The sequence below is a fragment of the Bufo gargarizans genome, chromosome 7 (assembly GCF_014858855.1).
Source record: "Bufo gargarizans isolate SCDJY-AF-19 chromosome 7, ASM1485885v1, whole genome shotgun sequence".
Classification (NCBI taxonomy): Eukaryota; Metazoa; Chordata; class Amphibia; order Anura; family Bufonidae; genus Bufo; species Bufo gargarizans.
Genome location: NC_058086.1, coordinates 67,041,538 through 67,113,626, shown reverse-complemented (window position 1 = coordinate 67,113,626; position 72,089 = coordinate 67,041,538). Strand labels below are relative to the sequence as shown.

General features: G+C 43.4%; 1 protein-coding gene across 4 annotated transcripts; it reads left to right on the top strand.

The window, feature by feature from the left end:
• The first annotated feature begins 31,576 nt into the window (after positions 1-31,576).
• On the top strand, positions 31,577-69,194 carry LOC122944084. 4 transcript variants are annotated; one of them, XM_044302306.1, is made up of 12 exons: positions 31,577-31,915; positions 42,235-42,291; positions 50,107-50,118; positions 53,311-53,461; positions 54,783-54,867; positions 57,757-57,843; positions 59,264-59,320; positions 61,158-61,220; positions 63,278-63,349; positions 64,980-65,054; positions 66,457-66,516; positions 67,758-69,194. In XM_044302306.1, the coding sequence occupies exons 4-12, from the start codon at positions 53,417-53,419 to the stop codon at positions 67,775-67,777; spliced, it is 564 nt and encodes a 187-aa protein (XP_044158241.1). In that variant the 5' UTR covers positions 31,577-31,915; positions 42,235-42,291; positions 50,107-50,118; positions 53,311-53,416; the 3' UTR covers positions 67,778-69,194. The 4 variants fall into 4 exon arrangements, with proteins under 4 accessions (XP_044158241.1, XP_044158239.1, XP_044158238.1 ...); XM_044302304.1 differs by lacking the exon at positions 54,783-54,867 and adding an exon at positions 32,207-32,326 and having other exon boundaries at positions 49,979-50,118; XM_044302303.1 differs by lacking the exon at positions 54,783-54,867 and having other exon boundaries at positions 49,979-50,118.
• The last annotated feature ends 2,895 nt before the right edge of the window (positions 69,195-72,089 follow it).

Below are 72,089 nucleotides of genomic sequence, written 5' to 3'. Positions count from 1 at the left end.
CAAATATCAAATCCATCGGCAGATGGGACTTCCTTAATAGGAACATATTTCACACTCCCTGTTTAACTCCTACTGACCAGGAAATATTTAAGAACTTGCCAAAAGCTCCAGAATCTCCTGGTAGGATTTCGTGGCCAGGCTTTGTGAGGAAGGGAGAAAGACTAAAGCATGGGCAGCTTTTACTGTCTTTTTTACCCCCCGGATTTTCATTATCTGCTGATGGAGACTTCTGCGTTAAAAACAATGCAAAGCTAAAGGATGTCCCGTCGCTGACACCACCGCGATCTTCTGTGATCTGGTGAAACGGGCTTAAAGGGAACCTGTCACTGGGATTTTGTGCATAGAGCTGAGGACATGGGTTGCTAGATGGCCGCTAGCACATCCGCAATACCCAGTCCCCATAGCTCTGTGTGCTTTCATTGTGTAAAAAAAAAACGATTTGATCCATATGCAAATTACCCTGAGATGAGTCCTGTCCCTGACTCATCTCACATACAGGACTCATCTCAGGTTAATTTGCATATGTATCACATAGTTTTTTTTTACACAATAAAAGCACACAGAGCTATGGGGACTGGGTATTGCGGATGTGCTAGCGGCCATCTAGCAACCCATGTCCTCAGCTCTATACCCCAAATCCCGGTGACAGGTTCCCTTTAAAGGGTCACTGAAATTTCACAGAGACATATCAAAAGTTTTCATCGGTGCGGGTCTGAGTGCTGAGACCCCCCACTGATCAGTATTAGGGCTCGTGCACACGACCGTATGCGGTCCACAAAATGTAGATCCGCAAAAAAAAAACGGATTACGTTCCGTATGGCATTCGTTATTTTTGCGGATCCATTGTAATAATGCCTATCCTTGTCTGCAAAGTAGAAAAAAATAGGACATGCACTATATTTTTTTTTATTATTTTTTTTGGCGGGGCTACGGAACGGACATACTGATGCGGACAGCACATGGTGTGCTGTCCGCATTTTTGGCTGACCCATTGAAATGAAGGGGTCCACATCCTATCCGCAAAAAAAACAAAACGGAATGGACACTGAAACAAACAACGTTCATGTGCATGAGGCCTTACGAGGAGAGGGAAGCGCTCACATAGCGGGCTCTCTCTTCTTACTGCAGGGGGCGGCATTGAGACAGATCCAGAGACTTTCCATGGAGCCCGTTCCCTGCAGAAAAGAGAGAACGCGATGTGTGAGAGCTTCTCTCTCCTCAATCTAGAGATCTGTGGGGGTCTCAACAGTCAGGCCCCCACTGATTAAAACCTGTGATATGTTGCTATGACATATAAAGTTTTCTGAAAACTCAGTGATCCTTTAGGGTAAATGCACACGATCAGGTTTTCCGCATGGATTTGCGTGTGGAAAATCCGCACCATAGGTCATGTACATTGTATTCTATGAGAATTTGACATTTTTAAATCCGCAGCATGTCAATGTATTTTATTTTTCCTGTCCGGATTTTCTCCTCTCACTTCAATGGGGAGAGGAAAATCCACAGGCAAATCTGCACCAATTGCGAACACCTGCGGGTTTCGGTGTGGATTGTCCGCGCATAAATCCTGACCGTGTGCATTTACCCCATTGGTGTGGATTGGCATGCAGGTTTGATGCGGATTTTCCTGTCACCATTGAAGTGAATGGAGAAAATCCGGACAGGAAAAATAAAAAATAAATTGACATGCTGCGGATTTTAAAATCCACACTGTAGGTCAAAATCAGTGCATGAGAATTTCTAATTCTCATAGGATACAATGGACATGATCTACGGTAAGGATTTTCCGCACGCAAATCTGCGCAGAAAATCCGCACACAATGCTGATCGTGTGCATTTTAGCCTTAATTTCCCTGCAGTGCCAAATTAAGACGCCCTTTGTATCCACTCTGCCCTGTGACCAAGAGATAGGGATCAAGTCACCCCCCTCTGGCTATAGGCTATGTGAAAACAAGGGGGGGGGGTCATTATAGCGGATAAGGCAACTTATCCGTCAATAAGATGACTAAACGGAGACGAACGGAAGCCATTCAGATGGATCCGTACAAACTGATCCATCTGTATTGCGGATCCGTTTGTCACGTTCGTTTCCGTTTTTGCATCCGTTTTGTATTGAGTAGCATCTCAAAGTGTCCCCCCACTTCATGTATTCAGATCCCCAGGGTTGTCATTCGCTTTGAAGCATTTAAATGCTCCGTTGCTAATCTCTTGGGGGCCATCTTGTTGATATTCCAAGTCGGTCCGGTTTCAGCTCTGATCACAGACCACACCTTTCGGACTCTTGTACACGGGGGCGGTGCATGATTTCCCATGACCTGTTCTCTAGCATGATCTTAAACTCATGCAACTGCTCGGGCGTCATTGAGTCCATCAAACTGATTATGCTTGGCCCATAATGGTAGTTTGGGCTGCGTTGAATCAAGTCAGCACTAAACTCCTTCTGATGTTCGGCAAAACCTTCCAGAGCGTCAGAAATTACCTCCTACAAGGTCCACATAATCATTTCGATTTGGCCTACCGGATCTCTGCCCGCTCACCAGGGCTCTCAAATTTGGCCGAAAACCTAAGAGCTTCTGTTGAGCGGAGGGATCTGGATTGTCCTGAACAGATGCATGAGGGACAGGAGGGCTGGCGCTGGCGATCCGTTCCGGTTCCACCTCAGAAGGTTGTTCAGGCTCCTGAGTGCTGCTGGTGGTTCTGTAGGAAAAAAAAAAGGAAAGTAAAGAATTGTCCTTTAAATACAACATCCATGTTCTATGCTATGTCTACCGTATACCATAGGGGGCTGGCCAAAACAGGGGAGCCAAACGCTCCGCTGTCTCAGACAGCCCCTTAAAATAACAGCTTTTTACAGTCCTGATGAAGAAGCCTATAATAAGAGCACATACTGATTAATGCAACGAATCAAACGGCACAAACTCCAAGCCTTGATTTTATACTTACCGGCCACTGAATACAACGGCGTCTTCTGGGTGGGGGTCTCCAATCAATGGGTTGTGGTGAAGACATCTGTACGCAACATAATACCAGACAAAATGCAGATAACGTTAAAAGATAATGTTTAGAGCACGGTTTACAGAGATATCACCCGAGAAAGACTTACTTTATAGAAGATAAATAGTTTTTTTGACAAAGCTAATAATAAAAAAATAATAATAATAGGAATCCCACAAGTGCCATAATCTTCCCCCCCCCTAGAGACGGCAGTGCCCCCCCCCCCTAGAGATGGCAGTGCCCCCCCCCTAGAGACGGCAGTGCCCCCCTCCCCCCCCCCCAGAGACGGCAGCCCCCCCCCCCCCAGTGATAGATGGATAGATAGAACAGATAGATAGAAAAAAATAAAGACAGACAAACTTCCAATACTTACCAGTGTTCAGCAAGTCGCTCCCCCAACATGGCCGACGATGCTGGGAGGGAAAAAATATTACTGGGCATGCACAGAGACCTGAACGTTTTGAAACGGATCGGTCCCCATTGACTTCCATAGTGATTCCGGACGGATCCGTTTGGCTCCGCAAGCAGCATTTTAGTGTCCGCATCCAAAGCAGAACGGTGACCGAACGCAGCCCCACTGATGCATTCTGAGCGGATCTCACAAGCGGACCCAGAAACGGCAGTGTGAAAGTAGCCTTAGACCTTTAAGAAAATAGCCTTACGGCCATAGACACAGTGGTCAGGAGGGGACCCTATTGACTTGTTGGGAGAGTTTACTAGGCATGATGCTCTGTGACCTGTGCAGAGTTCAGGAGGGAGCAGATAGGCTGTGATCCCGTCTTATGTGTACACAGAGGTGATATCATTACAGGCAGGATTAGAATGACAGATAAGCAGATAACTGCAGTAAAGTGATCTGTACAGCCCAAGAAGTGGCACCAATTATTAGACTTGTGTCCAGTGCAAAAACTGCAGGATTTTATGGTTTTTATTTAAGTATAGATATTGACATGGGAAGTTAAAAATATCATCTAAAATGCTATAAAAATATGTTAAATATTAAAGCATGATTTAAACAATAGCTCATTGTCTGATGACGCATTCCCTTCAAACGCCATCCTAAGCTGTGTGTTAAATGTTAATATTCAGCATTTCAGGTTGGATCCCTTTATCACAATCCTTAGAATATAGTTGTAGTAACACGTTGCAGTGATTTATGTTTTCTTGCAGCCTTACAACATGCGGCAGTACACATGTGTCAGGAAGGAATGAGACTCGGATCACAGGCTGCGATTTCTCTCTTGATTCTTTGGTTGTGTAAGAGGTATAGATTACTTTGCAGAATGTGGCAGTCGCACGTGGCTTCCCGTACACGAGTTCTCACATCATGTGGATAGCCAGGAGCAAGGAGTATAATTATTGGGAATACCATGGGATACAAACATGACTAAACATGGCCGCCGTACAGATCCATACAATGCAGCAGCCGCCCCAGGTACCGACGCCATTGGCATTTCTTACTTTATGCTGAGATGTATATTTCGGTGTATGATGTAGACAGGGCAGAATCCGGCCCTGCGGAGACACGCGGGCAGACCATTGTGTGGGGGCCACCTCAATCTTTTTGAAAGGGCAAGAAATTAAAGAAAATCAGACTGGAAATGACAGTATATTAATAGATTACATACAGTCTCACAGACGGCATAATCTGCATAAATGCAATGCAGTATAAATAATGCCGCCATATGGTGCCCACATAATGTGACCCCCAATGTCGAAAAAGTTATAAAACTTTCTAATATACTTTGAGTCAAATGTATTAAAGGGGTTATCCAAGACCTATAATGCCACCCCAAGTGCCCGGGCCCCTCACACAGATTGTACTTGCCTCGCTCCCCGACACCTGTATCATCGCTTCCGATGAGGGCATGTCCGCACGGATGAAAACATCCGGCAAAGGGGAGGTATGGAGCAGCCAATAGCAGGCTGCCATGGGGACGAGCCTCCCTATCATCACGGGTGACGCTAGGGAGGCTCGTCCCCGTCATGGCCTGCTATTAGCTGCTCCCAGACCCCGGATGTTTTCATCTTCGTGACTGGGAGATGAAGCGGCGGCCGTACGGGGATCAGGAGCGACACGGGTGCCGGGGACCAAGGTAAATACAATCTGTGTGAGGGGCCCGAGCACTTGGGGGGGCATTATAGGTCTTGGATAACCCCTTTAAGGTGGCCATACACATTCATTAGCTGCCTGTCTCCCCCATATACGTACACGTCTGGTTCAGCTGAATGAGAAGAGGGGAGAAAGCCGCTGCCCGACACTCCTGGCATCGAAAACCTGAACAAAATCTGCATGTGAGAATGTACCCGTATTGGGTATGGCTGCTTTCACACAGTCAGAGTTTGGTCAGTGTTTGATCAGTGATTGTGAGACAAAACCAGGAGTGGAGGCTACACAGACATTAAATATAATGGAAAGATTTCCTCCTGTTCTGTGCTTTTGGCCCCGACCTGGTTTTGGCTCACAATCACTGATCAAACACTGAACAAACACTGACTGTGTGAATGAGGCCCACAAGACTGGATACTCCCTGTAACCAATAGCTGCCCTTTAAAGGGGTTGTCCAGTTTCAGAGCTGAACCTAAACATATACCTTTCTTCACCCAGGCAGCCTCCGATGCCCTCCATTGCCCTGTACAGGACAAGGGCTGTTTTGTTTATATTTTTACACTGCTAGGCAGAGACTTCCCCCTAGCAGTGTTCCTGGTGACATCACCGGCATTAATGGGCGGGCTTTAGTGCTTGCCCTAGCCTCCGCCTAGCATACCCATGGTGAGACCTGGTACGTCACCGGATCTGCTGAAAAAGCCCTTTACCTGCGCGATTCCGAGGGGCTGCCTGGGTGAAGAAGGGGTTATGTCCGGGTTCAGCTTGGAACCCGTACAACCCCTTTAACATATAATCTACTCAGAGATATTTACAAAAGTTTTCCATCTGCAAAAATACTTCAAAATTTACCAGACTTTAGAAAAATGTACATTTCATGAAAAAAGAGAAAATTCATAAAATGAGGAAGCTTCTTGACAGACAAACCCCTTCTATGAGGTGCCCCTTGGTTGACTGGCTGCCTGAGGCGCACCTTGTAGGACATGTCACACAAGCTTTATAAATTTGACACCTGCTTCTGACATCTACTACCCCTCCAAAGCTAAAAAAAACTATCAACTACATGGAAAACATACAAAAAATGCTTTCCAGGTGGTGAGCAGGTTCATGCCTACTGCCTGCAGTATGTAAGTGGATGGTGTTAGGGCAGCAGGTCCATCTTGGCCTGGCCGGCTCTTCTGAATGAGCCCCAGGACCTCTTCTATGAACCCGTTATTTTTTATTTTTTATGCAAGTGCTCCCCCTAGTGGATGATCCTGTAGCAGCGCAAATAAGTAATCCCTAAGAGCAATCACCTTCCATAGGTTTTATATGGTGTGTGTTTTTTGTTATAATTTAGGTATTTGAGCCAGCTATAAGGGAAAATAGTAATGATCGGGTCTCCATCCCGATCGTCTCCTAGCAACCGTGCGTGAAAATCGCACCGCATCCGCACTTGCTTGCGGGTGCTATGCGATTTTCACGCTTCCCATTCACTTCTATGGGGCCTGCGTCGCGTGAAAATCGGACAATATAGAGCATGCTGCGATTTTCACTCAACGCACAAGTGATGCGTGAAAATCACCGCTCATGTGCACAGCCCCATAGAAATGAATGGGTCAGGATTCTGTGCGGGTGCAATGCGTTCACCGCACGCATCGCACCCGCACGGAAAACTCGCCCGTGTGAAAGGGGCCTTACAGTATTGCTGGGTCTGGCCAGATCTAGCACAGCCCTGAGTGCGACCATGTATGTATGGGCTATTTCTCCTAAAGAATCAGAAATTTATAGTGTACACAAAAAGTGTTTTTTACCTATAAGAAGCTGTAATAAAGAAAATGAACAATAATAGATTATTAGTATGAATTATAATAAAATGCAACATTAATAAATTAGGAGATAAATACCTAATCGATTTTTAGCAGTTTTTTTCACACAGTAAGGCCTCATGCACACGGCCGTTGTTTTGGTCCGCATCCGAGCCGCAGTTTTAGCGGCTCGGATACGGACCTGGTCACTTCAATGGGGCCGCAAAAGATGCGGACAGCACACGTTTCTCAGTTTCTTGGCTCCGCAAAAAAAAAACAAAAAAAAACATGTCCTATTCTTGTCCGCGCTTTGCGGACAAGAATAGACAGTTATAGTAAAGGATTTCCGTGCCCTTCCGCAAATTGCAGAACGCGCACGGGCGCCATCTGTGTTTTGCGGACCGCAAAACACACCACAGTCGTGTGCATGTAGCCTAATCCTAAAAATCCTAGACTAGACCAATACAATTTTGGAATCTATTTAATGTTTCGGGTTGTTTGTATAAAAGTCCTATATTGCGTCACAGGTGACATCTTGTGGTTCTCTAGGGTCATTACACTGTACAGTAATTACTGCCTTTGGCATTTCTGTTGGCAATTTACATAGAGAGTTGTATAGTTTAAAGGGGTAGTCCAGTGTAAAATAATGACTAGATTTAGGGACAGCAACCTCTCTTACAGCATAAGGTTTTCAGCCTCTTGTTGTAAATTATAAATATTTCATATGCCGAAGTCAGAAGTTTCTGATTCCTTGAAAAATTTAAAAAAGCGCCTCCCTTCCGTTGTCTCGGGCAGATGAGGCATGGCTAATAAGACATCCGACTCAGATTCTTCAGAAGAAAGTGAACCAGGGGAGATCCTAGATAGCTCAGACTCACCCCAGTACGAAGAATGCACTGGCAGACCACATTTTTTCCCCGGATGATACGGAAGCTTTATTAAAAGCAATCTGTGCTACCATGAAGGTAGACGAATTCAGAGACCCGAAATCCGTTCAGGATATCATGTTTGGCGACCTAGGGCAGAAAAAAAATCCAGAGTTTTTCCCGTGAATGAGAATATAAAATTTTTGATACAAAAGGAATGGAAAAAAACAGATAAAAAAAATTTTGGGCCCTAAAAATGTGAAAAGGAAGTATCCTTTTGATGAGGCGGACTTAGTTAATTAGGACAGGCCTCCTAAGTTGGATGCGCCTGTTGCGAAGATTTAAAAAAAATCGGCCCTACCGTTTGAGGACTTGGGTACTCTTAAAGACCCTATGGATAGGCGAGCGGAAGTTTCCCTTTAAAAAGATCTGGGAGACCTCAGCTCAAGCCTTTAAGCCAAATATTGCCGCCACATCCACTGCTAGGTCTTTAAAGTTATGGCTACAGGAATTAGAATCTCACATTCAGAATAAAATCCTGAGAGATCAATTAGCCATTTTTCCCACTATACTTAAAGCGGTAGATTTTATTTCTGATGCCTCAGCGGATACATTGAAATTGAACGGTAGGTCAGCTGCACTCTCTAATTCAGCCAGGCGAGCTATTTGGCTCAAAGGTTGGTCGGGAGACACTGGATCAAAAAATAAGCTTTGCGCAATTCCTTGTCAGGGCGATTATCTTTTTGGGTCCGTCTTAGACGACCTTTTGGATAAGGCTTCAGACAATAAAAAAGGATTCCCTGTCTCCAGACCCCCCAAGAAACAGCGTTTTTTTTCGCAAAAACAAGAAGGATTTTTATAAAAGACAGAGAAAAGACTTCAGAGCAGACAATAAGAATAGGAAAGGCAAGGGCTTCCTGTTCGGTTCCCAATCTTCCTCAGCCTCAACCCTCTCAACAATGACGATTTCTCTCCCGTGGGGGGCAGACTTACTCACTTCCTTCACTCTTGGGAGAAAATCTCCTCAAGCCGCTGGATTTTAAACGTCATAAGGGAAGGGTTTTGCCTAGAGTTTGTCTCTCACCCACCGGACAGATTCAAAATCACAAATTTCCTAGGAAATTCGGAAAAAAATCTAGCTTTACAACAGGTGATTGCATCTTTACTTCGAAAAAATGTTCTAATTTCAGTGCCAGAGTCAGAGGTAGGCAGGGGCTTCTACTCTTCCCTTTTTCTGGTTCCCAAACCGGATGGAACATTCAGAACCATCATAAACTTAAAAGATCTAAATCAGTCTCTCTCTTACAAAAAATTCAGAATGGAGTCGATCCAGTCAGTTTTAAAATATCTTTTTGGAGGCTGTTTCATGGTTACAATGGACATAAGAGATGCATACTATCACATCCCTATTCATGTAGACTGTCAAAAATTTCTCAGAGTCGCAGTTTCAATAGGGGGTCACATTCATCACCTGCAATATACGGCCCTTCCTTTCGGGATTTCTCAGGCTCCCAGACTATTCACGAAAGTCATGGCAGAGATCATGGCTCATATAAGAGAAAGACATTCTAGCTATTCCTTATCTAGACTATCTCTTTGTGGTGGCGGAGTCAGAAATCCTCCTCGAGTTACATCTCAAAGAAGTAGTACAGATCCTAGAAGATCTCGGCTGGCAAATAAATTGGGAAAACTCACATATAATGCCTTCTCAAGTACGTGTCTTTCTTGGAATGATTCAGGACTCTGTATCCTCCCCCAAGACAAGATTCAGAGATTAATACAGGGAGTTCAGTCTCTGATGTCAACAAAAAACCCTACTATCAGGCAAGCAATGGCGGTCCTGGGCAGAATGACTTCCACTATACCAGCGGTCAGTTGGAGCCAACTTCACTCCAGATCCCTTCAGTGGCAAATCCTGAAGGAATGGCAGGGTACCCTCCGCCCACTAGATACACCCCTCACACTCACCCCCCAGGTGATTCAGACTTTTCGCTGGTGGCTGAATCCTGTAAACGTGTCCCAGGGGCTCCCTTGGAACCAACAGAATTTTGTTACCCTTACCACCGACGTAAGTCCCTTCGGCTGGGGGGCCTGTTGCCAAGGGTACCTACGGCAAGGCGTTTGGAAGGAAGAGGAGAGTCTAGACTCTCAAAACATGAGGGAGCTGAGAGCGGTTCTTCTCGCCTTTAAAATAATTTCTTCCTCTACTTCCGGAAAAGGCTATAAAAGTTTTTTCAGACAACGCCACAGTTGTCTCCTATCTGAACAGACAAGGAGGAACCAAATCAGAAAATCTTATGCAGTTGGCAGCAGACATTTTTTCCCTTATAATCCCTTGGGTTCCGTCCCTTATTGCACTACATCTAAGGGGTACTGAAAACAAGGTGGCAGATTTCTTAAGTAGAAACACACTAGACACCAGGGGGGAATGGTGTCTAAATCAAATGGTCTTCAATCAAATAATTCAGCTTTGGGGTCGTCCACATCTGGACTTATTTGCTACCAGGGAAAACAGAAAATGTTGTCTTTTCTTTTCCCTCAGCGCGAGAGATTCACCAACGGTGATAGATGCCTTCTCCCTCCATTGGACGAACCAGCTCCTCTATGCCTTTCCTCCGCTGAGACTTCTTCCAAGATTCCTCCAAAAGTTAAGACAAGAACGAACGAGGGTGATCCTAATTGCTTCATTCGTCCCCGAAGAACCTGGTTCACCTGGTTGAGGAAACTATCCCTGACAGACCCTTGGATTCTCCCGGAGAGGCAAGATCTTCTGTCTCAAGGACCTGTCATCAGTCCGAGCGAGAGGCAGTTACACTTAACAGCATAGGCTCTTGAGGGTGAAATCCTAGAAAGTAGAGGCCTCTCCAAGAAAGTAGTTTCTACCTTGCTGTCCTGCAGAAAGGCGATCACCTCTTCCATTTATCTCAGAATTTGGAACACCTTTCAGAAGTTTGCCAGGGATCCGGTAAATCCTTTTAAATCCCTGCCTATGTGCAAGATCTTAGATTTTCTGCAAGCCGGTCATGAAAAGAATCTGAGGCCGAGTACTCTCAAGGTACAGGTATCCGCTCTAAGTGCCTTTTTTGATTCCCCCATCGCTAACCACCCCTGGGTTAGAAGATTTTTTTAAAGCCATCAGCAGACTCAGACCTATACCTGGTCCTTCAGTCCCCCGCTGGGACCTCAACTTAGTCCTCACTAGTCTCACAGAGCCTCCTTTTGAACCGTTACAAGAATTTCCCATAAAACTCTTGTCCTTTAAAACTGCTTTCCTTGTGGCAATCGCCTCAGCCAGGAGGGTCGGTGAAATTTCAGCTTTTTCTGTTTTGCCACCTTATACTAACATCCTAGATGACAGGGTGCTCATTAAGCCAGACCCTTTCTTCTTACCGAAAGTGGTTTCTATGTTCCATAGAACACAGGACATTATCCTTCCGTCCCTGTGTCAAAACCGAACAATGAAAAGGAGAAGAAGCTCCATTGCTTGGATGTAAAAAGATGCCTATCTCATTACCTGGAGGTTACTAGTCAGTGGAGGAAAACCTCAAAGCTGTTCATTCAATTTAGTGGGAAGAATAAGTGTCTCGCAGTCTCTACTAAATCCCTTTCCAGATGGATTGTGAGCGCCATTACTTTGGCCTATTCTTTAGCTGGAAAGACTCCCCCCAAAGGGTTTTGGTGCTCATTCCACTAGATCAGTTTCCACCTCTTGGGCAGAAAGGGCTGACGCTACCCTAGAACAGATTTGTAGAGCAGCCACATGGCAGTCACCCTGTACCTTCTTTCGTCACTACAGACTAGACCTAGGCTCCAGAGAACAACTAGCTTTCGGTAGGAAAGTCCTCCAGGCAGTAGTCCCCCGCCCCCCCCCCCCCTAAAAAAGGGATTTCTATTTTAGTCGTCTCTCAAGGGTGCTGTCATGGGCGTAAGGGAAATTTAGGATTACACTCACCGGTAATCACTTTTCCATAAGCCCATGACAGCAGCCGGGATTTATTCCCACCCTATATGGAGATAATATTAATTTATTTAAAAAAAATCTGTATTTTCTGTAAGAGTGTGTTCCAGGACAAGTTCTTGCGGTTAACTGGTGGTCTTGGGGCCGTGCTCCTCCTTAAGAGCTCTCCACGAAAGTTCCAGTTTCCTGTCCTGGATGGAGGCTGTCTCTCAAGGGTGCTGGCATGGGCTTATGGAAAAGTGATTACCGGTGAGTGTAATCTTAAATTTCTTCCACCTTTTTGAATGTCCCATATTTGGTGCTCTCTTGCAAAGTCCAAACGAGCAGTTCTGTGGCGTTCAAGGAGACAAGGTCTTTGAAGAAGTTTTTTGTTTTTGAAGCCCTTCAGTCTCAGATGCCGTCTGATGGTTATGGGGCTGCAGTCAGCACCAGTAAGGGCCTTAATTTGGGTCGAGGATCGTCCAGTGTCTTGACGGACAGCCAATTGGATCCTCCGTCTCAGTGCTGATGACATTTTTTTGGGTCTTCCACTTGACTTTTTTGTTCCATAACCCTCAGGATCATTTAAGAAATTCCAAATGACTGTCTTACTGCGTCCCACCTCAGCAGCGATGGCGCGCTGTGAGAGACCCTGCTTATGCAGTTCAACAACCCGACCACGTTCAAAAAGGGAGTTTTTTTTGCCTTTGCCATCACAACTTGTGACTACCTGACAGAAAATGACAATGAATCTACATCTTTGCACAGATTTGGCCTTTTAAAGGCATGTGGTCCGAAAATTTTGATCAGCTGAAAAACAGCCTGTTTCAGTTTAATCGTTATTTTCAATTAATTGAATGCTCCAAAAAATGTTTTGTCTCACTCTCATTTCTTCTTGTTGCATGTTGAAGCTCTACTTGGAACCTTGTTAAGATCCAACAATGTAAAATATGATTTTTTTGCCATTTTTCAAGTGGTCTTAAACTCTTGATCAGGATTGTATTAGAGGTGGGCGATATGGACGATATGAATCTGTGCAACGATACAGATTTTGTCCTTATTGCAGGACCGCAATATGACCACGGAGCGGTAGTGAATAGAATAACCTTCTCTGACTCCGCACCATGCTGTACTGTAGTTGCCAGGGCCTGGCGTGCACACATCGTCAGCCCGCTGGCTGACGCTGTGTGTGACGTGAGGTCCTGCAATGCATTCTGGGAAGAAGACGCGACAACACCTGCGGACTGCCGACTCGCCAAGCACCCTGCAGGAAAGGTAAGTATAGCGATTCTTCTGGAAAGGGGGGCTGGAGGATCGGGGGGGGGGGGGGGGATCTATTTGCGAAGGATGGCCATGGAGCTGATGGCACTGGCCCTGGGGGACATATGGCGGCTGATGGCACTGGCTCTTCTGGGGGACATATGGCAAGCAGATGATGGCAAATGCCACATGGGGCTGATGGCACTGGCTCTTCTGGGGGACATATGGCAAGCAGATGATGGCAAATGCCACATGGGGCTGATGACACTGGCTCTTCTGTGGGACATATGGCAAGCAGATGATGGCAAATGCCACATGGGGCTGATGGCACTGGCTCTTCTGGGGGACATATGGCAAGCAGATGATGGCAAATGCCACATGGGGCTGATGGCACTGGCTCTTCTGGGGGACATATGGCAAGCAGATGATGGCAAATGCCACATGGGGCTGATGACACTGGCTTTTCTGTGGGACATATGGCAAGCAGATGATGGCAAATGCCACATGGGGCTGATGGCACTGGCTCTTCTGGGGGACATATGGCAAGCAGATGATGGCAAATGCCACATGGGGCTGATGGCACTGGCTCTTCTGGGGGACATATGGCAGATGATGGCAAATGCCGAGGGGCTTGGGGCTGATGGCACTGGCTCTGGGGGACATGTCTTATGGCAGTTTTTGTAATTTGTATTTTTTGTATACATACAGAAGAAAATTATATATCGCGATATATATCACATATCGCACATTCTTCAAATTATATTGCAATATAGATTTTGGGCAATATCGCCCACCCCTATGTGTGTATGTGTATATGTATGTATGTGTGTATGTGTATGTGTGTATATATATATATATATAATTTTTTTTTTTTTTTCAAATCACATTTAGGGTTGACAAAACCCAAACTGTAAACTTTAGGATTTTTGGACCCGAACATTTCTGTAAAAGTTTGGGTTCAGTGTTCGGCGACTTCGTGGCGCTTTTTGAAAGGCTGCATAGCAGCCAATCAACAAGCGTTTAACTGTGTGCCCTTAGAAGCCATGCCTACTAATGGCTTGGCTGTGATTGGCCAGTGCAGCATGTGACCCAGCCTCTAGATAAGCTGGAGTCACGTAGTGCTGCACGTCACTCTGCTGTGCTTGGTGTAGGGAGAGGATGCTGCTGCTGTGAGGTAGAGAATAGGACAGAATCTTTAATCCGAACTCCAATTGAACTCGGCAATCTAGATACATTTAGCTGTGTGTGTGCTGTGCACAATCTTTTTACCATGCCCTGAGCCCAGTGACAGAGAAAAATAACTTTTATCCGTCTGTTAGTTAGGTGGGCGGCGGCCTTTTCATGCAAGCTCAGTGCACCAGCACAGCATATGTGCATTTGTGACCTTTAAATCCAAGCTTGAAATACTGCAATAATAATCTGGCTTTCAAAAAACACCAGTTTTTGGCAATATCCTACATCTGGTGCCTTTGGAGCATTAGTCAGCGTGCAATTTAAACTATAAATACAGCTATAATTTTCTGGGTTTTAAAAATACGCAATATGTCATTGTGAGATACACCCTTTAGATACTGTGGTTCTATTCTGCTTTTAAAAAAACACCCATTTTGGGCAAGATCCTAAATTTGAGAAATATGAAGAGAGCATCAAGAAAGGGACATGGCCCCAGCCGTGGTGCTGCTGGTGAAGCTCCTGTTGCAGGGAGAGGACGTGGTCGATCTGTGCCAGCTACACGCACAAGTGTAGCCCCTTCCTCAGGTGCGAGTAGGCGACAGAACCTGCAGCGGTATTTGGTCGGGCCTAATGCAGCTCTACGAATGGTGAGGCCAGAACAAGTACAGCCAATAGTAGATTGAGTTGCTGACAGTGCCTCTAGTTCCTTCACATTGTCCCCACTCAGTCTCCTGCTGGAAGATCAGAGTTAGCAGCTGATGTCCATCACTTTCACCTCACCCACTTGCAAATCAGCCAAGTAGTATGAGCCCCAAGTCATGCAGCAGACTCTTCTACTTTTTGATGACTGTTAGCAGGGTTTCCCAGGGCCATCCACCTAGCCCTGCCCCAGAAGTGGAAGAGATTGAGTGCACCGATGCCCAACCACTTATCTTTCAGGATGAGTACATGGGAGGACCATCGCAGCACGTCTCGGATGATGAAGAAACACAGGTGCCAACTGCTGTGGATTTCTGCAGTGTGCAAACCGACAAGGAAGGCAGGGGTGAAGACTGGTGGAAGATGATGTGGAGGACGATGAGGTCCTCAACCCCACATGGAATCAAGGTCATGCGAGTGACCTGTCTAGTTCGGAGGAAGAGGTGGTGGTTGCACAGAGCCACCAGCACAGCAGAAGAGGGAGCAGGGTGCAAAAGTGGAGTGGCCGTCCTCTAGACAGTACGCCTGCTACTGCCCACTGCAGCAAGGAACAGAGCACACCAAAGCCAGCTCCTGGCATGGCAGTTCTTCAGACAATGTGCTGACGACAAGACACGAGTGGTTTGCACGCTGTGCAATCAGAGCCTGAAGCGAGGCATAAAGGTTCTCAACATGAGCACAACCTGCATGACCAGGCATTTAAGTGCAAAGCACGAGCTGCAATGGAGTAAACGCCTCAAAAACCAAGAAAGGTCTCTGGCTCCTCCTGCTTCCTCTTCTGCTGCAGTCTCGGCCTCTTCATCCACCTCTGGAGTGACAGTGCCACCTGCCACCCCGCAAACAGAGGATCTTCCAGCAACACCACCATGTAGGTCACCAAGCATCTCCACAATGTCTCAAGGAAGCGTTCAGCTCTCCATCTCCCAAATGCTGGAGAAGAAGAGGAAGTACCTCCTACCCACCCGCGATCCCTAGTCCTGAATGCCAGCATTTCTAAATTACTGGCCTTTGAAATGCTGTCATTCTGTCTGGAGACGGAGAGTTTTAAAAGCTTTATGGTGGTTGCTGTCCCACAGTACGTCATGCCCAGCAGCCACTACCTTTCTAGGCGAGCCATCCCTTCACTGCACAACCAAGTGGGGGACGAAATCAGGTGTGCACTGCTCAACGCCATCTGTGGTGCACCTAACTACGGAAACGTGGACCAGTAAGCACGGTCAGTGACATTATATCTCCATAACAGCACACTGGGTAAATGCAGTGGCAGCTGGGCCTGAGGCGGATAGCAGTTTGCCGCATGTCCTTCCACCACCGAGGATTGCAGGGCACTTCAGTTTGCCTCCTGTTGCTTCCTCCTCCTATTCCGCTTCCTCATCCTCTACCGACTCCTCATCCGGTCAGCGTAACATCACACCACCAACTTCAGCACAGCCAGGGGTAAACGACAGCAGGCAGTTTTAAAAATTATCTGTTTGGGGGACAAACCCCACACCGTGCAGGAGCTGTAGACGGCCCTTGAACAACAGACCGATGAGTGGTTGGTGCCAGTCAGCCTCAAGCCCGGCCCGGTAGTGTGCGATAATGGGCAAAATCTCCTAGCAGCTCTGGGACTAGCTGGTTCGATGCACATCTCTTGCCTGGCGCATGTGCTGAATTTGGTGGTGCAGAGGTTCCTTAAAAATTACCCTGATATGTCAGAGCTGCTGCATAAAGTGTGGTCCGTCTGTGTGCACTTTCGGCGTTCTCACCCTGCTGCTGCTCGTCTGTCAGCGCTGCAGCGTAACTTCGGCCTTCCCGCTCACCGCCTCATATACGACGTACCCACAAGGTGGAACTCCACCTTGCACATGCTGGCCAGAATGTGCGAACAGCTAATTTGTCTGTTACATTTTCGGGTGAAATTCACCAATTTTTGGCTGTGATAGAACCCTGCTCTACCTAGTAGACAGGTTAATAAATTTCACAGATTTTTCTGTTACATTCTTGGGTTGAAATTTTACAATTTTTGCTGTGAATAAACCCCTGCTCTGCATAGGTGACAGGGACTTAAATTTCTAAAATTCGTCTTTAATTGGCCCTTTCATTCGATCCTTCTGTTTTTAATAACTGTCCCACATTTCCGCTTCATCCCATTGCAGCTATTGACCTCCCTTGGATGAGGTCTCCCTTTCTCACGCTCCCTCTCCGGCGTGGAACCCTGATTCGCTGCTAACCGTGATCAACATGGTAGGCGCATAAAAGAACATCGAAACTTGATAGAGCAGATATCCAGATATCTGACAGACGTCCTTCTCTACCTATTGCATGATGTTCTTTCTTTTGGTTTCACTTTCTCATCTCATTTCCTTCTCCCAGGTGTCACCTATTTAGACTAATCCTCTTTTTATATTCCCTCCCATACTGCCTCACTTTGCGGTTTATACTACTTCCTGGATTGAAGTGTTCACTGCTGGAGACTTCTGCTGCTGCTTGTTAAGATAAGTCCTTTCATGTATTGTGTTTCCTTGCTGGCTTGATTCTAGATGACCCTGACTCCCTCCGTATGAAGTGCAGGGAGCCGGTGGTCGTGTCCCCTCACTATTATAAGGTTTTCAGGTGTCAAACAGTCTTGGGTATGGGGGCATACAATCGTCTACCTTTTGAGACCCTTGTATGTGCTTAGCAGTCAGGGTGAGCTCTTAGGGTTTTATAGGGGTCACCTATATGCTCCTTAGTTTGGGATCAAGCCAGTGGGACGTTTATTCATAACTTCCAGCTATCTGCAACATCATCCGTGACACGTGAACATCACAGGGACGTGCGACATGGAGGGGCACTAAGTGTGCACACGCCTACGGAACTGACCGACAGGGGTTAGCCCCTGCAACTTCTGGGTCTCCCAATTGGGCACATGGCCTGAGCTTACCCTTAACGCCTTGGAGGTGCTGACCTTCCCTGCAGCCAGTGTATTGTATGAATGTGTGTTTAGCACGACTGGAGGGGGTTATCACAGGTTATATTTCCCAATGTTTTGGGGTGTACCCTAATTTAAACAAATAAATTTAAAACAAAAAAGCAGGGTAGGCTACCTCCTCCTCCACCGTCGCTTCAACCTACACCTCCTACTCCATATGGACCTCGTCTTCCTAGATCAAGATTTATATTTTTTTTAACGTATTTTGTTATTTAAAGTCATTTCCCTATCAACATTTGTTTGCAGATAACTTGCCATGCTCTTAACCACATTTTGATGCCATTTGCAGGCCTCTAGCACTTTCCATGACATTTTTACAGCCATTTTAGTTCTCAAAAGTTCGGGTCCCCATTGACTTCAATGGGGTTCAGGGTCAAGTTCGGGTCCTGAACTCTAACTTTTTTTGTGAAGTTCGGCCGAACCCGTCGAACCCGAACATCCAGGTGTCAGCTCAACTCTACTGCCATTCTGTTAGTCATAACATTTTTTAAAGATTTTCTTAGCTGTACCAGTAACTACAGTAATCTGCCACTTGACATCCTTGCAGTATATGATTTTATAGGCAGATGTAACGCCACAACTATGACACTGCATAATAGGTGTGCACACTAGAATATCTTACATAAGTTTATATGAATAATTACTTCCTGTTGTTTATGGCATTTTTATCCAGTTCTCGAGTGAAGATATTTCCGGTATTTCCTGCTTGTAATATGTCATGTGTTAAGCACTTCATTGTATAACCGTAATAAATGAAATCCATTGCACAGGTATACATAGAGGAGAGGGGCAGCATAGTGAATACTAACCCCATAAGGCCAAGCCAATTTCGGCCTTCGGGACCACATTTTAATTTTTAAATATATATATTTTTTTATGCAAAACACCTATTTGAGGGATCATTTTAGAGTTCATACAATCCTATACAAACTGATACAATCATAGTAACATAGTACATAAGGCCGAAAAAAGACATTTGTCCATCCAGTTCGGCCTGTTACCCTGCAAGTTGATCCAGAGGAAGGCAAAAAAAACCTGTGAGGTAGAAGCCAATTTTCCCCACTTAAGAGGAGAAAAACCTCCCTCCCGACTCCAATCAGATAACTCCCTGGATCAGCGACCCCTCTCTAGTAGCTATAGCCTGTAATATTATTAAGCTCCAGAAATACATCCAGGCCCCTCTTGAATTCCTTTATTGTACTCACCATCACCACCTCCTCAGGCAGAGAGCTCCATAGTCTCACTGCTCTTACCGTAAAGAATCCTCTTCTATGTTTGTGTACAAACCTTCTTTCCTCCAGACGCAGAGGATGTCCCCTCGTCACAGTCACAGTCCTGGGAATGAATAGATGATGGGAGAGATCTCTGTACTGACCCCTGATATATTTATACATAGTAATTAGATCTCCCCTCAGTCGTCTTTTTCCTAAAGTGAATAACCCTAATTTTGATAATCTTTCAGGGTACTGTAGTTGCCCCATTCTAGTTATTACTTTAGTTGCCCTCCTCTGGACCTTTTCCAGCTCTGCTATGTCTGCCTTGTTCACAGGAGCCCAGAACTGTACACAGTACTCCATGTGTGGTCTGACTAATGATTTGTAAAGTGGTAGGACTATGTTCTCATCACTGGCATCTATACCCCTTCTGATGCAACCCATTATCTTATTGGCCTTCGCAGCAGCTGCCTGACACTGGTTTTTACAGCTTAGTTTGCTGTTCACTAAAATTCCTAGATCCTTTTCCATGTCAGTGTTACCGAGTGTTTTACCATTTAGTATGTACGGGTGACTTGCATTATTCCTTCTCATGTGCATAACTTTACATTTGTCAGTGTTTAAACCTCATCTGCCACTGATCTGCTCAAGCCTCCAATCTATCCATATCCCTCTGTAGCAGTATACTGTCCTCTTCAGTGTTAATTACTTTACAGTTTAGTATCATCTGCAAAAATGTATGTTTTACTGTGCAAGCCTTCTACAAGATCATTAATAAATATATTGAAGTGGATAGGGCCCAATACTGACCACTGAGGTACCCCACTAGTGACAGTGACCCAATCTGAGTGTGTACCGTTAATAACCACCCTCGGTTTTCTATTACTGAGCCAGTTACTTACCCACATACAGACATTTTTCTCCCAGTCTGAGCATTCTCATTTTATATACTAACCTTTTATGTGGTACAGTGTCAAATGCTTTGGAGAAGTCCAGATTAGTAATGGTTTTTGCATTGCGCCGAACTTTGACCCATGACACATCAATCAGGTGGGACAGGACAGCCAATTGAGACGTTTCAGCACATGGACACTAGGGATCGACCGATATTCTATATATTATTATTATTATTTTTTTTTTTTTTTTTTTTTTTTAGAGCCGATACTGATATTCTGTGAATGTTCATTTTTGAAAAAAAAATATAAATTCTTACACAAATCTGCTGAAAATGAATGTTTATTGTTAACGTGTATTTTTTTTAATATTTTTTTTTTGTAAATCTTTTTCATTTATAATTAATATTTTGTTGTTTCTTGTAACTTTTTTTTTTTAACTAACTTTTAGCCCCCTTAGGGACTAGAACCCTTGTCCTATTCACACTGATAGAGCTCTATCTGGGTGAATAGGACCTCACACTGTCCCTGCTGCTTTGTGCTTTGTGTACACAGCAGCAGGGAGCTGACTATGGCAGTCAGGGCTTCAGTAGCGTCCTGGCTGCCATGGTAACCGATCGGAGCCCCAGGATTACACTGCTGGGGCTCCGATGGGAACTGCCACTGAGGAGGAGGGGAGAGGGGACCCTGTGGCCACTGCCACCAATGATTAAAACTGGGGGGCTTGGGTGGGGGGTACACTGTGGCACCAATATTTTTAATACTGGTGTGGGGTGGGGGGGCGCACAGTTTTCGGCAGTTTAAACTCTTGTTGTAGCTGAGCTTATTCCTTAACCTCTTCAGGACATGGGGCGTACCGGTATGCCCTGATGTCCTGGTACTCAAGGACACAGGGCGTACGGGTACGTCCTGTGTATTTCCGATCACTGCCACCCGGCGGGCGGTGATCGGAACCCGGTGCCTGCTCAAATCATTGAGCAGGCACCTTGGCTAAACTTGCGGCGGCGATCGGCGGTGCCATCGGGTCCCCATGCGGCTGTAGGGGGGACCCGATGGCATGGAAGGCAGCGCGATGCCTAAGGTGACGAGCCTGTGAGATCCAGCCCCCTGGATCTCACAGGCCGGAAGCTGTATGAGTAATACACACAGTATTACTCATACAGCCAATGCATTCCAATACAGAAGTATTGGAATGCATTGTAAAGGATTAGACCCCCAAAAGTTGGTCTCAAAGTGGGACAAAAAATAAAGTGAAAAAAAAAGTTTAAAAAATTAAGTTTTCCCCCCCAAAAATTAAGTTTCAAGTAAAAATAAACAAAAACATAATTTTCCCCAAATAAAGTAAAAAAAAATTGGTAAAAAAATAGGGGGAAAAAAAGTATACATATTAGGTATCGCCGCGTCCGTATCGACTGGCTCTATAAACATATCACATGACCTAACCCCTCAGATGAACACCATAAAAAATAAAAACTGTGCTAAATAAACCTTACATCACAAAGTGTAATAGCAAGCGATCAAAAAGTCATATGCACCCCAAAATAGTGCCAATCAAACCGTCATCTCATCCCGCAAAAATCATACCCTACCCAAGGTAATCACCCAAAAACTGAAAAAATTATGGCTCTCGGACTTTGGAAACACTAAAACATGATTTATTTATTTTATGTTTCAAAAAAGAAATCATTGTGTAAAACTTACATAAATATCTAAATTTGTCCCCTTTTTTTTATGAAATGTGCCATCCTCTATAGCTAGGCTTTTACAAGTAATCATTTGTCTCACAATCCGCCCAGTTGTATTGAGGCTACCATCATCTCCCCAGCCCCTAATATATGCTGCAGTTGAGCTGCTAAATAGTATATACATGGGTCTGGGACATTTAATCCTCCTTGAGTTTTGGGTCTGCATAAAGTAGTAAGCTTTATTCCCCTCTTCCAGATAAGATCCCTAAAAATCGCATGGACAGTATAAAAAACAGAGAGGTATCCAAATTGGAGCATTATGTAACATGTATAAGAGTTGAGGCATCAGAACAATTTGAAGTAAATTTGCACGGCCAATTATAGTAAGGGGTAGACGAGTCCAAGTCTGGACTTTCTGTCTAAATTTGTGTAACAGGAAAAAATTCAGCTCTTTATAATCCTGGTCATTAGTCGATATCTGAATTCCCAAATATTTAAAGGAAGTAACAATCTGTAAACCGGCCGCATGTGCAGAAACATCCCTTTTACTTTTAAACATTAGCATCAGCACTGACTTCGACCAATTAATGATTAAGCCAGATAGCCTGCCAAAGCCATTTATAATGGCCATGGCTTCTGGAAGAGAGGAATCCCATTAATCTAAAAACAACAATAAATCATCAGCATATAATGCTACTTTTTCCAATAAGGGGCCAAACCCTTTCACTATATCTGCTTTCCTAAGTGCCTCTGCCAGGGTCTCTATTGCCGTTCTGAACAATTGAGGAGATAAGGGGCAACCTTGCCCAGTCCCTCTGTGTAGCTTAAAGGAATTTGAGTCTCTCATTTACTCTTAGTCTAGCCGTGGGGCAATTATATAGTAATTGTATCCACTCAATGAATTCTGGTCCAAACCCCATTTTCTTGAGCACCATCCATTTAACATCTGACTTGCACAAGCAGGAAAAACAAAGTTTAATTCATATGCAAATGAGCACTCGCAAATGCCCAGGGGCGGCGTTCAGTGTGTAGGTGCCTAGACTGCTCTGCCTTCTTTTCACTTTACTCCTCCCCAGTCTCTGTCTTTTGCCCACCCTCCAAGTCTTTTGCCTTATCGATAGGTCCGGACTTGAGGGCGGGCAAAGGAAGAGGCTGGGGAGGAGTAAAGTGAAAAGAAGGCAGAACAGCCTGGGCTCCTACACACTGAACGCCGCCCATGGGCACTTGCGAGTGCTCATTTGCATATGAATTAAACTTTGTTTTTCCGGCTTGTGCAAGTCTAAAGAAAGAACAAAGGTACCGTTACAATCCTGTATAGGTGTGCTACAGAGCCATGTAAGCACTGTATATGGCCATATGGAGGTGACACACTCCCTTTAAATATCAGAAATAAGGGTCTGGCTATGACATTACTTAATTCTCTTAGGATACGGGGGTGTATGCCATCTGGTCCTGGCGATTTGTCTATTTTAATCTTTTTAAGACGCTGCTGTACTTCTTCCTGGGTCAGACAGGGCACTTTTAATGGGGAATTTAATTTTACATTCTGCATTTCATTTTTTGTCATTTATTGCTTTCCTTGCAGTTCTATTTATCCACATAAGGTATGTACCTCTCACAATTCGATTTTAGGATGCTTTTAAAAATATCCCATTTTGTGACTGTATTTTTAATTTTGAGGACTTTGTCCTAGTTACGCCTATGGCCTCTCTTAGTTGGTTAAATTTAGCTTTTTTGAAGTTTGGTGTTTTTGTTCGTCCCTTAAGAAACTTTTTTTGGAATGATAATTGGAAGGTTATTACTTTATGGTCACTATTTCCCAGGTGTCCCCCAACCTGCACGTCTGTTGTTCTGTCAGGCCTATTGGTTAATACTAAGTCTAGTATGGCCGTCCCTTTAGTCGGGTCCTGAACCAGTTGGGAAAGTTAACGGTCTTTGGTTATTGCCAAGATCTTTTGAGATGTACAGCTTTCAGTTTCCCAGTCTATATCTGGGTAGTTGAAGTCCCCCATAATAACCACTTCATTATGATTTGCCGCCTTGTCTATCTCGTTTAGTAGTAGTTTTTCTGTGGACTCTGGCATATTAGGTGGTTTATAGTAAACTCCTATTAGTAATTTATTATTATTTTCGCCTCCATGTATTTCTACCCACAGTGACTCCACATGTTCATATCCATCACTTATATCTTTTCGGACTGCGGGCTTTAGACAGAACTTTACATAAAGGCAGACCCCTCCCCCTCTCCAGTTTTAGCCATCCTTTCAAAACAGACTGTAACCCTGTACATTAACTGACCAGTCAAAGCTATCATCCTGCCATGTCTCAGTTATTCCCACTATGTCATAGCGATCATCCAGCCATGTCTGTTATTCCCACTGTCAGTCTTCCTCACACATCACTAATTCCAGTTCCCCAGTTTTATTAGTTTACATACATTTAAGAGGTTTATGTATATTTTTTACCCTATACCTTTCCTTCTGAACTGTTGTCCCTCCTTCCATTCCTCCCCCAGTTCCACTACCTTGCCCCCGGTCTCTATCTGCACTATCTTCCCCTCCTATAACACAATTACCCTCCCCCCCCCAGTCCCTAGTTTAAACACTCCTCCAATCTTCTAGCCATCTTCTTCCCCAACACAGCTGCCCCTTCCCCATTGAGGTGCAGCCCATCCCTATGATAGATCCTGTAGCTGAGAGAGAAGTTGGCCCAGTTCTCCAGGAACCCAAACCCCTCCTTTTGTACACCAGTTATTGAGCCATTTGTTAACCTCCCTAATCTCCCGCTGCCTTTTTTGTGTGGCTCGTGGTACAGGCAGTATTTCGGAAAACCTACCTTTTGAGGTCCTTACCCTAAGCTTTTCACCCTAATCACTAAAATCATTTTTAAGGACTCTCCACCTACCTCTAACTTTGTCAGTGGTTTCGATATGGGCCATGACCGCTGGATCTTCTCCAGCCCCTCCCAGTAATCTGTCAACCTAATCAGCGATGTGTCGAACTCGAGCGCCAGGAAGACAACACACCGTTCGAAGACCCCGGTCTTTGTGACAGATCGACCTATCTGTACCCCTAATAAATGAGTCTCCCACTACCAGCACCTGTCTGCTCTGCCCTGCTCTCCTGGTTCCCTGCTTACTGGAGCTGCCATTTCCCTGACTGGCAGAGGAAGTGTCCGGCTGCAGCAGTGCCGTCCCTGGACTGACATTCCCCTTATCTGCCAAACGTGCAAACTTGCTGGGGTGTGTCAGATCAGGGCTAGCCTCCCTGGCACTCTTCCTCTACCCCGCTCTCTAACTGTTACCCAGCTAGCCACCTCACTTTCCTGAGCCTCCTTGCTACCACCCTCCCCCACATCTACCCCATAGAGTGCTTGCTTAGTGAGCAGCAAACTCTTTTCCAAATGGTCAACGCCTCTCAGTGTTGAAACTCGCCTGTTTGGAATCACACATTGAGTATCTATTCTAAACAGGCAATTTGCTCACATTTTGAACAAAGATATGCACCCTCAAACGGCTGTTCCAGGACTGCATACATCAGACAAGATGTCCACTGAGATTACGCAAGAAAAGAGAAAAATACAGTGCAGTGATAAGAAACTGATTTACTGCAGTCCCCCACTAAAGTCCCTGAATCTGAAGTCACGTAATCTAAAGTCACACACTTAATACACACACTCAAACTTAAAAACACGTGAACGCTCACAAACTCGCGTTATTTGCCTGCGTGTATAAATGGAGCTCTCAAAACAGCCTGCTGTTTTTCCTCTGAATTCGAAGGGAATACATACACTAAAAATCCTCTAATGAAAAATACTATTTAGGAATCTGTGTTGAGTTTTGTTGGTTTATGCAAAATAAAAAAATAAAGAAATTACCAAAGAAAAGGCAAGTATTCATTCTGTAATTAAAATATACATATTGTACTTCTATGTAAAATTCCTCACAGTTGACACCCAGTGGTTCTCTAGTATCATTACATTGTTAAGGTAATGTATTGTTAAGTTGGCAGTTTTATAGAATTTAGGCTACTTTCACACTAGCGTTAAAGTTTTTTCCAGTATTGAGTTCCGTCATAGGGGCTCAACACCGGAAAAAGATGCTTCAGTTTTGTCCCTATTCTTTGTCAATGGGGACAAAACTGAACAGAACGGAATGCTTCAAAATGCATTCCATTCCGTTTAGTTGCGTTCCCAAACCGGAGAGCAAACCTGCAACATGTTGTAGTTTGCTTTCCGTCCTAGGATGCGGAGCAAGACTGATCCGGCATGACCTCCAATGCAAGTCAATGGGGACGGATCAGTTTTCTCTGCCACAATCTGCCAAAATAGAAAACGGATCCCTCCCCCATTGACTGTCAATGGAGTTCATGATGGATCCGTCTTGGCTATGTTAAAGATAATACAACCGGATCCGTTCATAACGGATGCAGATGGTTGTATTATCAGTAACGGAAGCGGTTTATCTAAACCCTGCCGGATCCAGCAAAAACGCTAGTGTGAAAGTAGGCTGTGGTAAATTTTGGATCTGGGAGGCACTCAAAATATCTAGGGTCGTGTGTATTACCCACAATGTACGTGATACTGTTAATAATTTATTATATTTCCAATTCAGACAACACGGTGAGAAAGGGATAAAAATTTAAAGATAATGTTATAGTTGATCAACTAAAATGAATGGAAATTCAATTAAGAAAAATGTAAAACTAATATATATATATATTTAAAGAAATTAAAAAAATTATAATTTAAAATTGAAGTCACAGTACTGTATATGGGAATATAAAATATTTACGGTTAGTCGTTCAATGTAAATTCTATTAGTGTCCAGTAGGGGCCTAGATATTTTGAGTGACTCCCAGATCTAAAATTTATCCCAACCTACTTTCTGTTGCGACACTAGGGCGAGTCGCTGGGTAGAGCACCCAGCCATAGGTTTCTCAGTTTGTTTTAGCCACTGACCCAGTTTTAGCTAGTAGGAAAGTAGCCTTACGGTATAAAACTGAAAGAGTTCTATACATTAAAGGGATGGTCAAGTTTAAAATAAATAATTAGGAAACTTAGAGCTGTCTGAGGGACAGCAATCCCCCTTACATCATAAGATTTTCATACTCGGAATTTTGAATATCTCAGCCAAAACAAAAGTGGAGAAGTTGCACATATCAGCCAAAAGTTGGCCTTGAGGGCCAGAATAGTTCTTCTTTTTTTTTTTTTTTTTACTCTTTTCATTCTGGTGGTCATAACTTTTTTTTTTTTTTTACTTTTCTTAGCTGTTTGAGACTGTACAAGTTGATACATACTAATAAAAATTAACAGCAGCCTTAGGTATCGATGCTTAGGTACATTTATTGATGTTAGTTTCACATGCGACAATATGTATAACGTTTCGGCATACCAATGCCTTCGTCAGATACTACAGAAGGAGAATTGAAAGTCATATTAAACAAAAAGAAAAAGAAAACATAAAAGACATAATACATGACCAGTGATCATACAAAATTGTACAAAGTCAAGTTCATTATGGCAAATACATCAGACGTTGCAGGAACATCAGTAGACAATAAAGGTTTAAGTAATTTGTATATCCGGTGCTGTAAGCCGTATACAACCAAGCAAGGGATCCAGACAGGCAAGGAGGTCTCTCATTTTAAAGCTAAACGGATAAAGCCTGTTGAAACTCATTCTGTCACTTTTATGTTAAGGAAAATTGTCACAAAATCAGGGCAAATACACATATGTAATAAAGGCTATATTGCCACTTACCTATGCCGCAAGGTGAGGGAGAAGACAGATAGATGGACGCAATGGAAAATAGCATGTATATAACATGCTTAGACTTGGGATGGCGTCTGAGGAGGTGAATGGTGGCCTGACATTTAAGAGAGGCGCCTGTCATCACGTGAGGCCGGCGCGATCCAAAACGCGCCGTAGCGGCGGAAGTGCGTCACAGGAAGTGACGTGCCGAGGCCTGGGCAAATGGCTGTTGACCAGGAAGACGGTGCGTTCCAGAAAATATAGCCTTTATTACATATGTGTATTTGCCCCGATTTTGTGCTGATTTTGACAATTTTCCTTAACATAAAAGTGACAGAATGAGTTTCAACAGGCTTTATCCGTTTAGCTTTAAAATGAGAGACCTCCTTGCCTGTCTGGATCCCTTGCTTGGTTTTATACGGCTTACAGCACCGGATATACGAATTACTTAAACCTTTATTGTCTACTGATGTTCCTGCAACGTCTGATGTATTTGCCATAATGAACTTGACTTTGTACAATTTTGAATTTTGCATGATCACTGGTCATGTATTATGTCTTTTTATGTTTTCTTTTTCTTTTTGTTTAATATGACTTTCAATTCTCCTTCTGTAGTATCTGACGAAGGCATTGGTATGCCGAAACGTTATACATATTGTCGCATGTGAAACTAACATCAATAAATGTACCTAAGCATCGATACCTAAGGCTGCTGTTAATTTATTGGATCTATTGGGGTGGAACCCTACAGTCAGTCTCCATACAGAGTGCGCTGAATACAGATTTAAGTTGATACATATACATTTTTTGTTGACATATATGATAAAATGTAGAAATGCTCATTCTTTTCCATTTTTCCCATGACATGTCCATTTATGTGTTTGCCTTTTGAAGGTCGTGTATTTTGCTATAGTACTTTTTTATGGTACAGGTGAAACTCTGAACTATTTATGGAAGGAAATCAAATAAAAACAATTCTGCATTTTTTCCCCCGCACATGCGGTATGAATGAAATGTCAGCTTGGTTCTGTAGATCAGTACAATTACAGCGATAACAAATTTCCATACTTTTATGTGTGTTGTTGCATTCAGAGGCGTAGCTATAGGGGGTGCCGAGGTAAGAGTCGCTACCGGGCCCAGGAGCCTGAGGGGCCCAAAGACCCTCGTGCTACATAAGAAGACACTGGTATTATAGAAGGTGCATGCTGGTCAAGTTACTCCTCTGGCTGGAGGGAGCTGGTTAGGTCAAGAATTTGGCATGGGGGAGGGGGGTTCCGTTTAAATTTTTGCCTCAGGCAGCACGAAGCCTATGTGCTTCCCTGCCCCGCACCACAAGGGGCCCAAGCTGAACTCTTGCACCAGGGCCCATGAGGCTTTAACTACACTCCTGATTGCATTAGTTTTGCGCAATAAACAGTTTATAAAAAATCTGTATCTCCACAAGGACCCATAACATTTCAATTTTTTTTTTACGGAAGAAGTGAGCAAAAAAAACTAAACAAAAATAAAACGAACCCAGCAATTTTGGCATTTTATTTTATTACTTTTTATTCTGGGGTCACTGTTCAGGTAACTAACAGCTTTTTTTGTTTTTGGTATTTTTCAGTATTTTAATGTATTTTTATTTATTTATTTTTGCATAATGATGGCGGACCTGGTACTCATTCTTAGCCCCCTGGCTGCCATAGCAACCGCCAGCACCCTACTATCACATCACAGACAAGTTGATGGAAAGACGAAGGACCTCAGCATCTAATGGTTTTAAATAGCTGGGATTGGATTTTTCTTCAGTCCCGGCAAATACAGGGGACTCACGGGTGTTAGTCATGGCCACGAGGATAAATTTAATTACATTTATTTACTAATGGTATAATTTACACATTTTTTAAGATTATTTTGTAACATTACCTCCCAGGAACTGTACCCTCCCTGGAAAGGAACTGCAACCTTGTCCATGTAACGTTCTGGCTTTCAGGTACACCAAGATGCAAAATAATTAAAGATATAGAGGCAGGAGGTTTAACTCATCCCCCCCCCCCCCCACTTTTTTTTGTTTGGGGCACAGGCATCCACTGTAATGTCTATATTACAATAATCTTTGCAGTAAATGATTTTATAGGCAGATGTAACACCACAGCTATGACTACACAGCATAATAGGCGTACACACTGGAATACGTTACATAAGTGAATATCATTATGAATTATTACTTCCTCATTGTTTGTTTGTGCCATTTTTATCCAGTTCCCGAGTGAAGAATTTTTTTGCATTTCCTGCTGGTAATATTTTATGTCTGGAGCACTTAATTTATAGCAGTAATAAAATACATCCAATGCACAGGTGTATATAAAGCAGAGGGGCCCCAGGGTGAGGACATGTCCTATATTTTGCGGTGTGGAGGTACGGACCCAAAAATCCACGGAAGCGCTTCTGATCCGTGCCTCAGCTCCACAAAAGATAGGACATGTACCATCTTTTGCCGTATTTTGTGGATTGCAGACCCATTCAAATCAATGAGTCTTCACTGCAAAATGGGATTCACACAGCTGGTGCCCGTATATTGAGGACCGCTATTTGCGCTCTGCAATAGGTGCACCATGGCCATCGTCATGTGAATGGGCCCAAAATGGATGATTACAACTAAAAGGAACATTCGTCTGTTCGGAACGTTTATTTTAGCTGGCAGATGATAGACCATTATTGTTTGAAAAGAAGTCAGCCACTACAGATGAAGGAAGTTTTGGAAAATTTGATTCAGCTGCTTTGCCGAATTTTACCCCAAAATTTGTGACTAATTACTTTGTACCGAAGCGCATTTGTTTTGTAAGTAGCAGGTGCCACAGGGAGCTGCAATAGCGCAGCTCCCCATCATTGTACACCTCGGATGCCGTGTTCACACATGATCACGGCATCTGAGAGTAATAATACAGTGTAAAATTAACATTAATCAAATTTAATCATACATACCTCCTCCATTTGCTCGCAACGGGCCAGCCGCCGCCATCTTGCTTGAAGATCTTGCACAGCCCGAGATGACGCCATCACATGGAGCCAGCAAAGTGAAGGAGAGCACACTGCGCATATGCGGGCGCCCTCCATTCATTTCTATAGGAGTGCTGAAAATAGCCAAGTCCCATGCCCAGCTATTTTTGAAAGTCCTATTGAAATGAATGGGAAGCACATCGTGCTTTTTTCCCCAAAAATTTCTCACCTTCCCACTGCATTGTATACAATATTAAATGGTGCCATTAGAAAGTATAACTTGGCCCACAAAGAAACAAGAGCTCATACGGCTATGTAAACGGAAAAATAAAAACGCAGGGGGTAAAGAACAAAAACGCATAAATGGAAAATCACCGAGTCCTGAAGGGGTTAAAATAAAAAAAGTAAAAATGCCACAATAACATGTACAATCACCATGGAACAGCTGTCTACTGATGAGATGCTGGCTTTTTTTAATATCAGAGTCATGTCTCAAGGCCTATTTAAAGGGTGGAACATTGACTTATAGGACAGCTGCCTTACATCCGGTGGCATTAGAGGCAGAGCTTAGTTAAGAGCTCATTTGCATCCCTTTTTTCCCAGAATTCCAGAGGAGCATGTATGGCCTATAAGTCTCCTCACGCCGACTAAGGTGCTCTCTCCCCAAAGAGGGATAGTACCCCCCACATCCTGACCTAGGCCTCTCACCCAGTTAAACCAGTAATCTCTGCTCAGCACTGATGAGGGTCAATCACCCCGAAACAGCTGTCTGCGGATGGGGTGCTGGTTTATTTAATATCAGGGTCATATCTCAGGGCTTAGATAAAGGGTTGAACATTGACTTATAGGATCGCTGCCTTACATCTGGTGGCATTAGAGGCAGAGCTTATTAAGAGCTAATTTGCATCCCTTTCATTCCAGAGGAGCATGTATGGCCCATAAGTCTCCTCACGCCCACTAAGGCGATCTCTACCCATGGAGAGATAGTACCTCCCAAAAAACAATAACGTATAAAATGCTTGAAAAATGTGGCTTTTTTAATGCTGAAATAAATTGCGTGTGTGAAGAAAAATCTATTCTCGACATGACACATGTTCAGGCACGGTGTGTCATCATGATAAACCGGTCTGTTTGCATTTTGGCAAAACTATGATTCAGAGTTCAGAATCAAATCTGTCCCTCCCCGCCCCTCTCGCGTTACATACTTTCTACAATTATTGCTGTTATTTCTAATAAAAATCTTAATTGCTGAATTATTTTAGTGGATGACCTGTTCAAGACAGACCTTTCAAAGGGGGGAGCTCCATTCAAATCATAAAACGCAGTGCTTGCTTTCAGATGAAAACTGATAATGATTACAGATATTGTATTGGGTTTCCTGGACAGAGTCTAGTGCATTTTTTTTCTCTTCTACTACTCAGACTATAATAATTTGTTATGATCACTGCCTGAGAGGTGCAGATCCAGTTAGTCAAGCTCGGTCTCGTTCTGCAGTCTGTGATTGTAAATGGGCAGTGAGTAAGCTGAAGCCGGAAGATGCAAGCAGACTGACACTGAGCAGACGACTCGTCCTCATAGTGAGACTTCATATCCCTTCTATTCAACACAGCGCAGGTAGGTTCTACAACAATATCCATAGAAGATGTGCTTTATACCTATTTCTACTTGACTGGTGCTTGTCTTGTTGGGTAACTGATAACTTATGGACTGTATCATGATCTCGTGAGTGGTTACAGAGTATTTTGCAGTTTGGTTGGAATTTAAAGGAAGTAAGTTACTTCCGTGCGTCCTATAACTTTTTTGGAAATTTAAGGGACACTTCTGATTCTGGTTTACATTTAAACTAAATATAAGTTTCAAGCTTCATTAGATAAAAAGTTAAATGTCAGATTTGTCTTCAATCAGCCGCTGTGTAAATGTAAGAAGAACATCACCATGGATTTGGAGGTTGTTAAATATGTGGTGTGATGGTAATAGAAGCTCTGGGCACTTGCATCGAAAAACATACTCCAGCCAGAATATAAGGTACAAGCCATGATTCTTCTTCAACGTGGTATACATCAGCTCAGCTCACATCTGGGATGGAGACTTTTAGGGGCCTCTTTGGTAGACCACCATAAAGTCCGGGCCAAAATAATTCCGGCAAACCCAAGCCAACCTGCGGATGCCTAGGCAAAGCTGTGAAGATATTAACAATCATTTGAAAGCCTCGGCAATTAGGTAGAGTCGGTGCAGTTTTCAGCCACACTGTGCGTCTCTATCATTACTTTTTTAAAATTCCACTAAAAGTCGTCTTTGGAGATGTGTCCGTCCTTAGCTCTCCTGTATGATGACTGACAGCTGCTTATCAGTCCAATTATGCTGTGTATGTAGGTATTAACCCCTGAAAATCAATGTTTTTTTTATGTTTCTTTATGGCTGAAATCTTAAAGACTATAGACACCTTAAGGGCAATTTTTTTTATGATTGCTTTTTACTCATTTTGGGCTTACATATTTTTTTTTTTTTAACAGGCCTTTATTAAAAATATTAACCTTTTCTAAGATACAGGGTTAAAAATCGCTGTTTTCAGGCTGTCAGTCTCTGTTTTCTTTGAATCCTGCATCTTACTGCTCATGTGTAACTCTTATCTCTTCACCTAATAAACAACACTCATTATAGCTGTTCTTATCAAACCGATAAGAATATGACTGAACATGTGTTTATGAGGTCAGGAGATCAGAGATAAGAGCTACACATGAGCCATCAGATGCGGGATTAAAAGAAAACGGAAACTGACAGTCTGCAAACAGGCTGATGTTTAACCCTGTACTCATAAATGACCAATATCAGGTAATCACCAATACAGGTGATTATGGCCGATGTCAGGTAATCACCTCGCCTGCCAATTAGGATAGCCTGCATCCTTGCCCGGCAATCAGCAGGCAGGAGTACCAGGCCAATCAGACTAGCTGAGGACACTTCTGAACATGTATAATTCCAGGCCAGTCAGCATGCACCTATGCTCCATGGATGCTAGGGTCAGGGCATGACATGTAAGACTCCAGGCCACTGAGATTCCTGCTGACATCCCATGTTGATCTGAGTGTGATATTTAAAGCAGATATGTGCTCCATTCTGATGTTTGTGATTTGTTGTTCTTGTCGAACTAGCCCTTTTTTCTTGGATTACTTATTTTTGACCATTAGCCTGCCTGCGACCTAGTCTCTCTGCCTTGTGATTCTGACATACCCTCATGGTCTTGGAATTTTGGCTTGGTGTTGTGAATATGTTTGTGGCTAGTTTCTCTCTGTGTATTGATCTGTCCATATAGTTTCTAAATTTTAGGCCCCTGCACTTAGTTGCTTACGGACCACCATCCAGTTTGGGGCTGCCGTTTAGGGTGATCCAAGGACGTGACGGCTTCCAGGACGTGACAGCTGAACATTTTTAATAAAAACCGAATTAATTAATTTTTGGCGTAAAATACAATCATATAAAAATGCCCCCAAAGGTGTACATGGCCTTTAAGGTCTAAAAGAGTGGCCTTGTCCAGCGTGATCTAACGAGATAAGGCAGCTCTGTATGTATGTTACTTAAAGCTGGCCATACACATTCAATAGCTGTCACCACTTTGAGACCCTTTGGTAAGACTGTTCCATTTTTATTGAACACTGATAATCAAGGCACACTCGTGCAGCACATATTTTTGGATATTATTGTACTTGGGGCTATTATCTTGTATTTATTGTTGATTAAAAGTTAAGCTTTAACAAGGTCACCCATTTTGTTGTTATATATTCTGTTTGCAGGGTTGCCCGACATTTATCATTATTGACCCATTAGCTTAAGGTTTTCTTTATATTTGCACCCACCAAATACTTACTAGAAGTGCACAAATAGTCCCACAACATAGACAGTGACATACCAGAGGGGGATCAATGGCAAAAATTCACACACAAAATATGTATTTTAACCGCCTCCAGACCGCCTAACGCACGGATGCGTCCTGGAGGCGGTCGATTCATTCCTCCTGGACGCATCCGTGCGTCATCTCGCGAGAGGCGAGATTTCCTGTGAACGCGCGCACACAGGTGATTTTTTTTACGGATCCTCGGATACATGGATGGATCGGATCCGCAAAACACATACGGACTTCTGAATGGAGCCTTACAGGGGGGTGATAAATGACAGGAGGGTGATCACCCATATAGACTCCCTGATCACCCCCCTGTCATTGATCACCCCCCTGTCATTGATCACCTCCCTGTAAGGCTCCATTCAGACGTCCGTATGATTTTTACGGATACATGGATCGGATCCGCAAAATGGAGCCTTACAGGGGGTGAACAATGACAAGAGGGTGATCAGGGAGTCTATATGGGGTGATCACCCTCCCCCCCCCCCCCCCGTAAGGCTCCATTCAGACATTTTTTTGGCCCAAGTTAGCGGAAATTGTTTTTTTCTTTTTTATAAGTCTCATATTCCACTAACTTGTGTCAAAAAATAAAATCTCACATGAACTCACCATACCCCTCACGGAATCCAAATGCGTAAAATTTTTTAGACCTTTATATTCCAGACTTCTTCTCACGCTTTAGGGCCCCTAAAATGCCAGGGCAGTATAAATACCCCACATGTGACCCCATTTCTGAAAGAAGACACCCCAAGGTATTCCGTGAGGGGCATATTGAGTCCATGAAAGATTAATATTTTTGGCCCAAGTTAGCGGAAAGGGAGACTTTGTGAGAAAATACAAAAAAAAAAATCAATTTCCGCTAACTTGTGCCAAAAAAAAAAAAAAAATTCTATGAACTCGCCATGCCCCTCATTGAATACCTTGGGGTTTCTTCTTTCCAAAATGGGGTCACATGTGGGGTATTTATACTACCCTGGCTTTTTAGGGGCCCTAAAGCGTAAGTAGTAGTCTGGGATCCAAATGTCTAAAAATGCCCTCCTAAAAGGAATTTGGGCTGCTTTGCGCATCTAGGCTGCAAAAAAGTGTCACACATGTGGTATCGCCGTACTCCGGAGAAGTTGGGGAATGTGTTTTGGGGTGTCATTTTACATATACCCATGCTGGGTGAGAGAAATATCTTGGTCAAATGCCAACTTTGTATAAAAAAATGGGAAAAGTTGTCTTTTGCCAAGATATTTCTCTCACCCAGCATGGGTTTATGTAAAATGACACCCCAAAACACATTCCCCAACTTCTCCTGAGTACGGCGATACCACATGTGTGACACTTTTTTGCCGCCTAGGTGGGCAAAGGGGCACACATTCCAAAGTGCACCTTTAGGATTTCACAGGTCATTTTTTACACATTTTGATTTCAAACTACTTCGCACACATTAGGGCCCCTAAATTGCCAGGGCAGTATAACTACCCCACAAGTGACCCCATTTTGGAAAGAAGACACCCCAAGGTATTCCGTGAGGGGCATGGAGAGTTCCTAGAATTTTTTATTTTTTGTCACAAGTTAGCAGAAAATTATGATTTTTTTTTATTTATTTTTTTCTTACAAAGTCTCATATTCCACTAACTTGTGACCAAAAAAAAATAAAAAATTCTATGAACGCGCCATGCCCATCACGGAATACCTTGGGGTGTCTTCATTTCCAAAATGGGGTCACTTGTGGGGTAGTTATACTGCCCTGGCAATTTAGGGGCCCTAATGTGTGCGAAGTAGTTTGAAATCAAAATCTGTAAAAAATGGCCGGTGAAGTCCTAAAGGTGCTCTTTGGAATGTGGGCCGCTTTGCCCACCTAGGCTGCAAAAAAGTGTCAAACATCTGGTATCGCCGTACTCAGGAGAAGTTGGGCAACTGTTTTGGGGTGTCATTTTACATATACCCATGCTGGGTGAGATAAATATCTTGGTCAAATGCCAACTTTGTATAAAAAAATGGGACACCCCAAGGTATTTCATGATGGGCATAGTGAGTTCATGGAAGTTTTTATTTTTTGTCACAAGTTAGTGGAATATGAGACTTTGTAAGAAAAAAATAAATAAATAAATTATCATTTTCCGCTAACTTGTGACAAAAAATAAAAAGTTCTATGAACTCACTATACCCATCAGTGAATACCTTAGGGTGTCTACTTTCCGAAATGGGGTCATTTGTGGGGTGTTTGTACTGTCTGGGCATTGTAGAACCTCAGGAAACATGACAGGCGCCCAGAAAGTCAGAGCTGCTTCAAAAAGTGGAAATTTAAATTTTTGTACCATAGTTTGTAAACGCTATAACTTTTACCCAAACCATTTTTTTTTTTACCCAAACATTTTATTTTTTATTTTTATCAAAGACATGTAGAACAATAAATTTAGCGAAAAATGTATATATGGATGTAGTTTTTTTTGCAAAATTTACAACTGAAAGTGAAAAATTTCGATTAATAACAAAAAATGTCAGCAGCAATGAAATACCACCAAATGAAAGCTCTATTAGTGAGAAGAAAAGGAGGTAAAAATCATTTGGGTGGTAAGTTGCTTGACCGAGCAAAAAACGGTGAAAGTAGTGTAGTGCAGAAGTGTAAAAAGTGGCCTGGTCATTAAGGGTGTTTCAGCTAGGGAGGTTGAAGTGGTTAATCAAGGGCCATTTTAATGCGTCTTAAAGGGAAACTCTCAAAAATGTGCCCTGCTGGAGCCTAGAATTTTTTTATTTTAGGCCACGGGAGTACTTTATTTTTTCTGCTTTTACTGACGAGCCTAATGCAATTATCTGTTGCTTTCAATAGTGCCACTTTTAAGTGGTCCCATTTCTCCTGGACGCCATTGGAACTGTTCTAGTCTGATAGGGACTCGTATACCATGAATCTAATTTTAGAAAAGTCAGTTTTTCTAAAATCTAAAACTTTTGTTTTTGTGTGGTGTGACTCAGTCATTTGTACTTCTATTAAAACACACTGACTGGTGATCACTAGATCCCATGCTTTCCCCCACAGTAATATCAGATACCAAATTCCCATTTGTGAATACTAAATTTAAAATGGCCTCCTTCCGGGTTGGCTCCTCAACTACTTGCTGTAGAGATAATCCCAGTAGGGAATTTATAATATCTGTTCTCCTGGCAGAACTAGCTATTTTGGTTTTCTGGTTTACATCAGGAAGATTAAAGTCTCCCATAATGATAACTACCCCTTTTAATGTCATTTTAGCCATTTCCTCAAGTAGTAGATCATCTAATTCTTTGACTTGGCCAGGTGGTCTGTATATCACACGTACACGAGTTACCTTATGATTATCAAGCTGCAATGTAACCCAAACTGACTCCAAATTGGTCTTGCTAACTTGTATTAAATTAGATTTTATGCTATCTTTCACATACAGGGCCACCCCTTCCCCTTTTCCTGCCTTTTTTGTCTTTCCTATGTAGAGAGAACCCTGGTATTGTTATATCCCAGTCATTACTCTCATTGAACCATGTCTCAGTAACTGAAACTAAATCTATATTCTCAGATGCCATTATAGACTCAAGTTCATTAATCTTATTCCCTAAACTGCGAGCATTTGTAGACAAGACTCTGAGGTTGTCATGACCAACAACCCAGCGGTCAGCCATTGGGAAAGAGGGTTATCCGTCGTCATCAACTTTGTACGCTCGAACTTTAGGGCCACGGAAGCCTGCCTTCTGCCAGATGAACACGACGACGGCATGGAGGAAGGTGGAGTGAAGGCCAAATGGGAGGACAGAGGAGAAGAGGCGGCAGGACGTGGAGTGCCAGGAGTATGGCTTTGTGGGTACTGACGGCGTTGCTCCTACTGGGCTTGGTAATGGGAGGCCAGGTGCCTTAAGGCGGTCGTCCCTAGGTGAGTGTTGGGCTTACCGGGTTTTGTGTGTTGACAGCACAGGCTGCAGATGGCAGCACTATTGTCAGCGGCTGACACGTTAAAAAAAGCCCACACTGCAGAGCCATGTGCCAGCGTCCTGGGAGCGCCAGATGTGACAGGGCATGGTGGATGGCTCGCTCCAGATACATTTGCAGTCTGCTTTTTGCCTCCTGTGCACTGCGAGTTCTGCCTGCTTCTCCTCCTTCTCCCTATCTGCTGCTCAGTCTGTCCCTCTGAACTCCCCTCCTCTTCCACTCGTGTGGGCACCCATGTGACATCCATCGACATATCATCATCGCCACCTTCACCACCACTGACATTAGAGATTTCAAAGTAGGCAGCAACAGCTGGGTCCACCCTCCTTGGGCTGATCTGGGTACTGTCGTCAGACCACTGGGTGGCGGCCGTTGCTACTTCCTCTTCCTCATCTGATGCCAAGAATGGCTGCGCATCGGTAAGGTCTGGGAATGGATGGGAAAGTAATTCTTCTGACTCGAGTGGAGGGGCTATGGTGGTGGTGGTGTCTTTGGGGGTGCACACAGCAGAGAGGGAGGAGGGTGCAGATACAGAGGATGAGGAGGGGGCAGAAGCGGAAGGCTGAGTGAGCCACTCTACCAATTCTGGTGCGTCCTTTAACGTAATTGCACGCATCTTGTTCAACTTCCCACTTAGGCTCTGGTCTGGAGCACCTGCCTGACCCCCTACCACACCTGCGGAATGGCCTGCCTCTTCCTATGCCTGTCATTTTCAAAATGACCATGTGCCAAAGTCCCTAGAGAAGAGCAGTATTTGTGGAAGCAGGTATATCAAACTCCTTGATCAGTATTTTGGGGCAACAGGTATATCGCACCCGTTGCAAATAGTTTTTCCAATAGCGCTTGTCCCTGTATATACCTGCGGTATCGCAGCAGAACCGCACACAACTGCTGTACAATACAAATGCACTATATATACTTTCTATGTTAGAAAGTATATTATAGGTATATCACACCTCTCAGTATATCACGCCTATCGATAGCACACCTATACAAGTCCCTAAAAGGACCTTTGTGGACCTATTAGCTAGCGTTTGGTGTCCCTAATAGTCTGTCTGTGCTCCACAAAGCAACCTTTCCCTACACTGGCAAAACACAGAATGTAAAATGGCTACCAGATCGGGTTCTGTTATAGGGTAGGGGTGTGTCCATATGCTGAAACATCTCAATTGGCTGTCCTGTCTCATCTGATGTGTGTCATGGGTCAAAGTTCGGCGCAACGCAAAGAATATGGCGCTGGCGGGCATCGCCATATGTTCGCATGTTCTGCGAATTGGGAGTGCACAAAGTTCGCCGCAAAACGACCGCCGGCCGAACTGCAAGGCCATCTCTAGTTGTCAGGAAACTTAATTTGACAGCTGCCTCTCCCCAACCTCTTCCGACTTCCATACACGTATATGTTCTGTTTAGCCGAATATGTATGTGTTGTTGATGAGAGAGAGAGAAGAAAGCTGCTGCCAGACACTTCTGGTGATGGCTTATCTCCTGGAAGACTAGACTATCCTTCTCTGATGTCGAGGAAGAGTCTGGAGCTCTCCATACTTGACTGCCGGCTGAACCTGCCAATGCACTATTTCGTAGGGGGGTCTTAAAGGGTTATTCTCATCTCAGACAATGGGGGCATATCACTAGCATATGCCCCCATTGTCTGATAGGTGGGGCCTCCATTCATTTTCTATGGGGCCACCCAAAAAATAGCCAAGCCCTGGCTTGGCTATTTCCATCGTGCCCATAGAAGTGAATAGGAATGGTGGCCGTTCATGCATAATGCGCTCCTATTTACGTCTATGGGGATAGCACTTGGTGGTGGTCGGACCGGAGTCCTCCAGCCACCACTTCACAGGGCTCCATTCCCGATATAGGTGCAGGTCGCAGGGGTGGGACCCGTATCTATAAGACATTGTCTGAGATAAGACAACCCCTTTAAGGCAGCGGTGCACCTAACACTAATATTGTAAGCATAACGTCTCCCCCAAAAATAACTGTGGTAAGCTAAAACTGTGCCAAGGTGCCCCCACAGTAATAGTGCTCCCCAAAGTCACACTAATAGTAATAATTCTCTTCTAGAGCACACATGGTAGTAATAGTGCTCCTACAGTGCCCCCAGCATGTCCCCACTGTGCCCCAGAAGTAATAATGCTCCCATAGTACCCATACTAGTAATCGTTCCCCATAGACCCCCAGTAGTAATAAATCCCACCATAATGCACCCCAGTAGTAATAATTATCCTTATAATGTGACAGTACAACAAATGCCCCCCTTATAATGCCCCCAGTTGAGCTAATGTCCCTATAGTGCACCCATAAAGTGCCGGTATAAAATACCTCTATATAGTGCCCCCAGTATATGCCCCCATAGTTCTCATCTCACCTCTTCCACCTAGTGACCCCCATAACGTAACAGTATAAAAAGCCCCTATATATAGTGCCCCAGTAGATGTCCTCAGTGTCCCCCATAATTTGCAAGTATAAAATACCCCTTCTTAGTGCCCCCTGTAGATTGCTCCCATAGTACTCCTCTCCCCCCCTTCCCGATAGTACCCACCATAATGTGTCCCAGTATTAAATGCCCCTATACAGAGCCCCCCATATAAAATACCCTTTCTTTGTGGCCTCAGTAGATGCCCCCATAGTATTCCTCTCCCCCTTTCCCCCATAGTGACCCCATATAAAATACCCATTCTTTGTGGCCTCAGTAGATGCCCCCATAGTGCCACCCAATAATGTGCCAGTAAAAAGTGCCCCACATAGTTGCCCTGCAATCATGTGCCTTTACAGTGCCCCCATAGCGCTCCTCTCCTGTATTGTACCATATAATAAAATAAACTCACATACTTGCCTCCATCAGGCTGGCAGCGATGCGATGCAGGCCTCTTCTGGTCTGTGGCCCGCGCTGTACGGCTCAGGCCGTGCACCTGCATCGGCCTCTGATAGGCTGCAGGCCTGGTGCCTGCAGTCTGTCAGAGGAACTGAGAAGGGAGACGCCTCTCTCCTGCCCTGCCGCAGCACATCTATCTGTATCGCTGTTTTGAGGACGGCGATACAGATGACTATGGAGATGAGTGCTTCCACAATGTAAGCGCTCATCTCCCTGAGCCCTGCCGCTGCCACCCTCCACTTGTCACCAGGACCGCGCCGCCTGAGGACATTGCCTCGCCTAATTGGCTGTGTGGCCCTGCTTTAAGGCCCATCAGGCATTTACTAGTAGATCTTGATCCCTTTTGGATTGTGGTTTATGTGCAATACAGAAGCTAATGAAAATGCTGTATGTAGTGAATATATCCATTATTTGCCTTCTACTAATCAATACTACAGACTGTTTGGTAGCTGCCAAGGCCAGGCATGGATTAGATTGTGCCCTATGCAGTACCTTCCATTGATGCCACCATGTGTACCATATAGTGTCTAAATAATACAATTATGTGGTGTACAAGTAACTGCACAATGCAAAGCTATCAAGGTCACCGAGTCCCCTTTAGTAGCGACCAGTAACCAAATTTCAGGATAAATTCAATTTGCTGCGAAGCCGAAGTTTCTTTTGCTTCGTGGTGATGAATTGATTTTACCGGAAATAGTGTAAAAACGAACTAAAAAAAATCATACCACATGCCGTTTGCTCGTGATGACCTGGTCGCCGCCATCTTGCTTTAAGATCTTGCACAAAATCCCATGCGTGGTGACATATGATGTCTGCAAGCCACGCGATGTGATGATGTCATCAGGGGCCGTGCAAGATTTTGCGCCAGATCATCAATCAAGATGACGGCTGCCAGCCCATCGCGAGCAAATGGATGAGATATGATTTATTTTTATTTTATGTAACCCTCTGTTATTACTATCAGATGCCGCAATCAGCTATGAACTGAGGGGTACAATGACGGACGGGAGGGGGGCGCTCTCTGTCATTGAAACCACTACTTACACAGATATGCGTTTCGTGACTATTTTTTTTTTTTGGCAAAGCAGCTGAATCGAATTTTGGAATATTCGCTCATCTCTAGTGACGAGTGAGGCATCCTGTAGGGACTAGACATAAAGACAGTCCTGGTAACCCAAACAAAAAACTAATGGGTGACCTTTATTTTACAGAAATGACGATGAGCTCTGAGAAGCTGTCCCTTCCTAACCACACCCAGGAGGAGCAAGGTAGGACATCAGAGGATGCCACTCTGAAATATTTTATCTTGACTTTGACCCTTTACTGGTGCAGTCTATCAGTTTACCTCGATCAGGCACTGGTTGCTAGAATGAAGTAAAAAGGTTCTACGTCAATTTTTGTCATTTTCGGATGTGAATATGTACATTATGGTTTAATATTGATGTACCATTTCACTGTATTTTCACAAAGTATTACCTCTCCACTCCATGAAAGCAGTAAGAGTTGATACAATATGCCTGATCCTGCTCTCGTATTTAAAGTCACATCTCTACACAATGTATATGTGCATACTATATGCTGGCGATACACAAGCATGCTTCATTTTGGCAAGAGTGCGTGTGTCCTGAATGGGGAGAGGGGAATATGCCATTGCTGAACACCTCTGACTTATCCCCCTTCAAAATAAAGAAATGAAGTAGAATTTTAACAATCCCAGTCCCTTTTTCCCTGGCATAGGCCAAAGGCTCGAGTTAGGCTTCATGCACACGACAGTGAAACACGAACGTGTGATGGACATTTTTTTTTTTAATGGGCATCACATGTTCATTTTAAGACCAATGGTAGTTTCTATGGGGTTATTTACATGGCCGTTTTTTTTCGACAGCCAGTGAATAACGGGCAGCAAAAAACGGAACATGTTTTTATCTTGTCCGTTTTTCCCTAACCGACTGTCCCTATACAATTGAATGGGTCAGTTTTTAACATCTGTTTCTTAGAAAGGCATTGGTAAAAAAAACGTCTGTTAAAAATGGATTCCATTTTTAACTGACTTTTTTTTGTTCACTGTTGCGTGCATATAGCCTTCTGATACTTTTCTTAATATGCAAATGAGTCCTTTGGTGCAATGAGGGCATCACGATGGCTCTTGTTGCACTCAAACTTCATTCCTTTCTGTGGTCAGCCCCTCCCTCACTGAATCTAAGGGAGGGACTGGCCACAAAAAATGAGTGGAACTTCGGTGAAACAAGAGCAGTAGTGACGCCCTCCTTGCACCAAAGGCCTAATTTGCATGTTAAGAAAAAGTCTAATAATTCTAGAACGGAGCCTTGATAAAAAAAAATAAACAGCGGTTTAATCAGGTGAATTACAGCTATGCAAACGACTGGGGGTTGCTGGTTACACAACATGTCATTTATCGCAAGTGCGCAGGGGCGAGAGTGTGCTGCAAGTGCCCAGTGCTCCCCGCCTTACTTGCGCCTGACTCTTCCCCTCTGTATTGTCCAGGCAAGCCCTGTATCCTTGTGGCATCATTCTTATCTCCATTCGTAATCCAGCACCTGCACGCATCACCGTCGGGCATGCACAGTACATTGCCCACTGTTGGCAGAGGCATACTGATATGCAGTGCGCATCCGCCAGTCACTAGTTACTAAACCGGTGCATGCGCATTGCATATCACTGTGCCTCTGCCCACAGTGGGCAATGTACTGCGCATACCCGGCCCCAGTGGTGATGTGTGCAGGTGCGCGATTACGAATGGAGATAAGGACGTCAGAAAGATACAGGGCTGGCCGGAAGATACAAAGGGGGGGGGGGGGGAGTCAGGCGCAAGTGAATCGGGGAGCACTGAGCACTTGTGACAGCTAATTTGCATATCTTTACAACTTCATTTTTGGTGCTTTGGAGACTCTCAAAAACAAAACCTAGGTACCATAGGTGTTATGTATTTGCGTCCTGCAGAACTATATTATTAGTTCAAAACATGTTACTATGTAGGTGACAGACTCCCTTTAACCCCTTAATGACCCTGCTATTTTCACCTTAAGGACCAGCCATTTTTTTGCAAATCTGACCAGTGTTACTTTATGTGGTGATAACTTTAAAACGCTTTTACTTCTCCAGGCCATTCTGAGATTGTTTTCTCGTCACATATTGTACTTCATGACACTGGTAGAATTGAGTAAAAAAATCACCAAATACCAAATTTACCCCAAAATTAAAAAAATTAGCTAATTTCAATTACTCTACTTTTAATTTCTCAATACTTCTGTATTATCATGCATTGGCTGTAGGTGTATTACACACTGTAATACGCTTACAGCTTCCTGCCTGTGTGATCCAGGGGGCTGCATCTCACAGGCTCTCCCTGTGAGAAGCCAGACAATGCCTAAGGAAGGCATCAGGCTGCCTTCCGTGCCATCGGGTTCCTGTCACAGCAGCCTGTCATGGCCACCCTGCACATGTCTGTAGCCCGCACGTGCCGCGGTCAGCGCTGAATGCTTTCACCGATGCCGGTGCATGCAGCAGGGGTCCGGCTATCAGTGATGCCAGACCCCTGCCGCTAATCAGGTCCTTAAGAGGTTAAGATTGTACTGCACCATTAATCATACACAAGAGATTGTGATTTCCTCTCTGCATATAGGCTACTACCTATAAATAATCTTTTATAATAAGAAAGATGTGCGTTCCCTTCCCTTTTGTGGTCAGCCTCGTCATGTTGATACTGACCTTGAGTTGTAGTCTGCGTTATCTGAAGGCTGAAGAATTGTGAATGCAGCTCTGGAGTATTATAAAGGCTGCGAATCAGGATCAGTGCAAGATAACTAAGAGTTTTTGTTAATGGAATGCACATGTGTAAGTTACTCCATTACCTGTGTATGTATATATATATATATATATATATATATACATATATATATTTATATAACAACAAAACTCCCCAGCACTCCTTAAGGAGTTCATCATCCTGAATCGAGGGATTACCGCTGGCACCAATCTTTTCAACTTCCAAGAAACTTGGTATACACATCCCTTGCTATCTGGAAAGAAATCTTGTGGGGTCTCAGCTCTGTAGGACGTACCGTTCCTGAGATATTCCCAAAAAATGACCTGCATTAGCCAATACAGGGAGTGCAGAATTATTAGGCAAGTTGTATTTTTGAGGATTAATTTTATTATTGAACAACAACCATGTTCTCAATGAACCCAAAAAACTCATTAATATCAAAGCTGAATATTTTTGGAAGTAGTTTTTAGTTTGTTTTTAGTTTTAGCTATTTTAGGGGGATATCTGTGTGTGCAGGTGACTATTACTGTGCATAATTATTAGGCAACTTAACAAAAAACAAATATATACCCATTTTAATTATTATTTTTACCAGTGAAACCAATATAACATCTCAACATTCACAAATATACATTTCTGACATTCAAAAGCAAAACAAAAACAAATCAGTGACCAATATAGCCACCTTTCTTTGCAAGGACACTCAAAAGCCTGCCATCCATGGATTCTGTCAGTGTTTTGATCTGTTCACCATCAACATTGCGTGCAGCAGCAACCACAGCCTCCCAGACACTGTTCAGAGAGGTGTACTGTTTTCCCTCCTTGTAAATCTCACATTTGATGATGGACCACAGGTTCTCAATGGGGTTCAGATCAGGTGAACAAGGAGGCCATGTCATTAGATTTTCTTCTTTTATACTTATATCTTCTTTCTTGCCAGCCACGCTGTGGAGTACTTGGACGCGTGTGATGGAGCATTGTCCTGCATGAAAATCATGTTTTTCTTGAAGGATGCAGACTTCTTCCTGTACCACTGCTTGAAGAAGGTGTCTTCCAGAAACTGGCAGTAGGACTGGGAGTTGAGCTTGACTCCATCCTCAACCCGAAAAGGCCCCACAAGCTCATCTTTGATGATACCAGCCCAAACCAGTACTCCACCTCCACCTTGCTGGCGTCTGAGTCGGACTGGAGCTCTCTGCCCTTTACCAATCCAGCCACGGGCCCATCCATCTGGCCCATCAAGACTCACTCTCATTTCATCAGTCCATAAAACCTTAGAAAAATCAGTCTTGAGATATTTCTTGGCCCAGTCTTGACGTTTCAGCTTGTGTGTCTTGTTCAGTGGTGGTCGTCTTTCAGCCTTTCTTACCTTGGCCATGTCTCTGAGTATTGCACACCTTGTGCTTTTGGGCACTCCAGTGATGTTGCAGCTCTGAAATATGGCCAAACTGGTGGCAAGTGGCATCTTGGCAGTTGCACGCTTGACTTTTCTCAGTTCATGGGCAGTTATTTTGCGCCTTGGTTTTTCCACACGCTTCTTGCGACCCTGTTGACTATTTTGAATGAAACGCTTGATTGTTCGATGATCACGCTTCAGAAGCTTTGCAATTTTAAGAGTGCTGCATCCCTCTGCAAGATATCTCACTATTTTTGACTTTTCTGAGCCTGTCAAGTCCTTCTTTTGACCCATTTTGCCAAAGGAAAGGAAGTTGCCTAATAATTATGCACACCTGATATAGGGTGTTGATGTCATTAGACCACACCCCTTCTCATTACAGAGATGCACATCACCTAATATGCTTAATTGGTAGTAGGCTTTCGAGCCTATACAGCTTGGAGTAAGACAACATGCATAAAGAGGATGATGTGGTCAAAATACTCATTTGCCTAATAATTCTGCACTCCCTGTACAAGCCTGCAAGTGTTTCTCTTCATATCCCTGCTGTACATATAACTGCTGTACATGCGGTCACATGTTCCTTATCAGCCAATAGAACCTCGCATGGCCCTTAGTCTCCACATACACCCAGTTTTACTCCAGGTTTCCATAACAACCCAGCCATTTTTCTTCTCTGCTGTAGGTTAGCTTTAGGCTAGGGCTGCACGACACATAGGGCGCAACTACACGGCTACATGCATCCAACTTGGATGGATTTTTTGTGACTGTCGTGTCGCAGTCGCAGCATGTCGCAGTGCGACACCATAGCAGCAAATATCAGAGAGGATAAGGAGAGGGCGGCAGAGTCTGTCCACCACAGTCATCAATCACTTAGGGTAATGGCTATCACCATAATGAGACACGATATAGTCAAAATAGTCAAATACTGTTGTAGAAAGCAGCAGTGTAGAAACACATGGCATCATCAATATATACCACTACAGTATAGCGCTTCATAAGCGATAAAAAAAGCATAACCATCAAGCCATACCAGAGTGTAGAAACGTGACTTCGCGGCCGCCTCCACCCGACGCCGATTCGCAGACCAGGGCTTCTTCTGGGGAAGATGGTTTGATGACTTAATGGTTATGCTTTTTTTTTTTTGCTTTTTTTTTTTTTTGTGGTATATATTGTTTCTACACTGCTGCTTTCTACAGCAGTATTTGACTTTTGAGTAGTTGTCTATGGCCCCTTAGTGCCCTAATACCACTGTATCGTGTCTCATTATGGTGATGGCCATTACCCTAAGTGATTGATGACTGTGGTGGACAGACTCTGCCGCCCTCTCCTTATTCTCTCTAGGGGCTGATATTTGCTGCTATTCCTTTTATGTAATTTTAAATTTGCATGTTTCATACTCAATAAAGTACAATTTGTTGTAATATTTGGAGGTTAATTTTTTCTTTTGGTGGGATATACTTGATATATTTACTTCTCTTTCCAAAACTATGTGAGTGCCTAATTTATGGTTTGATGTATATAGTGTGTATAGATATATAGTCTGATTTGGCAGGGGGTCCGATTGCTGGGGCCCTGCCTATCACAAGAATGAGTTCCTTTTGTTCTACCATTGGAATGCTCTGACACTCCTGCTGCTCCATTCAACTCTATGGGACTGCCTCCAGCGAACCGGACTGCTCGGGCAATCTGTGAGCGCACGGTGGGCAGATGGGGGTAGTATTCGTACTCACAATCTTTTTTTGCAGCGCCCTGGGCCGGCGTGCAGTGATAGGGAAGACAGCACTAAATCCTCCGGGTCCCTCTCTAGTATAAAGGATCACCAGCCAGATGGTAGTTGAGGTGCCCTTGATAGTATAGGTGTTTAGGGTGCTTTTGCGGCTGGGACCCCGGTTGTTCGTGACACCAGCACCGTTAGGTGCAAAGGTTGGAGGTGGAAAAGATGAGGAGTCGGTTGTAGTAAAACATAGAATTTTTACTTAAATCACTTGTCTCCAGGTAGTCAGCACAGTTAATTGATATGGCATAAAGATATGACTCAGATATAGGTTTAGCTGTAATCCTTGTAACAGGCTGGACAGTTGTCAGTTAAGGGGTTTCCCTTAGGCTACATTCACACGTCAGTATTTTTCTATATCCCGAATTTTGGTCCGTTTTTTGCGGATTCGTTGTTCCTGAAAATGTTTCTGTATGTCATCCGTTTTTTGCGGATCCGCAAAAAACGGAAACGTCTAAATTTCAATAAGCAAATAAAGTTGTTTGGATTTCTTTGAAAAAAAAAAAGTTTCTGTTTGCAGGATTTAATTTCCAGGAACGGAATCCGCATAAAACGGATGACATACGTAATGACATCCGAATGTCTTCCGTTTTTTGCGGATCCATTGACTTTGTATTGTACCAGGATCCGAATTTTGCGGAAAAGAATAGGACATGTTTTATATTTAATCGGACATGCGGACCGATTTTTTCCAGGACCCATTGAAAATGAATGGGTCCAGATCTGGTCCTGATCTGGTCCTGATCTGTTCCGCAAAAAACGGAACAGATCAGGAAAGAAAAAACGGACGTGTGAATGGACCCTAAGACTTTTACTTTTTAACAGGCAAGAAAAAGGCTCCTTCTTATAGAAGTCTGCGCTAAGTCCATTCTCTAGCACTCAGGTACTGAATATAATATCTCTTACTGGTCAGTAGCAATCCACAGGGCGGCTCCGTAATGGCAGGCATCAGTCTTCTGCTCGTTTCTTTGGAAAGGATGCTCACTGAGGAACTACAGTCCACTATGTCCATAGAGGCATGTGGTAAAGGATCATTTTGCACTTTAATCACTCGGCTGTGTCCATGTACTTTTAGGTTCCTCCTGGTCACTGGTGCTTGTGAAGTCCATTGGCTAATTTAGCAATAACCTCCACAAGACTTTCTCTATATCCAGACGTAGACTCACTGGTCTGTGCTGTATTGCTGTAATTTACTGTTCTCTATACTCCCTTAGCCTGGCCAGAGCCAAGGGCTAAAATAGCAGCTACATTGTGGACTAGGCCTGTTCTGCTCCTCCATTAACTTCCTACCTTCTCACTGTTCTCATCTCAACAACTGAACTCTCATTAGCATACCCCAGACTTTATATATGTGGTGCCAGCACCACCTTTTCACACAAAGTAGGACACTGCACATGCGTGACCACCGATTTATTAAAACATGGGAACACAGGGGCCCCCATTCTTGTGATCTGCCGGGGCCCCAGCAGTCAGACCCCCTGCCAATCGGACTCTGTGGATAGGGCATAAGTGTTTGTTATGGAACAACGCCTTTAATGTGTCTCCAAATACCTATTTAGCTTCCTTAATGGTTTTCAGTCTTTTTTTATTCTTGAAACGCTAGCAGCAAAAGGACGTTTTCAGGGGTGTAGCTACAGGGGGTGCCAGAGGTAGCAGGAGCCTGAGGGACCCAAAGACCCTTGTGCCGCATAAGAAGACGCTGGGATTATAGAAAGTGCATGCTGGTCAAGTTACACCTCTGGCTGGAGGGAGAATTTGGCATGGGGGAAGGGGGTGACATTTAAATTTTTGCCTCCGGCAGCACGAAGGCTATGTGCTTCTCTCCCCCCCTCCCCGGCCACAAAGCACTGAGGGGAGGGGGGCCCCAAGCTGAACTCTTGTACCAGGGCCCATTAGCCTTTAGCTACGCCCCTGGACTTTCTTTTATAACCATGACCCAATATGTTTATTACTGTATGTAATGAGTGTTTTCAAATGAAATATGCTTTACTTTAGATATTTTCCAGAAAGCATTCACCAAAGATTTTGAGAATTTAAAGACTAATCCAGTCATTAACCCATCCTTCTGTAATTTCTATGTAACCACCTGCAACATGTCATCATTATCCTTATACACGGACAAGGAAGCGCAGAATGTGAGTTCATCTACTGTATATCTGTAGTTTCTAGAATGAGGATGAATATTTGGCTACTGCTAGAATATTGAACGAATGCCATCATGAATCCCAAAAACAGCGCCCCACCAACTGGACACATTATTGTAAATATTATTGGAATATTTCTTAATTGATAAATTACAGTAGAATATTTATTTACTACTCTCACATGGGAATAGAGGCAGAGGTGGAACTTCAAGCTTCTGAGTCCCAAAGTAAAACCTGTGAAAGTAGCCACAGAGGAGTTAAAGAGGACCTGTTTTAATAGCTTCCTGCATTCCCCATGTAATAAAAATTCTGGAGCATCTATTCTCATGGCTCTATCTTGTGCCATTCCTGTATTATTCCTGCTAGAAGCTATGAATGAATTGCCAACAGTCTGCAGTAAGGGTACAGAGGGGTGGTAACAAGTTGGGGGGGGGGGGGGGTGTACCTGCACAGACGCTCTCTATCCAATCAGTGCTGCCATTTTCTTACTGTGCAGGTACACCCCCCCCCCCAACTTGTTACCACCCCTCTGTACCCTTACTGAAGACTGCTGGCAAATCATTCATAACTTCTCATATAAATAATATAGGAAAGGCGCAACATAGTCATAAGAATAGATGTTATTACATGGGGGATACATGTAGCTATTAAAACAGGCAGGTCCTCTTTAAATCACCAGTAAATACCCTGGTGCCTGAGCACTGATGCTCTGGTTGTCCCCGACTGTCTTTTATTTTTATTTTTATTTTTTACTTGTCCAGCAGCAGCGAGGTTTCATACATGCACATGACTCCTTAGTTTTGGGCTGCATGCCTGTCACAAAAAGAATGAGTGGAGTGTAACCACACTGTACTTTCTCTGATTTCAGTCCTATCTAAAGGCAGCAAGTGATAGATCAGTAACAGAACTACTGTCTAAGTGCAGAGTCTCATCGTGTCTGTGTGATGTAGCTTCAGCCTGTCTCTTCTGCCTCCTGCTTATGATAGGTTTCTCCCTGAGAATTCTTAAAAGCAGGAGACGGGGGAGAGCAGTGTGACGCTGCATCATGTAGAAATACACAGGAGGTACTGCACAAAGCACAAACAAATAGTATGGATAGTTAATGCGGGTAGGGTGTTTTATAAATCAGCAGTATTGGCTCATCTATTACCATTAATGCACTTCTTCTTGCCCCATAAATAGGACATAGCAGCACTCTATATATAAAGGACATACAGAGAAAAGAGGATGGGTGGGGAGGTAACTACAGGGGAGCTATAAGGGGGATTTAAAGGGGTTGTTAAATTCCCCCGCCCTCAAATAATTATAGATCACAGGATTCTGTTTAAAAAAAACAAACAAAAAAAACACACCTCTTGAAAGCCCCTCTGAGGGTACTTTCACACTTGCGTTGTTTGATTCCGGCAGGCAGTTCCGTTGCCTGAACTGACTGCCTGATCAGGCAAACTGTATGCAAACGGATGTTATTTTTTCTGACTGATCAGGCATTTTTCTGACTGATCAGGATCCTGATCAGTCAGAAAAATGCCTGATCAGTCAGAAAAATGCATTGCAATACCGGATCCGTTTTTCCGGTGTCATCAGGCAAAACGGATCCGTATTTTTTTTTTTTCATTTTTAAAGGTCTGCGCATGCGCAGACGGGAAGGACGGATCCGGCATTCCGGTATTTTGAATGCCGGATCCGGCACTAATACATTCCTATGGAAAAAAATGCCGGATCCGGCATTCAGGCAAGTCTTCAGTTTTTTTCGCCGGAGATAAAACCGTAGCATGCTGCGGTTTTCTCTTTTGCCTGATCAGTCAAAATGACTGAACTGAAGACATCCTGATGCAAACTGAACGGATTACTCTCCATTCAGAATGCATGGGGATATGCCTGATCAGTTATTTTCCGGTATAGAGCCCCTGTGACGGAACTCTATGCCTGAAAAGAAAAACGCAAGTGTGAAAGTACCCTGAGTCCTATAGCTCTCATCCCTACTGCTTCTAGTCCCTGGCAAGCTGGAAGTGATTATGCACCTTCACTGGCCACAGGGGTGACAGTGGTCCCAACTGGGAGATTAGAAGCATCATGGAGACGGCCTCAGACTTATAATAGGGCAGCTTTCAAGAGGTCTTTTAAACAGATCTTCGGTGGTCAGCCATTTTTTTTTAAGGGGGTGTGGAAACCCCTTAAATAGATGATGATCTAATCCTGTAGTTTGCAGGAATTTAGCAACACAGGAGAGATTGGCATACAGCGAGCTCTGCACTAATGGTCAGACTGGGGATTACATGACACAGCTGCCCATAGTGAAACAGTTCCCATTGTATAGATGCAGTTGAGTTGGGATGAAACATCTTGCAGTGCTGTAATATTGCTGGGGAGTTAGCATTATTTGCTGGAGTGCTTCTTCATAAGGCTTATTCATATGCCACTGATTTACATCTGTGTGCTGTCCGTGTTTTGCATCAACAGCACAAGTCGGTGGAGTTTAGTGTTTTTATTAACACATTTATAGAAAAATAAAGCATGCACTAGTTTGGTCCCACCACTACACTGGACTATTGCACAGAAAATTGTGTTTAAAAAAGTTGCATTTTTTTCAGACACAACGTCCCCCCCCCTTCCCCAGATCAACCATGGTATAAGCAACACTAATGTTTGCGGAGGGGAGCGGCTGCGACGGGGCCCAAACTCAGAAGGGACCCACCCAGGGGGAGGACTGAAATATATTATTGTCAGGGCCCTGTCACGAGTATTAAGGCTTATGCACATGGCCGTAAGTGTTTTGCAGTCCACAAATCGTGGATCTGCAAAACAGGGATCATGGTCGAGTGCATGCCGCCAGCTTTTAATTGCTGTAGAAATGTCCTATTCTTGTCCACAAAACAGACATGTGACATTAATGGGTCTGCATCCAATCGGCAATGTGTATCAGATGCAGACAAACTACAACCATGTGCATGAGCCCTTATACAATGACTTTGTATAACATGACAGTATATACAGTGACATGACATACAGTATATACATGTGCCAATTGGACATGGCAGCTGCCTGGCCTGGTCTGAGAGAGCACAGGAGTGAGGGTTGCACAGGGAAGGGACCTATGAATAAGCCCTAGAGCAAAGAAGTAATAAATAAACAAATAAGGTTACAAATACAACCCCTAAAATAAAAATCTGGTTTGTATTCCAGATAATTCAGCTCAGTGACCCTCCTGGCAAGCAGCTGGCTCTCCTGAAGTCTGTAGATGATAAAGGCCCGCAAGCGGTTGCAATATTTTACCTATTGCTACAGATGAATGATGAAAGAGCCTACGGAGAACTCCCCAGCTGCAAGGAGAATGGTATTTATTTTGTGTGCATATATTATTTAGTATCAGTTATTTTCAGGCTCCGTTCACATCAGCATGGTGGCCTCCGTTTCTAGCAAGGCACGGCACTGTGATGGATCAGTCAGCATTGACTTATCGCTCAGGTGTCTGTTGTTTGAATGGGAAAAATTGTGATGCCAAAGACTGACTGAATCTGCAGTGGAGGATCATGATAGAGCTACCAACACAGATATGAACAAAGCCTAAAATACTGTAAAAAAAAAAAAAAAAAAAGGGGTCATTTATTAACCTGAAATACGCCTATATTAGGCATATTTCAGGCACAGATTGCAGCACAACGGTTAGTTGCGTCACAATCGGTGACTTTTTCCCGCTGATGCCAGAACTAAAAAAGTAGTTGTGGTGTGAGCGGGGACAGACTGGCAGGCCTTTCTCATTTATCATTTTCTGCTTCTGGTTTTGGTGTAGAAAATGGTCCTAATATAAGACAGGAAGGAAGCAGTCTTACATTTAGAAGCGGCGCTGGGTGCGCCAGAGCCTCTAAATAACATTAATAAATGACCCCTAAAATCTATATGAGGGACAGACAGAGGGTACCGTATGACAGATACTATATATTGTTGTAACGGTCTCTCCCATGACAGGGGTCAGAAGAGCTCAGAGACTGGCTGCACATGAGGTGATCTGACAGCCTCTTTGGTTTCACTTATTTCTGTGTTGTTGCTGGGTATGACCACACCTCTTGTCTCAGGTGTAGCTTAAGTGGTCATTCCAACTCCTCTATTTAGGCTGGTCTCACCCATCATGCTATGCGGTTGATAGCTCCTTTCTGGTTGTGGAAGTTCTTGTGTTGGTTCTCCTCTGAGTTCCTGCTCGTCCGTGTACTTCGGAGTTAAGTTTATTTTCCTTATTTCTTGTTTGTTTTATTCCCCTATATTTTGGTATTGAGGAGGGAGTCTCCTGTTCCTTCAGCTGGGAAGGAACAGGACATATATTGTCTGACACCATTTCCAGGGCCCTTTAGGGTAAGTTAGGGCTCTAGGGTCCAGCGTATGAACATTTCTACCATCGAGGTGTGTTCATACTGATAGTAGTCAGGGCTCGCTTTAGGATCAGGACCCATTAGACTTGACATGCTTCTCATGCTGGAGGCCTCTAGATAGTGAAGGGTGGAAGTCCCTGTATACACCAGCCTTCTGACAAGTATTAATAATTTATTAGTAAAAAAAATAATTAAAAAAAGAGCGGTCTATCATTATTATGCCGACAGTGTGTATGTACTATGTGGGTGCATTGTGTGTATGTACTATTACGGCTTCTCCTCTATTTGTAGATGACAAGAAAGTACTTATTATCTCATGTATTACAAAACAAAGTTTCAGAAATGTTGCGTATGACCAAACCATTACTTTCCCATGGTAAGTTAGGCTTGTTCATAACTTTTTTTTTTTAACATCGATTCACGGCTTGTTTATATTCAAATTCTGAGTAAAAATTTATTATAAACCATAGGCGTTACTTGGCTATGTACACCATCGAGGACAATTTTTATTGGATTGCATTTTACTCATTTTTACTCAATCTTTTTTCTCAATTAGTCTTTTGAGAAAAATATTCAGCCGTTCTGTAATAAAGGGTTAACGGTTTGTCTAGCTGTGTGAATCATACTTTCACTTTTTGTTGTTACTACTAAAAGGTCATAAACACTTTGATTTAAGCCATATTCGTATCAGTAAGACAAAAACTGACCTATAATGAGAGTTTAAGAAATTAGAGATCAGAGATAAGGAGCCCAACACAGTAGAAATACAGAGCTTGCTACTAGAGAATCTAAAGGCTGTATAGAGAAAGTGGCTCTAAATTTTTAATAAAAACCAATTAAAAAAAAATGATTTTTAGCTCAAAATGAGTGCAATGTAATAATAAAAAATCCCCCCTAAGGTGTACATAGCCTTTAAAGCTTCTGTGCCCAAATCATGTATCATTAACAGTACTGGAGACTTCTTATGTGGCAGAGAGGCCTTTAGGCCTCATCGGGCACTGCGGCCTTGGTGCAACTGATTCTTCTGCACTCCTCATAGCTGTGCCCCCTAGCCAATAAAAATATATTCTGTGGTTTGCTGAGTTCTAATCAGAATTCCCTGCTTGTTCAATAGCAGCAGTTCTGGAAACGGTCTCAGCAGTGTACAGTGTTCTGATATAAGGAGTGTGTTTGTTAACTAGGTATTGATTGATTCTTTTTGCAACCTGCAGAGTTATGATTACAGCTGTAGAGTATAAGCCATGCTTTATCACATGATCATTACAATATAAATAAAGCAAAGCAATGTGTGCAGAGGAGAACCTATATTTTAAAGTTACACAGTGGACTATTTCTACTATAGTAAATAAAGGCCCCTATACATAGGGAGTATCTAAGGAAAAAATAATTGGGAGCTGACTTTGGAGATAATCAAGTTTCACTACAATCTATTTATTTCAGTCAAAATCTATTAGACATTATTGATGATATAGGTGTTGGGCCCCGAGAATAATTGCCCAAGAAATCCCAGTCTGACACTGTCCAGAGGTGTTTGGCAGAGGCTTCATCTCTTGTCCCAATTGAATACACATACACCTTTTGCCAAACCAATCGAGTATGGGTATGGAGGAGTTGCGTGAGATAGCTGTTGGATGACTTTTTTTTATTGTTTGGCCGATAGCTATTGAATGTGTATAGCCAGCTTTAGGGCCAGGCTACATGGTAACTGGTAGCACCTAAGGCAGGGCAGTTTTGAAGCATTTTTGAGCCACTGGAGAAAACGCATTGAAAAAGCCTAATGAAGTTTTATAAAAGCCTCATGCAGTCTTTTTTTTTTTACTAGCAACAGCTGAAACCACTAGCAGCACCTACACATAAAACTGCAGCTGGTAACTCAGCGGTAAATATGGAGTCGGTTTTTAAAAACGGTGGGGGGTCATTTATAATTAGATATACACCGCTTTTTGGCGTAAATATGTTGCAGATTCAGTCGCAAAGGAGATTTGTGGCAGAATCCAAGCCAGGATGAGCCTAAGTTACAGTATGTAGAGACCAGCGCATCGGTATTAAGACTGGCGTTTATAACACCGGTCTGAATAAATGACCCCATGTATGTACTTTTTCCATTGAGTTTTTTGCCGAAAAAAAATAAAATATATATATAGCCTCAAGAATATCTTGCTATATACATATTACTTGGGTGTCACATCCACAGCAATGATATTGTGATCAGGTACACATAAGGATTGTGGCACACTGGATATTGGCCGATACAGTTTCTGGTGTAACCATAGTCTCATTAGTATAATTACAGGTTTAGCAAAAGAATATCTCTTTTAGTATTAGATACATTTTTAAGCACAAAATTATTTGAAGGCCTTTAAATTAATCCCTAATGCAACCTGCTATTCTTATTTTGATAGACATCAAATTGAATGATTAAGGTTTTCAGGCATAAGGGCCAATGATCCAGGAGCAGGCTCTGGAACTCTAATTAGTCTTTAGTCCATATTATAAAGAGAATGAATAGTGAACCGTGTCCCTATTGTTTGTGTCTATATACTAGATCTAGTTAATCACTGGTCAAGAGTGGCACTGTTTTATTATTTTTTCCTAATTCAGGACAACCCCTTTAAAGGGCTGTCCCCACAAAAAACATTCTAGATTTTCCAAGCCTGCATCTGGATCTGAATACTTTTGTAATTGCATGTCATTAAAAATCTATCTGTATAGCGCCCCCTGCTGTTTACTCTTTTTAAAAATACTTTGTCCTGCCCACTGAGATGGAAGCACGTGCTCAGTTCTATCCCTCAACTGCCACCAGCTGCAGTACAAAGGACATGCCCCCCGAGCTGCCAGCTTCAAATAAATCTAGCAGAGCAATTGAAGCAAGGAATGGGGAGATCTCCGGATCCACGTGAGACACAGGGTTGGTTCTAAGTTTGTTAGAAAGAGGTTGCCATGTACTCATTTTCATTTTTTACATTATTCATTGGATAACCCCTTTAATGTTATTATTGGGAACATTTGCATTGGTTGCAGGAGCATACGGATTGTCAGTAATGTCACCTTAGTACATACAGAGGGCAGGATCAGATGGCGGTCTTTATATTATACCTGTGTGGGGGATGGAGAGGTAATACTTTATATTCAGGATTGCAGGTTTATTGTCCTCTCAATGCTCATGGTTTCTATAATGCGAATGTGTCTATTTCTCTGTAAAAATGAATCCACTAAAATCAGAGCACCGTGAACATAATCTAATAGGGATTATATTGTGTTTTAGGATTTGCTAAGCCAGCTGCCCAGGTAGCACCCATGCGGCCACTTATACAGAAAAAAGAAGAAAAGAATGCCTCACCTAATACAAATGGTAGGTCTATAGCTTTGGTTTTGTCGCACTTTTTAGCAGCTTACTGCTTTACAGCAGTTTTGCCGGTCGCAAAGAATTGCCGCATGTACAACAATAAATGAAAATCCGTATTTAAAGAGGATGTCTGGCTTCTACAAATCATCTTGCACTTTACAATATGGTTGCTTTAAACATTGAGTCTCTGAGCTAAAATCTCAGGGTCACTGCTGGACTGTGCTGTGTTTGCAGACATACATACATTCATATAACAGACTGTACTGCACAAGTATGTGCACCATTGAGGTACCTCGCGTGGCTGCTATGGGGTCCTGGCATAGAGATGGCCCAGACTTGGTTGATCTGTTCCCTTTGCTAATGAGTGGCGAGACCTTCTGCAGGAATCCCCTTCAACCCCCCCCGGCTTAGGGACCCGGTCGCAACTGCGACCGGTGCGACCCCTATAGTTACGCCACTGGTCCCAGATGACAAAACTATGCATCTGAGTGGGACAGCCCAGGTTGTTCCTTGCTGTTGTGCCCTCTCTTCTATGTAGGCCACTTCTCTGTGGATTCACTGTAGACCTCTATATGCATGATGTACTGTATCTATAGAATTTATTGTACAACTCTGTGCTTATCCACTTCACCCCTCCAACTGGAAGGTTCTAGTTCAGTTAGAAACTGTATATAAGGAGACCAGTCAGGGCCCTTAGTTGTCTGCAGATAGGGACCAGTTAGGAGAGACTCTGGCAGACTGCATGAGTTACCAAAAGAAGACGCTGAGATGTTGATACTCTGCCACAGATCCTGGGTCACCAGCCCTGTGACCAGGGAGCCAGCTGGACGACAGTCACAGACCCTGGGCCATAAGCCTTTGGCCAAGGAGCTTACCTTCTGAAAGAGACAGGGACAAGTAGCTCAGGCCTTTCCTTAGCATGAAACCTACTTCTGCCAGGGAGGAGACTGGAGAACAAGCTTAGTACCTTGACTGTATTATTGTGCACTTGAGTTCCTCCAGTAAAGCACACTAGTCTATTGCCGTGCCTCACGCCTTACTATCCCTTCTGGAAAGCAGCAACGCCTTGACTGTGTCTGGAGGACCTAAGATAGCATTGGGGCCACCTCAAACATGGGCACTGCACTTGCTGTCTCCAATGGGGCTCACAATCTAAGTTCCCTATCAGTATGTCTTTGGGGTGTGGGAGGTAACCAGAGTACCTAGAGGAAACCTAGACAAACACAGGGAGAACTCAATGCAGATGTTCCCCTTGGTCAGATTCAAACCTAGGACCAGAGCGCTGCAAAGCACCAACTACTGCTAACCACTGAGCCACCGTGCTGCCCACATTCCAGGTTTAGTTGCGGTAACCCCAGTGATAAAAATGCAAAGCAAAATAGATATTCATGTCTGATGTGTAACCATGTATGCTTTATACTAACAGAGAAGAAAGATCTGGAAGAGAAAGACATCAATGAAGATACTTCTGCTTCTGAGAAAGGTAATGAGATCTCCATGCCTGTAAGGATTGGTTGCATAAAGTTCTGCAGCTGAATTTTTTAATTTTATCTGAATGGGGTTGTTCAGGAGGCAAGCACATGGTTTGCAAGCCCTATTTAGATGGATTAGACGGTTGCAAAAATTCTGCAAAAGTTCTGCTGTCTGTGAATACACCGTTAGAAGAAGCTAAAAATGAGGCAGCACAGTCTTGCCTACAGAGGGTAGCTAAAAATCTAAAAAATGTGCAGGTTCCAATCTGAATAAATTCTATCAATGACAGGAAACGTGGTAATTTCTGCAATTCGTTTTACAATACAGCAAGAAAACTGTATATTATACAGCATGATCATTATTCTCAATCACATTGAGACTATGGTAACCTTAAAGGGACATGCTATACATGCTCTGTGACCTGTGCAGAGGTCAGGAGGAGTCTTTCTTTCTTTCTTTCTTTCTTTCTTTCTTTCTTTCTTTCTCTCTCTCTCTCTCTCTCTCTCTTTCTTTCTTTCTTTCTTTCTTTCTCGGATGCAGACGCGTTTACTTAAATGGGATCGCAAAAGATGTGGACAGCACTCCGTGTGCTGTCTGCACCCGTTGCTCCGTTCCGTGGCCCCGCAAAAAACATAGAACATGTCCTATAATTATTCCTTTTGTGGACAAGAATATGCGTTTTTATTATGGGCGGCCCACTTCGTTCCGAAAATTGCAGAACACACATGGTCTGCATCCGTGTTCTGAGGATCGGACTGCAAATCACAGCGGGGTCGTGTGCATGAGCCCTTAGAGACAGATTTGTGCACATCAGCATGCAATTTTTTTGTTGTTGCAGCCTGTTTCATTAGGTAGCGGTAAGGGGACGACCACACGGTCAGGTTTCTGCATGCAGTTTTGGAAGCCAAGACCAGGAGAGGATCATAAAAGGAGAGAAAGTCCTCGGGTGGCTGCACACCGTGCGAATTACGTGCAGTGTTATGCAGTACTAGTAAAGTTTATGAGATTAGACAAATCTCACGTACTCTTATCTTTTTTTTTTCTTAGGCGAGGAAATTGACCACAATTGTTGTGTTTTTTTGTGCGCAACGGATGAAGTTCTCTCCAAAAACTGCATGAAAACTGCAAAAAATACTGTAATAAAGGGCTCATGCACACAAACGTATTTTCTTTCCGCTTCCGTTCTGTTTTTTCTGCGGACCGTATACGGAACCATTTACTTTAATGGGTTCCCAAAAACAACTGAAGGTACTCTGTGCGCATTCCGTTCTGCAAAAAAGTAGTGCATGTCCTATTATTGTCCGCAAATCACGGTCCGAAGCCCCATTCAATTCAATGTGTCCTCAAAAAATACGGAACACAAATGGAACACATCCGTATGTCATCTGTATTTTGCGGATCCATACTGTACTATGCCCAGCCCATATTGCTCATGTGTTTGGTGATTAATAAGTTACTGTTTCTGTTTACGATCTGCAAAAAACGGATCGCATACGGATATGTTTTGTGGAATAACGGAATAAAAGAGGACTTAAATCAGAGGAAAAAAAAACCTCGGATACGAACAACGGATCCATGAAAAACGGACCGCAAAACAACAACGATCGTGTGCATGAGCCCAAATAGTGCGGATTTATGTGTGGTTTTGGTGCATATTTCTTGCAATTTTCTGCACACAAACCTGCACTCAGTTTTTAATTCACTCCTGGTTTTGGCTTCCAAAACTGAATGCAGAAACCCGACCGTGCGCCCTAATGCAGTGTTACCGTATTGTGGGTCTTCTAAGGATTATTTCTCAACTTACTGTACTGCTCCATGTTTTATTTTATTCCTTTTGCTATTTTCAGTAGGTAAATTTGACAAAAATCAAGGAAAATCCCAAAGAAGATCATGGGGAATAAAAAAAGATGGTATGAGCTCAGCTTCTTTACTCTAATATCCATTAGCAATATTGGACCTACCACTTAGACACACCTCATTAGTGCTCTAAGGCTAGGGCTACACGGCGACATTGATTGCACCAATGTCGCGCAACAATTTTTATAATGATATGGTGTCACACTGTGACATACTGCGACACGAGAGTAGCAAAAAACCAATCCAAGGTTTTTCTGCGACTGTCGCGTTGCATTCGCAGCATGTCGCAGTGCGACACCATAGACTATAATTCTAAAAATTGTCACGTGACATCAATATCGCGCAACACATGTTGCAGTGTAGTTGTGCCCTATGTGTCGCGCGACACATGTCGTCGTGTAGCCCTAGCCTAAGGCCTGATGTCACTGAGGGTCGGGGTTCTGTACTGTTCTGGCTTCTTCCTTTCAGCTGTCACTAGAGGGAGCTCACTGCATACAGGTGCAACACACCGCCCATCAATGCATTGGAAGCTTTAAAAAAAAATCTGTATTTGTGTAAGTGCCACCTAGTGGTGACATTTTATTTTTTAATGCTTATCAATGTCAGAAGAAGGGAACTGCGGTTTTGAAAATAAAGATAGAGACAGATAATTAGATGGATAGACAGACAAATAGATGGATAAATAGATATATAGATACATAGATTAAGTAGGTGGATGCGATTAGGGCATAGATACAATGGGAGAGATTTATCAAACTGGTGTAAATAAAAACACAAATACAATCGCATTCTGCAACCAGCACTCTGCCCTGCCTCTATGCTGGATGTTGAATAAGGCATTGGTGTACATTTTATAAGGCATTGGTGTACATTTTGGCCAAAGCGTAATAAGCCACTCACCACGTCAAGGTTGCCTTCATGAGTGGTCCCTAACACTAGTTCCTACCTGTTATGGGCCATGACAGCCACACAAAGTCCAGGGAGAGCAGGTACAGCATGCACGCCAAGCACACTCTGCTTTTAACCCCGTCCGGTGCCATTACAGCTTTCATCGGATCCAGGGATGCAAGTACCAACATGCATGCTGAGCCCACTATATACTTCTCCTGGAGCCAAATGGCTACTGGTAGGTGCTGTATAAGCAGACTCAGTTTTATACTGACTTTAAAACCAGCCTCCAGGGCAGACTAACTGGTCAGGTGTGCATGACTGCTTGGAGATCGCCACGCCTCCTGGACTTTGTGTGGCTGTCATGGCCCATAACAGGTAGGAACTAGTGTTAGGGACCACTCATGGAGCCGACCTTGACGTGGTAAGTGGCTTATTACGCTTCGGCCAAAATGTACACCAATGCCTCATTCAACATCCAGCATAAAGGCAGGGCAGAGTGCTGGTTGCAGAGTGCGATTGCATTTGTGTTTTTACGTTTGTATCTGTATTTCGCCATAGCAATGTGCACCTGCATACAGGGTTGTGCAGGCTGAACCCCCCCACATTTTTTTCTGGTGTAAATAAAAACTGGCTTAGTTGCCCATAGCAACCAGACTCCACCTTTCATTTTCCAAAGGTGCTGTTAAAAATTAAAAGTGGAATTTAATTGGTTGCTATGGGCAACTTAAGCCAGTTCTAATTTACCTTGTGTGGATGTGGGGTCCAGCTCTCAGGTGGAAGGTCAGTTCACTGACTTCAGCAGGGCTCTGGAGTGGGTTCACACCCTTTGTATACCATAGAGAGAAGTTCGATCCAGCGAGTAAGATTAAAATTCATCTTTATTTCTTCATGTCAATAAAATATTGTACATCATTCCTATGACTAAGGCCTAAATTGGTCAAAACGCGTCAGAAGTAGAAGAAATGATGTCCAATATTTTTATTGACATGAAGAAATAAAGATATATATATATATATATATATATATATATAATTTTAATTCTACTTGCTTTATTAAACTTTTCCCTCTATAGTTTTCCTTTACACCAATTTTGATAAATCTACCCCAGTATTTGTCTAATCTTCAATGGATAACTACTGTTGGACCTAACCCTGCTTTGTATAAACTGTTCTCTGTGGTACAGGATATTCTCTTAGAAACTAATTTTATTTTTCTGTAGATGAGTTTTTTCACTTCATAATTGTGTGTTTTGCGCTGGGAGCCGTCCTGGTATGTGAATACTACTATAGTGGTAAGTACAACGTGGCAGGGAAATTGTGAAAATAATAATGGGATATTTCCCATGTCTAAATATAATTGTCATTTATTCCTCTACATCCAGAAACATTCCAATGCTAGAAATTTCATTTTGCACACTGCAACCCTCCACACTGTGCATTTCTAATGTTTGTAACTGTCATGTTCACATGTAATGTGCCTGGTTCTCCAGCAGGTGGCAGCAAACACGGCAGAGCTATATTAAGATAAAATGGAGCTTTCCATTCCATTCTAACCGCCCCTCTGTGGAGAAGTGGTCTAGTCCTACTTCCTGATGGAAGGGTGAATACCAGTGAGTTAGTCTAGCTTACCCCCTGCTAGGTCAAAGCTTGAAGCCTCAGGAGCCAGGAGGAAAGTTCCGTGGCCTAACCCAGAGTCCGACTACAAAGTATAGTGCAGCATACAGAAGAAGCAGAGTATTAAGCAACCTGTCAGTACAGTAGAGAGAGAAAGAAAGCAGAGTTATTGAGCAAGCCTGCCAGTTTGATTCTAAAGCCTGCTGGGACCAAGACAAAGCTTGAAGACCGTTTCTGATAAACGTTTATTCAAGTAAAGCTGCTGTTTAACTACATACAAGGTCTGGACTCAATCTTTCTTTCAAATCCCTCACTTATTCCCCCTATTTATTGCTTCGGAGCAAAAGCCTGGGGTCCAGGTAGGAGCACCGTGACACACATAACGAGACATTTTAGTCCACACTATACCACTCGACATTCCTACACCTGGGGCGCGTTTTATATACAGAGGGCCCTAAAGGGAGGCGCCCGTTGCAAGTGGTCTTGATCAAATATAAGTCAGGGGCACTTACCTCCTGCTGGTGGTATCTGCAGATAATGACGATCATTGCTGTAAAGGAAACTATTCTGATAATTGATTAACTGCCACTAGAAAGCGAGGTGGTTGCATATAAGCCCTACCGATCCAGTCAAAGTCTACTGATGGAAACTGCCAATGCAGAGTTTTCTGTAAGTACAAAGCAGGACGCATACTTGACCACCTCTCTATTCAAACTTCTCATGGTCTTGCAGATGGTCTTGTTTATACGACCAGTTGGGGTCTCATTGGTTGGTCTCCTACTGACTGAACATTTATCAACTACCCCCTGTTTAGGTGGCAAATGCTTCTGCTGGAATACCCCTTTAAAAGTCCAGGATATGGAACCTCCCGCTGCAATAAAAACATGAGCCATAGTGGAGTACATAGTAGATAGGGAATTTCAAGGCAAACAACGTATTGGGCCCCCCATCACAGAATGGTCTGGTGTTCGTATCCCCCCCCTCTTTGCAATTTCCATGACTTTTACAAATTCCACACGCCCATGTTGAGAGCAGTGTGATTTCCTTGGAGAGGACACTACTGCACAGGTACGCACCACCCAACCGCACAGGGACCCTTTTTCTTAATGACCCCATAGCAGCTGCATGACTTACCGATATGGTGCGTATATATACCCTTTTGTATCTTACATGAATTGAATTGATGACAACGTTCTATATTATGTAAACCGCTTATGCAAAAAATTTTGGAAATTTATTTCTGCTAATGATTTCCAAACCCCAAAAGTATAACATATTCTATTATATTTCTTGGGATATATCTTTTAGACTGGACAGTTTCAGCCGGCTTTGGTTTACTTTCATTTGCAACGCTGGAAACCATTGGAATCTATTTTGGATTGGGTAAGGAGAGATTTTAATCTATACTGGGCATACACATAACCGTCTACAAATGATCGTTCAACCGACTGCTATCTCTCTTCTAATTCTCTCGCACACATATGGTTTGCTGAACCCACTGAAATGGGCAGATTTGGTCAATATACATTTAAAGGGGTTTTCCCGAAACTTCAATACTGGTGATCTTTCCTCAGGATAGGTCATCAGTATCTGATTGGCGGAGGTCCGACACCCAGGCCTCCATGATCAGCTGTCTGAGAAGGCATCGGTGCTCCTGTGAGTGCTTCGGCCTTCTCTTAACTTTTCTTAGGCTAAGTGATGACGCCTTCATTGGTCACATAGCTTTGTGAGCACGCAGAAGGCTGCGGTGCTCACAGGAGGGCCGATGCCTACTCAAGCATGATCTCAGTTGACGGACTTCCACCGATCAGATGCCGATGACCTATGATGAGGATAGGTCATCAGTTATAAAATCTTGGAAAACACTTTTAATGTCCATGACTAGTTTTACCTAGATGCTGCTTATCCTACTGATGAAATTTCAGATAACTCCCAGCAGTTTATCCCTGTGCTGAGCATGTATATGTAGTGAATAGGCAGTGTGGAGAAGGGCTCTGGAAGCATCTCATCTACTAAGAACAATAAAATCCAACATGCCTGATCCTTATATTACCTAACATTAGTCAGGAGGCCTCATACACAATAGATTGTTGGCTGGTCCCACCAAAACAGGGCGAATTTGGTGGATATAGATCTAAGGTGCATGGGCAGCTTTATATAGATGCTGATATCTCTTGTAACAGAAGCAGTCTATCTACTGCTTTTGAAAGATATAGTTCTCTCTTTGTACAAAGGAGGCTCTTCAGAAGCTGCAGTTCTGAGTCACAACTGCTTAAAAATTTCTATATGCAGTTACATATACATCAGCTGCTGCAGAACCTCATTTTAAAGAGTAAGATTCTTCGCTTAGAGTATTGGATAGGTACTGTATATAAAGAATTCCTAACAATGAATGTAATTATTAAAAGGGTTTTCCTGATCAGATCGAACCCTGACGATCAGCTGTTAGAGAAGGCACCGGCTCTCGCAGTGGCATCGCTGCCTTCTCTCTGCTCACCAATCACAACAGTAGCTCAGTCCCATTCACTTCAATGGAGCTGAGCTGTGCCGAGGCCACGTGACAGATGAATGTGCCATCACATGGCGCAGGCAAAGCTGGAAGAAGGCCGCTGCGCTACTGTGAGCACCAGTGCCTTCTCAAACAACGGATCAGTGTGGGTCCTGGGTATCAGACCCCCACCGATCAGATACTGATGACCTATCTAGAGGATAGGTCATGATTTCAAATATCTCCTTTAATGATGCTTCCTCTGAGTACAATTTGTCATTTTCTTGTTCATTTCAGTTTACAGAATCCGGACTGTTGTGGAACAATTTCTGCCCTTAGTGGGAAGATTTACGCTAGGTAAATATACTATTACTACTCCAGGTCAACCAACTGCAAGTTCTCACAACTTCAGAAACTTTTACATTAACAGCTGTGTGTATATCTTAGTGCCAATGGTACCCAATATTATACCCAAAAGTCAGTATGCATATTGGAAGCAACACAGAACATTTCAGGACTGACCATACATTTTAGACAGCTGACAACTATCTATCTTGACGCCCTGATACACGTTTGTACTCAGGTTGGCAGAGCATGCATATAGTATGTTCTGAATGGTGAGAGAGGTGTAAGTCTCTGCTGGACATCCCTGGCTGAAGCTTATCTCATGTGAGATCAAAAAGATCAGGCATGTTGAAGTCTGCCTGTCTAATCCATCTCTCTTCCAGACTTGCTGCCTGGGGAATGTTGGAAAGTCCCCATAATCATTTGATAGGTCTGAAACCGGAGGTTTTGGCTAATATTAATCTAATCGATATGTCCAGTTTTGTACTATACTTCACTCTAGTATAAATAGTTGGTAATGCTCAGTGGTGTAATAGTAGAGGGCATTGATGGTGCGGGCTTAAGAGATATTATACAACTGGCACCCTGCTCTCACTGCCAGGATTGGAGATAACAGATGCTGCAGTTAATAGCAACTGTGGTATCTGAGAGCTTAGAAAGATATAGGGTGCACCTTCTGTCTTTCCATCATAATCAGGAGACTTCTGAAGGCCCCTAGAACTGTGATTTTCCAGCTGCCTTTACATCCTGCATCTGTCTGTAAAAATCTCCTACAGAAATATTACACTGTAATCAAGGAGTTAAGCCCCCTATGGTGAGAAAAAATTTAATAAATGAAAAATAGTTGAATAACGTTTTTAAAAATATGTAGAACAACCCCAAAAAATATTAGAAATCCCCTTTTCATATATATATATATATATTACAGACCAAAAGTTTGGACACACCTTCTCATTCAAAGAGTTTTTTCTTTATTTTTATGACTATGAAAATTGTAGATTCACACTGAAGGCAAAACTATGAATTAACACATGTGGAATTTTATATACATAACAAAAAAGTGTGAAACAACTGAAAATATGTCATATTCTAGGTTCTTCAAAGTAGCCACCTTTTGCTTTGATTACTTCTTTGTACACTCTTGGCATTCTCTTGAATGAGAAGGTGTGTCCAAACCTTTGGTCTGTACTGTATATGGAATATACTTCTCACTGTTATATGTGGTTTTATGTGTCATTTGCTATATTTTCCAGGCTCTAAGAAAACTGGATAACAGAACATACTTCTTACCTTGTGACCGCGGGGACAAATATAGATATGAGCAGCCTGTCTACCAATCCTAGGACTCTGAATCACTAGAAACAGATATATTGCAAGAGTTCTGTGATGAGAAGAACGCTGATGGACTCTCCTGATGAAATGGATAAATCATCAGACATGGAAAATTGTCCGTAGGGTCTGTAATGCCTAAATTAGGCTGGGTCCATATTACAACCTAAACCAGAAACCTCCTCCACTATTACCGAAACATACTTAGACCCCCCATAGAACCCTATGGTGGTGTACTGTAGATGAACTGGGGCAGGGGTCTGGGTGTTGTGTTTGTAATATCGACCCTACAGTTTAGTTATATTAAAGGGATTGTCCGTTTTAAAGCGGAAACAGGATAACTCGGGGGTTCAACCTGAAATAAAGAATGGAAGATTACTTACCTGACAGATCCCACACCGCTACTCTGGTTCTCCCACCATGATTCTGTTCAGTGTTGAGTGAATCGAAGCTGACTAAGTGGAAATCAATCAGAATTTCAGGATAAATTTTATTCACCGCAAAGCTGAATTTCCATGAAATGGCGGTAAAAAAACAACCCAAAAAATCATACTTACCTCATCCGTTTGAGCGCGAAAAGGCAGCGGTGGCCATCTTGCTTGAAGATCCCGCGCAAAATCTGACGTCACCACGCCGGCTGACCTGATATCATCACACACCATGCAAGATTTCATGCCGGATCTTAAAGCAAGAAGGCCACGCTGCCTCTTCGCGATCAAATGTTTTTTTTGTTTGTTTTTTTATTTATTTTTTAACTGAGTAATCCGTGAAAGGCCTTAATATGGATCTCAGATGCCACGATCAGCAATGAACGCGGCCTCTGAGGGGTTCAATGATTGGGGGGGGGGGGATTGCCACTCCCTATACATTTACCCGCTATTTACAAATAAATGCGCTTCATGACGAAGTAATTTATCACAAAGCAAATAATTTTTGTAAAATTCAGCAAAGCAGCCGAATCAAATTTTTAAGAACTTTGCACTGGCTGCAGTAGTATTGTCACTTTGACAATATCTGACTTCTGCAGCCAATCGCTAGCCTCTTCGCCACACTGATGAGGCCAGTGATTGGCTGCAACGATCACATGTTGTTGACGTGATGCCCACACAAAAGATGGGAAAGTAGAGTTCTGCTGGGAGAACAGAGCTGCAGAACTGGATCTGTCGAGTAAGTAATCATCATTTTTTTTTTTTTATACAAGTCAATTTTTGAAACTAAAAACACTTTTTAGGCTGGTTAAACAGAAAATTACATTTTAACCCCATGGTGGGCAGGGACTAGTGTGATTAATTACAATATGAGTAATTTGCTGTGGTATATGTTGACACTAATAAAAAATAACAAATGTGTTCTTTGCTGGCTTTTATAGTTGCTGTTGTCTTTTTTTTTATAGGTACTATTCCTTCTATACTGGCAGTACTGTCTATTACGGTATATCGGTACTGGCAGTAATGTTTATTATATCGGTACTGGTACTGGCAGTACTGTCTGTTATAAGAGTACTTTGCTCTCTATTCTGGTACTGCACCTTCAGTACTGGCACTGACGTCTATTATGAATTCAGTCACCACTATACCATGACTAAGGGTATTGTCAACACGTTCTCCACCCCGAAAAGTTCCCACTTCCCAATAAAGACACAACTCCATTAAGTGGATTTTAATTGGCCACAACAGCCATTTTATTAAACAAAACAACATAAATAATATAAATGTAACGGGGCGCTGAAGGCGCACTCGGTCTCCCATCAGCCGCAGACCTGCTGCTTAGCTTCGGGAGCGTGGATCTGTGTTCGGCCTCGTTCCCAGGGCGGCTTTGCTGCTGGAGGCTCTCTGTTCCTAGGTCTGCCTTGAGCGCTGAGCTGATCACTCGGTGCTCGACTTGTCTGTCTGTCAGTCATGTAACGCTGGCCACGTCACATGATCCTCACTCCCCACTATAAATACAGGCGGACTGCTGGCTACAGGTTGCCTGAGATTTTCGTCCTATAGGCTGTGTACTTTGTTATTAAGCTACCTCTGGAATTGAACCTCGATCCGCCTCTTGACACCTCTTCTGCCTGCTCCCTGTACCTTGACGCTACCTCTCGGATTTTGACCTCAGCTTGTTTACGGATTTGTCGTTGCCTCTTCCCTTGTTCTGACGTGATCTCCTGGACTGACCATCTTGCTTGAAGATCCCGCGCGAAATTTGAAGTCACCACTCCGGCTGACCTGATATCATCACGCACCATGCGAGATTTCATGCCGGATCTTAAAGCAAGATGGCCACGCTGCCTCTTCGCGATCAAATTTTTTTTTGTTTGTTTTTTATTTTATTTATTTTTTAACTGATTTGGCTGTGTTTGGCCTCCGTTGCGTTTTTTAGACTGTCACTAAAACGCAGCTTGCAGCGTTTTGGTGACCGTCTGATGATGCGGAGCCAAACGGATCTGTCATGACTTACAATGACACAATATGGTGCAATTGAAACTGATCCGTCCCCCATTGACTTTCAATGTAAGTCCAGACGGATCTGTTTTGACTTAGACTTTTTTTGAATGATACAAGCGTTTGCATTATCGGTGCGGATCAGTCTGTGCAGATACAAGTCGGATCCGCACCAAACGAGAGTGTGAAAGTGTCCTAATACATCTTACTGTCCACCCTGTAGCTGTTGGGGGACACAGAAGGAAAAAGTTCAGTGGAGTAGGAATAGAAGGATGAGGATGAAGAGCTGCCACTACAAGAGGAGGAGCGGGAGGATGATGACACCGGCCACTATACCCAATTGTCTCAGTAGGGGCAGAGCTGGAAACAACTGGCTCCAAGGGCATGCTGGCCAGAATGGCAAGATGTGTGCTTTCTTGCTTACACATTGACATGCATATAATTGACATCAGGCAATCTCCTAATTACTGGATAGCCATGCTTTGACCCTATCAAAGCAAAATGGGGGAATGTTTTCCTACTGCCGAAAGGGAGGCCAAATTACTTTATTACCAGGAAACACTGTGTAGGCAGCTTTTGGCAGATGTCTGCTGCCAGCGTGTCTGAAAGGATGGCCCCTCTCTGCAGAGCAGAGACCGCAGTATCAGCCAGGTCAGTCTAGTCAGTATGACGGAGAAGTTTTTTCATGTGTTGACCCAAGCTGAGGCAGATCAGCAACTGAATGCCTCAACGCCCAGGTTCAGTCCTACCTGGACTCTGGCCTTTCTGGTTGGTGTGGTTCAGGCATTCCTAAAAAATATATAAAAAACGACATATACATACAGTAGGGAAAATAAGTATTTGATACACTAGCGATTTTGCAAGTTTTTCCACCTACAAGGAATGGAGAGGTATGTAATTTTTATTGTAGGTATACTTCAATTCAGAACATCACATTGTATGATTTGTAAATAATTAATTTGCATTTTATTGCATAAAATAAGCATTTGATACAATAGAAAAACAGAACTAAATATTTGCTACTGAAACCTTTGTTTGAAATTAGAGATCAGGCGTTTCCTGTAGTTCTTGACCAAGTTTGCACACACCGCAGTAGGGATTTTTGCCCACTTTTCCATACAGATCTTTTCCAGATGTTTCAGGGCTGCTGCTGGGCTACATTAAGTGTAGTGTCCCACTAGGTAATTGTGGGCACTACACAAGGGTCAATTGGGCCACGTTGTTCTCCACCTCCTGTGGGACAGTGGCATTGTATTTAACAGTCCATTTTAATGTTTATTGCTATGCTTTTATGTGTATTTTCCCTGTGTATGTGTGTATCAGGCCTGTTAGGGTGTAGTTCCTCCTCCCAGACAGTAGAGGGAGCTAGGGAACCCATAATATATATAGTCAGGTCCTGTTCAGGGAAAGTAGTCAGGAGTCTGTGACAGAAGAGAGTGTGCACTTCAGCAGAGAGGAGCTGAGGGCCACCTCCTGACATGCAGCTAGACAGCCCAGGCTTCTAGTTGCCACCAGGTGAAGAAGTTGACTCCTGAGAGAAACCTGCAGTTCCCACCACCAAATGCAGCTGAAGGGCAGAAGGCTTTTACTGAAAGCAAGGATATACATACCTGAGGAAGTTTTCTACCAAGGATAAAGCCAGCATTAGGGCATATGGGCCTTGGGATTAAGACAGACAGGAGTTCTAAGAAATAGTGCACAGGATTTCTGAGGAAAAGTGCAGCCTGTTCTGTAAGTGTTTTAACCCTCTGAGTATCTTGCAAGAACATTGTGCCTGCCATTTGTAAAAGCCTGCTTATTATTGCTACTGCCATGTGGAACTGAACA

Bases quoted from the DNA above. Each gene is read 5' to 3' on its own strand.
- LOC122944084 (XM_044302303.1), top strand. From the start codon at position 42,237: ATGACGATGAGCTCTGAGAAGCTGTCCCTTCCTAACCACACCCAGGAG. The intron at 50,119-53,310 runs GTGAGTTCATCT...TTTGTATTCCAG, and splicing joins CGGACAAGGAAGCGCAGAAT to ATAATTCAGCTCAGTGACCC. The intron at 59,321-61,157 runs GTAATGAGATCT...TGCTATTTTCAG, and splicing joins TACTTCTGCTTCTGAGAAAG to TAGGTAAATTTGACAAAAAT.